The following is a 72089-nucleotide window of genomic DNA, read 5'->3' on the forward strand; positions in this document are numbered from 1 at the left end:
TGTTTTAAACCTGCCGAGAGGAAACTTAGGCCATGTCTTCAGGTTCATTGCTCGAACCTAAAGAACTTAATGGCTGAGCCCAATGCCTTAGACTGCTTCTCAATTCACGCGGTCGATGAAGGTTATTTACGTTCGATGGCCACAGAGGCGGCCAAGAAATATAGATAACACCCTTCGGCGCATAGAATTTTTGATGAAAATAATAGGTAAGCACCTGACATTCGGTATCTTCCTGGTTTAGAATTCTAAGGTAGAAAAGTAACCAAAAAAGAGGTAGTAGGGTACTTACGAAGGCCGAAATGGCTTCTTGGGGAGGAACGTTGAGATCCTGGTCCTGCGGGTGAATTGATGTTTCGACCGTCGCCTCTGGCTTTACGACGGGTCACGGTCAGCCATAGAAGGGCCGACTGGAATAACCGCCTCATCCTGGTCCTATGGGTGAACAGGCTTTTCCGCCGTTGCCTCTGGATCTACGACATGTCGTTTTCCACGGTCGACCACCGAAGGACCAACTTGAACAATCGCCTCGAACACAGAAGGAGGTTGATTGTGTGGTTGGAGGTGACTTACCAAGGGAAGTTCGTCGCTCCCATCGCTCTCTTCTAGAACGACCGCTGTTTGTTTTGGAGTTTTGGGAAGGGTTTGCTCAACCGAGGGGATCGCCCCTTCTAAGACAGGCACAGCAGTTGGCCCCGAAGCTACATGCGTCTCGACCGATGGAGCAATAGCTGCTTCAACAACTTTGGAAACAGGCTGGATTGGGGTTGTGTCTTTGGCTAAAAGGGGTCGTCTCTCTGTTGAAGCAGGAGTACGGGGGCAGAAGGAGAAACACTAGGAGTTGTTGTCCCCGTAGTCTGGCTGAAGATAACATGAATCTCCTGTTCTCCTTTCTTCGCCAGTTTCTTGACCCGTTTGGCAGGTCGAGGGGAGTCGATAGTCGCCTCGACTTTTTGGCGAGGCTGTTTGCTCAGTAAGGCCTGTGCGGTGGTCTTAGCTTTCTTGGAGAAAGTCGATTTCTTCTTAGCCACAGCCGCAGCGACCACTTCTACCTTTTTCAGCGACCGACTACCTGAGAAAGTAAAAGCAAATCAGTAAAGTTCAAAGTCGAAGGAAGAAGGTGGAAATAGACAATTACTTTTGGATTGGGGGGCAGAAGCCTTTTTAGGTCGACCACTGAAGACCTTGCTCAGGACATCTTCGACCGGAGTACCGAAAAAATGTTGGGTATATTTTTCCCACCAATCGTCGAAAATGTCAGTATAAAGAGATTCTGGAATGGTTGGTCGAAGGTGAAATTTTTGACACCGTTCCTGAAACTCTTTTTCGGCATCCTTGCACTCTTTTTCTGAAGAGCCAGAGAGGCATCCCCGGCTCAACAATGAGCAAAAGGTAATAAGAGGTACTGAACAACCTTGAAGATAGCCGAGTTGCCGAGCAGTGAATTGGGGGTGATATACCTCCCAACTTACTCGGTGAAGGTCACACCCAAGAGGAAGGTCGCGGGTAACCATAAACGACCCCCAGGATTGGCGGAGATCAACATCATCATCTGCACTCCACGCTGATGTAGGGAGCTTGATCGACAAAGGATATTCGCGACGACAGTAGATCAAGAATTCATCGTCGGAAAAGGTGTCAAGGCCAAAGAAGTATCTGAACACGTCTTCAGCTTGGTGAGAAGGTACTGGTCTAGAAGCCACCTGAAGGCCGAACGCTTCAGCAGACGAGAAGCTAGCAAGCTCTGACTGAAGATTAACGAAGTAAACCTGTAGCCAGAGTTGGAATACCCAGAGAGGGCCACTCTGGTGTCGGTCGATCTTGTGAAGGGTTATCTCGGCCAAACAGCGCAGGAGATGTGCAAGAATGGCTGGACTAAACGCCAGCGTGTGACCGCTAGCTAGGGCTTCCGCCACCGGCATGTTCTCAACCAAACATTTGTTGGACTTGGTACAACAAATAAAATTGTTATACCAGTAGAAGAGGAAGGCTTCATGTTCTCCCCGTCGTAGGTTCTCCTCTCCTCGGCCGGCAAAGTGGAGGTAAAGAGTGTTGTAGTTGAGGAAGTTCTTATAAAGTTTCTGAACTTCCTCCTTTAAGGGTTTTTGACCCTCTCTGCTCAACATCTCGATGGCTCGATCGTTGAAAAGTGCCTTCAAGTCGATGGCCAATGGGTACCCAGAGAAGGTAACATCAATCGGGATGCCAAAAAGGGAAGTCCCCAAGATCGCGGTAATACTAAGAACAGTAGGGCTAATGGGGCCGAGGGGAAGGACCATAATGTTGGTAGCTGAGCACCAGAAACTTGAGGCTGCCATAAGAAGCTCCTTGTCCACGACAAGTTCCATGGACGAAAGGCGAATGGCGTCGTAAATACCAAGAGCTTTCTATTGCTCGCCAAAGATCTTTTCCATCCGTGCAACCCAGGCTACCTAGGTCGCAGTGGTTGAGGGCCAAGAGCCTTGGGGTTTTGCTGAATCCCACATCGACCATTCAAACCCTTGCAGAAGGGATGTTAGACATTGCTCCTTGAAGAGTTCTGTGATGGCCGGCGGCACTGGTTTTTTGAAAAGTGGACCAAGGATCTGATGGGTGGTGATCATGTAGCTCTCAAAGCGCATAGTCTTAATTGAGCGTTGATCGATGATCGTCTCGCACCTGACGCATTCTTTAGAAAGTTTGGAGAAAAATGAGGCCATTGAAGATAATCTTGAAAGGTTGAAAGGTTTCCTGAAGAATTCAAGGATTTTCCTCTGGGTCTTTAAACAGGAGAGTTTGGAGATTTTGAAAGCGTAAAGGATGAGTAATAGAAAGCCAGGTATTTATAGACTTGTGGAATGGAAGATCAAACGGGGAGAGTGATTGGGAGGATTCCTGATAATTATGGATTGATGGAGAATATTAACAGACTCAGAAGAAATAACCAAAAAACTCGCAGATTAAGGGGTCATGATGATATCGTGACGGCGTACTTGTATGAAGAAAGGATGTTTTGGTGTCTACACGATCTCGAGGGTACCGAAAGATTCGTAAATCGAGATTGCATGATGGCATGCGGTGACTGCTATAATGATTTCAGGACGTTTGGACATCTGCACGCCTTGAGGAATTCAAGAATCTCGCGGATCAAGGGGATGATGATGAAAGGACACCTAAGGTCGTGCTGAGAAGAGGACACTTGACGAGATACCTGACGATAGGAAGATCATGCAATCGTGCTCCATTAATGCACCTTGGAAATAGAGTATTCGGATTCTTAGGTTTAGTTTCGCTTCTTCAAGGTCGGAGCTCGACCAGAGAATTCAGGCCGAAGACCTCAGAAGCGAGGGGGCAATGTTTGGGCCCAAAATATTTGTTTGGACCGAGTATAGAATCATTCTCGGCCCAGAAGGCATTACGACAAGGTTATCATGGATCGTTTAGTTCGTGGGCTTCTAAACGTAGGTTGGTTATGCTGCAAGAAGAGTAATCGAATCCTGGCGCAATAAAGAGTCTTGGCGAGATATGGATATGAATAACCCATAAGTGAATCCAGCCTGATAAAGGACTGGGTTCAAAATCATAGTGAAAATAGGACTGGTCGGATGGTGTTTGGTTAGGAGAAAAAGTCCTAATCCGATTCTAGAAGGTATCTGGTGCTATAAATAGAGGAGGCTGTGCAACATTCAAAGTTTTCCAATTTAACACACAACTGCCCTGCGCAAACTCTCTCAACAACTTTGAGATTTTTATTTTCTCTTTTTTTTGACACATATTCCGTTGGCATCAACAACACTGTGAAAGCAACCGGTGATATCTTCAGTCGGCATAGATAGCTCTGTCGTCGTATAATCAGCCGATCTCGCAGCATCTTTCGTTGGCATCAATAGCACTGCAGTGAGAGCGGTTGGTTACCTATCCAAGTCTCGGTCGAGAAGGATTTTTGAATCCTTATTGATCGAGGTCATCTTATTAGCTTTCTCGGCAAAGTGAGGTGTTACAGCTTACTGAGCTCGACGCATTGCACGACGAGTTGTTTTATGATTGGATACTCTTAAGTGGGATTTAGAGTTCGGCATTCAGACGGCCAAACCACATTCACTATTAAGACTTATATCTGCTTTGAGTATTTGTGCCCTTACACTTTGGTGTCGATTCGGCGGGAGTTTACTCTGACGAATACCATTACTGTGACTGAATCCAACGACGACGATTCGTGAACTTTGTAAGAATAGTAGCCTTGTCTTCAGGTTCGAGAACCCAAGAGGCTGAGACGTGTTCCTTCCTCGGTCACAGTCACAAGACGTAGAAGTCAGCCGCGCACCCAACGCAACATCAACAAATTTTACTCCTCGGCCGAGCTCGGCCAACGAGTTGGCACGCCCCGCATTCAACCGAATGACGTAGTTAGCTTATAGATTACTCGGCCTGCGCACCACGTAGGCTTGGTAGTTTTTAGGGTCAACAAAGCCACACTTGAACAATCTAGTGGCAGCCACAATTCCATTACAAGATATTAAGAAAGCCATGCCCATTGCAGCAAGTGTGCAGGGTCTGGGTGTTCCTCTCAGAACTGTAAGAGCCACTAAATCTATAGGTTTCTCTCAACTGGCAGACAAGGAAACAAATACGAGGACCACAAAAAGTCGCCATGAGGTATTGGAATCCTTGATTTTCAATTTGTTACTTAGGAAGGCCAAATGGCATTGGCTTTTGTAGTTTATTTTGGTGTATTATCTTGGTGTTATTGTGGTCCTCTATGATGTTTTATTAACTGAAATTAATGGATGCGTTAATTGGTATCTTATGGGAAAATTTGTGACGAAAGATTTTTATGCATTAGAACTGTTTGAGGAAATGTCCAAGAGAGCTTTGTGGGAGAAGCATCCAATGGCAAAGTTTGTGTGGTTTGTAACTAACAACACTGCTACAGTAGCATGGTACAATGCATGCCAAGAGGCACTGAACAATAAGTGAACTCTCTTCCATTTCATGTTGCCTAAGATCTTTCACTTGACTACTCATGGAAATTCGGAGTTGCACATTACCACTTCATGGCAGATGCTCAAGTCTTTTTGGAATGCGTTAACCATTACAGACTACATACTGGAAATTGAGTTCTTTTGGGAAAAGATATCAAAGTTGTTCTATGGGGAGGCAATGATACTTTTTTATTTTTTTCAACTTTGGAGTCTTGGCTTGTGGTAGAACACAATAAGAGGGCCTTTGCGCAACAATGGCTTTCATTGACATTTTCCTAGGCTACATTAGAGGCTGTTATGGCTAAGGCAAGGTCTCAGTGGTATTTCCCATGTCATAAAACTCAAGTGTCCATTTTAAAAGCTCAAGTGAAGTTAAGCTCTGTCTCCCCAAGCTACATGGCTTACCAACCTGACATCAACAAGAAAATGAGGGCAATTCTCGTTGACTGGCTTATTAAAGTCCACTACAAGTTTGAGCTTGTTGTTGAGACACAATTCCTTACCGTAAACCTTATAGATAGGTTCGTAGTCACTGACAGGATCTAGGAGTATGTCAAGTATGGAAAATATGTGTTGATGGAGTTCTATGCTCCTTGTTGTCAACACTGTAAAAAGCTTGTTCCAATTTTGGATGAAGTTGTTGTCTCATATGAACAGGATTCTAATTTCGTTATTGCAAAATTACAGGCCAGTGCAAATGGTGTGCCAAGTGACTTCGATGTCAAATATTACCACCTGTCTCAATGCCTGCAGGATCAGATGCTTGCACACCTGTGTCTGAAGTACAAAACAGACTCGAAAGATCTGTAGCAACAAGAACCCCTTGATATGGTGCCTTTATTTCTTGGGGTTTCCAATGACTTGCTTTTTCAGTTGGTCTCTGAGATGAAAGCTGAGTATTTTCCTCCCAACGAAGATGTAATCTTACAGAAGATAACACCCATAGATTCCTACATATTTGTCACTGATGTTGTGGATTTAGTGGTTCTAAAAAATAGAGTTGAACAAGGGAGGGGAGAACATCAACTGAGTGATTTTGAGAATAAAAATATGGAATGCGCCAGTTAGTTGCTGTGTGCTAGGCCCTTTGGTATGGAGATTGAGAGAACGATTGCAGAACAAATTTGAGGTTATACTAAACCATACGCAGAGAAGCTTCTTCCAAATTTGCATCCCATGAAGAAACATGTTTTTTCCCCTGTACTAGAGTTCCAAGAGATATTACTGCACTCTTTTAGGATGTGAGAAAAGGGCTAGCAGACTATCAAAAAAGCTGGGGTTTATGCCTTCTTGGAACATCTTGCTCAATTTTATGAAATCATTGTTTATTCAGACTACTCATATATGCATGTAGATCTTGTAATGCCTGTAATGAAGAGATTGGACACTAAGTATTGTGAAAACATATAAGCTGGGAAAGGCTGCCACTATGTATCAGATTGCATAAGAGACCTATACCACCCAGACTACTGCATTGGAAATTGTTATGTCTATACCTGTCTTTGTTGAAGGATCTCTGAATTCTGTGTGCAATCGGTATCAACTGCTCATATGGGTGGTAGTGTATACTGCTGATGAGGATTTGGAGTCTATAACCGACACACAAATTGATAGCTTCAGCGATTTCAAAATCTCCCTTCGAATTGACAATAGTTGAACTGGAAAGTTCGCTTTGTTCTCGAATTTGTCCCATGAATTCTGCAATCTGTCCAAGTTGATTTTCAATTCAACCATCTCTTTAGCATGGTTTTCTAGATCCTGAGTCAAAGAAGCACAAGAAATATTTAGTGTTTGAAGAATTTTAACATGATCCGTGGACATACTTGAATTTGGTTGGAATTGTTGCGGGGGAATTTGTGGTGGCTAGATATGTCTTGAATAAAACTCTTGAGGTTGCTGACATTATTCTTCTTGTTGAACATGTTGAGGTTCCCTCCACATAAAGTTTGAATGATCTCTCCCACCTGGATTGTAAGTGTTGGAAAACAAGTCGTTCATTGATTTGATTATGGCCTTGATAACGCCTAGCATTGACACTTTCCCAACCTCCATTCTCAATTAATTGAGGATGTTGATTAGTTTGATATCCTTGCCTATAAGACACACCAAACGTTGCCACACTTTGCATTATGGACCTTTCAATATACTGTGACATAAGAAAAGTAAGATTCACCATTTGGGCTTGAAGATTAGCAATTGCCATGTCTTGCTTCTCTAGAACTGAAATCAAAGAAATAAAACTAAATCAAATATCAAAAGTAAAATAAACAAAAAACTGAGTGATTAGCAATTTTACTAATCCCCGGTAACAGTGCCAAATTTTGATGAGGTAGAATCTAACACACAAATTAAACCCTATAAATTATGCAATCGTAGTATGAATAAGTAGGGATCGTTTTATTCCGGGGATTAGAAGGGATGGTAATCAACACAAATTAAACTTATAAAACTAAAAACTAAGTTAAACTAACAACAAAACAATGACTGAGGGGATTTTGGACAAATTTGATTAAAACAAAAGTAAATGGCAGCAAGTAAATTAAGTTGTGAATGAAATATGGATGAAAGGATAGCTAAATGATTCTTCTCCACACATGAATCATATGCATACAAATCGATTTCCAGTTATTCTTTCTATAAACCATGAATGACAATGCCCCAAATTAATCGTGAATAGCACTAATTAACTCTCGGATTTTCCTAAGGTCATTGGATTGGACTTAGTGACGCAACCAAATTATTCTTCTCAAGTTCCCTAACTATGAAAATTATGATAAAGATACATCTTGAAGATCATTAAGTTTTGTGAAAATCATAAACATTGACAAAGCATTCGTAACTATGAAAAGCATGATACTCCTGCCAAAAATTTACTTAACTCAATCATGACTAGTGACTTTTACTACTTACAAATATAAGTTCATAATGATTAGGTGAAATTCCCTTATATTCTAGCATCAAATCCCTGCATGCAAACTAAGTATGCACCTTTGATAAACATACAAGAATAAGTTTTCTATAAAGCAGATAAGTAAGTCGCATTCATGTCTTATGAAACTTATATAAAACATATGATCATGGCTTCGAATTCACCTTTAGCTAAAAAGAAACTTAGTTACACATGTTCATCATAACTGAAAAGCAATCTAAAATAAACATTGAAACTTAAAACAAAGAGAGAAAGAACTCTAAAAACTCCAGCAACTTCAATGGATGAATGGCAAGTGTAGCACACCCTAAATCGTTGTAGGAATTTCATATATATAGGGGGGAATGGCTGAATCCAAAGAGGAAGAGGTTTTAGAATTTTGAATTATTTTAGGACTCTAAGGCCTCGTTTGGCACACCGTATAAAGCAGCGGATATGATAAATAATACGGGAGCAGTTGTTTGGCACATTCTCGTACTAAATAAGCACCCACTTAATTATCCGGCCCATCAAATTTTATACGGTTGACACCGTATTATTAAAATAGCCCAAAAGCTCGGGATAATTAGTCAGGGCGCTGTCCTCTCCAACTTCACGAAGCTGCCGTTAACGACTTCTCAAAGTGGGCCTTCAAGCAGTTCCTCGACGAGTTCTCCACCCCGGGCGCCACTCCTCTGCAGTCATTCGCCGACTAATTTCCCGTCTCGTCCGACGAAAAGCACACAGAGTAACAAAGAAGAGAGTGAGAAAGAGACAAAAGGAGACCAGTAGCGAAACAACATATTCCACAGGGATATACAGAAAGGGGCGGATGGAAGCTGAGGAATTCGCCAACTGGAGACGTCACTCAGCTCTTCCCCTCTTCCAAATCGAATTTTGTCAATTCTTTTCCCCAACCTAATGCCCAAAATCACAGTCAGCCCCATTTTTCTCTCCGATGAGTGTTCTTGGTTTGTTGAAAAAAAGGTGTCCTCCGTGAATTTCCTTCCAATTGTTTTTTAGGACTAATAGAAAACAAAGTCCTTTGTGTGAATTTTCTTGGTTTGTGGTGTGTTTTTTTGCTGGGTTGATTTGTAGCTAAAAAAAAGAGAAGGATTGGGAAAAAAATGATGAGAATTTGAAAGATGGGTTTTGCTGGGTTTCTTGTTGCTGCCTTTGTGGTGGGGTTTAGTTCAGGGGAGCAAACGGGGAAGAAGAAGAAGGGATAGAAAGGGAGGGAGTTTGGGGGGGTGCAGCGGAGAGATCTGGAAAAGAGAGATGATTTCAGTTTTCTTTTTTTTTTTAATTTTATTTTAAGTTTGATTCCTTCTATCCGGTATAATACCAAACACAGTATAAATAATACAGTCATTAGTCCGATACTGCACCAAACGCCCGACTAATTTAGTTAGTACTATCCGATGACTATTTATCATATTCGACAGAAATAGTCAGTACAGTCCGCGCTGCCAAACGAGGCCTAAGAATCAGGTAGAGAGTATTGGAATATGATTCTTCTTTCTTGTGTAATTCCTTGTCTTCCAAGCTTCAACTTTAATTTCTCTAGATTTTAGCACATGTCTAGCACCATTTAAACACCAAAAACTTCCAGCCCATATGCTATCCATGCATGCTATCCAGTCCAAGTCCATAACTGCTCCATTTGGTTATTTATTGTCATCTTTACCAACTGGACCTACAATAATACGAAAAAAAACTTAAATTACCAAAATAAATGGAAATTAACTAAATATATGCAAAGAAATAAGATAACAAAGTCGCATAAATATGCTCCTATCAAATTCCTATCACCAGTATCATGTGCCATCCGGGTCAATGACTCAAACTGCCGGGTGGCCTCACACTCTCATATCTGGGTCGATTACAACTCGATTCATGCGAACGAGTCAACATGGAGGAAGCGGTACAATGAGTGGAAATACGAACTGTACTGCTGCCACAAGACATATGAGTCTCTTGATGTAGCTTTTATCTATCGATTTGAGAAGTTTCGGGAGCGGATAAGAAAGTGGCAGTGGTTGTGCAATCATTTTCAGGGCGAACAATTTTTGTTAATTTTTATTTATATTTTAATTTTAGTTTAATTTTTTTTGTTTTTTCTTATTTAAGTTTGTTTTTTTAATTTACAACTTAAATTGGCGGCAAAATAAAGGTAACATGAATTTGGTGTCGTACAGTCATCACTTCCTGTGTTACTGGGTCGAGGAACAGCGGGCGAAGGGATCTCATTTTCCAGAAGTTGAGATTTGGGGTGAAACGCATGCCAATTATGGCAATCAAGTCGTTGACGACATTTATTCAAATATTACGTTCTACATTTAAATTCAAACTCATTACACAAAAAAAGGTTTAAATTATGGTCGATAATCTTAATTGGTTTCTCTTATTTTCTTTTTTAGGCTTCTATGTCGTAGAAGAAGGACAAGTACCTCGCTTATCTATCTCATCAGCAATAGAACACGCCAATGGAGGAGCTAACACTTGATCCAGAAGTGTCTTTTATAGTTGTTGATGAACAAGATTGGCCGGCAAAAAGGCAAAGAATTTTGCGACCTAGGAGCTGGTCAGGTTCTAGACCTAGGGGATCCTCTTTATCTAGCTTTCATCTTCCGACTAAGATGTCTTCCAGACTACAGCAAGTAGAGATGGAGCTAGCACACCAAAGAACAGAAATTAAGCGCCAAAAAGAAAAAGCCGCACGCCTAAGAGAAGAAGCTGCTCGCGAGTGAGACGCCATGTGGCAACGCGATGAATATATTCGACAACACATTACTGGGATAACCCATGCAATGTCAACTTTTGGTATTCACATCCTAAGCCCCGAGCGACCTTCCAGCGCTTTTCCGCTAGCCACTAGTTGTAGTTAATTAGTTTAGTTTCATTTTTTACATTATGTACGAACAATTTTATTTTTAATATACTTAAATAATATTTTTTATTTTTTTTTGGAAGAATACTTAAATAATATTTTTAATAATCAATAGAACACATGAATGGAGGAGCTGCCACTTGATCCAAAAGTGTCTTTACAGTTGTTGATGGACCGGATTAGCCGGCAGAAAGGCAAAATATTTTGTGGCCTAGGAGCAGGTCGGGTTCTAGACCTAGGGTATCCTCTTTATCAAGCTCTCATCTTCTGACTAAGACGTCTTCCAGACTACAACAAGTAGAGATGGAGCTAGCACGCCAAAGAGAAGAAGTTGAGCTCCAAAAAGAAAAAGTCACACGCCTAAGAGCAGTTCCAGCCTTGTAAATAGGCCGGGGGACAGTGGAGAAGAAAGGGCCCGAGGGCCTGTCAATCACGTCCAGCCTTGAAGGGCCCGAGCTCGTGGAGAAGGCCCGAGCAGGGGGCCTGTCAATTTGTGACAGCCCCGGAGCCCGAGCTCCAAGCCTATTTTTTATTTTTTTCTGTCAGGCGCGTGCACCCCACTCGCGAGTGGGGGCGCGTCGCCAGACCAGTTTTCAGAAAAGTCAGCCGACTTTTCAGACAGAAAAGTTACCGTTGGGAAGCCACGTGGCTTCCCACGGTCCGTTCGATCTCAACGGCTCCTTCATTTGGACCGTTGGATCTCAACGGTAAAAAAAATAAAAAAATTCTTATTTAATATCAACCGTTCGATCTGAGATCAACGGTTGATATTAATATGCTTTATAAATAAAGAAAAAATAGTTTTAAAATTACCGTTGTGACACGTGGCACAATCTGGAGTGTTGGAATTCAAATTTTTTTAAATCCAACGGCAGAGATTAATTATTTGAATAAAAATTAAAAAAAATGGAAAGAATCCGAAAAAAATTGTAAAAAATCTAAAAAAAAATTGTAAAAAAATTGTTTTTACTTTTCTATAAATACCACTTCTTCACCATCTACCTTACACCACAATTTCATATTTTCTCAACTACTTTCAATCAAATTCCTATCTTTCTCTCAAAGTTTCAATCCAATTTTTTTCCACAAAATGACTACTGATGCAGGTACGAATTGGTCGCTTCTTGAAGATGTTGCATTGTGCACTAGCTGGGTTGAAGTTACTCATAATTCCCTTACGGGTAATGAGATGCAATTGCGAGAAATGTGGAGTTTAATTCATACCAAATTTCTTGAGCAAATGAGTGGGAAAAGAACCAAAGAATCGATGTCCAGTCGTTGGAAAATACTTAGCCATTCCTTTAGTACGTGGAGAGATGCATTGACACAAGCTAGTAGTAATGTTCGAAGTGGGGCAAATTATGTGGATGAGGTAAGAATATATTATAATTATTTGTTTGTATTATTATTTTGTTACCTAATTTGATTATAATTATTTGTTTGTATTATTTATTTGTTACCTAATTTCATTATTATTATTATTTGTTTGCATTATTTATTTGTGACCTAATTTCATTATTATTATTTGTTTGTATTATTTATTTGTTACCTAATAATTTCATTATTATTATTTATTTGTATTATTTATTTGTTACCTAATTTCATTATTATAATTATTTGTTTGCATTATTTATTTGTGACCTAATTTCAGTATTATTATTTGTTTGCATTATTTATTTGTGACCTAATTTCATTATTATTATTATTTGTTTGTATTATTTATTTGTGACCTAATTTCATTATTATTATTATTTGTTTGTATTATTTATTTGTGACCTAATTTCATTATTATTATTTGTTTGTATTATTTATTTGTTACCTAATAATTTCATTATTATTATTTGTTTGTATTATTTATTTGTTACCTAATAATTTCAATATTATTATTTGTAGCAACTTCAAGCACAAGCATGGTATGCTGCCAAAATCAAATCAAGAAACAAATCATTCACCCGGTGGGAATGTTGGAATATTGTTAAAGATTGTCCTAAATTCAAAGTTGTGCCTGTTGGTCCAGAAGTCTGCATGAACAGCATCCCTCTACACAGCACCTTTGTACACAGCACCCCTCCACACTCTACACCCGATCATGGCTCCCATGTTGATGAAGAAGATGGAGAAGAAGTGCCTGAAACGCCCATTCCTGAACAAGCGTCGGGGTCGACCCGTTATCCAATTAGGCCTCTAGGTAAGAAGGCTTCAAAGAGGAAAGGGAGTGCTTCCAAGAATGATTATGGAAAGTACATGCAAGAACTTGCTCGTCAAGGTGAATTGACGTTGGCGCGGGAATTGGCGAAATATGAGGCTGACAAGGCTAGAGATGAGGTAAAAGCTGCAGCTATTCAACAAGCATTTCAAGCTGAACAGAGGGAAAGAGATCTACTTAGGCAAGAAAGGGAGTTGCTTAGAGAAGAAAGAATTGCACAACGAGATCGTGACATTATGAACACGCGTTTAGAAGGGATGTCTCCAAATTCTAAATATTTTTGGCAGTCGGAGAAAGCGGATATGGTGCAAAGGAGGCGTGCAAGAGAAGCGAGATCAAGACAAGATGGTCCTAGCACAACAAGACAAGATGATCCTAGCACCACAAATTGGTTAAGTGGTGAGGAATAGGGTACTTTTGTAATCGGAGCCCATAGTTTTCCAATCACTTTAGGTTGTAATTTATTATTTATGTTGTTTCCATGTAATCGGAATAGGGTACTTATGTAATTTATTATTTATGTTGTTTCCATTTTATTGAAGTTAGTACTTTATTAAAAGTGAGAGTACATGTATTTAATTTCGTAATATATTTATCCTAACAATAGAATCTTTATTCATCAAATTGTTCACGTATAATGAAATTATAAAACACACCAAATAAAACTAAAAAACTCACCAATTGGAATTACATAAACACACCAAATAAAATTACATAAACATACGAAATAATAAAAAACTCACTACAAAAAACACACCAAATAAAATTACATAAACACACCAAATACAAACAAACATACTAAATAAACTTAAGTATCTTTAGCTTGTTTCAATGCCCACTGGTGCTCTATCAAGTCAATTTGCCGATCAATGTGCATAGATGACCTTTGAAGTGCAGTATATCGTTGAATGACCCTTTCATTGTAGCGTCCATCCCTTTCTAATGGGTCGTGTTGCACGGGTTCTTCGGTGGCATCATGCGCACAATATATCCGTGTTCTTGAATTGTTCATCGTGTCTGCCTCTGGCTCATATTCATCAACCGCATCATAATCGAACTCATCTTCCACAATCATGTTGTGAAGAATGACGCACGTCATCATGATGGATCGAAGTGACTCTACATCGAACATTCTGGCAGCACCCCTGACGATCGCCCAACGAGCTTGAAGGATACCAAAACAACGCTCCACATCCTTCCTGCACCCCTCTTGACAGCTTGCAAAGTGTTTTTCCTTTGCACTTCGTGGACGTGGCACTGTTTTGACAAATGTTTCCCACCGTGGGTAAATGCCGTCAGCTAGGTAGTATGCCCCTTCGTACCTACGTCCGTTGACGACGTACGTGACTTTTGGTGCCTTTCCTTGCAGGACGTCGTTGAACACTGGGGATTGGGCAAGGACGTTGAGATCATTTTGAGCCCCCGGAACCCCGAAAAAAGGCGTGCCATATCCATGTATCAAAATATGCCACTGCCTCCAAAATGATAGATTTTGATCCTTTTCTGTCCCCATATGCGCCTTGCCATGCACTTGGACAATTTTTCCACGTCCAGTGCATACAATCGATGCTTCCTATCATCCCAGGAAAACCTCGCATCTCGCCCTTCTTCAGAAGCCTTTGCAAGTCCCAGCGAGTAGGTTTTCGGAGGTACTCTGCGGTGTACAAAGATTCGACTGCTCCGCAAAACCTCATCAGGACCTCAAGAATGGTTGATTTCCCCATTCTCGTTATCTCATCCACTTGGTCTGCAGATGCTCCATACGCAAGCATCCGCAACGCAGCAGTGATTTTTTGCTCAGGTAGGAGACCTATAACACCACAAGCATCCTGCTTTTGCATAAAGTAAGAATAATGGTTGCAAACATCAGTCATGATTCTGTTGAACAAATGTCGTTCCATTCTAAAACGGCGTCTGAAGTACGTATCAGGAAATGCACTGTTATGGACAAAGTAATCGTCCAACAGCTCTTCACCCCGTCGTTGCCTGCTTCTATCAAGGTTTCTTGAACGGTTGGGCCTGCATATCTGAGCAACAGTCTGGATGACTCGACGGGAATGTGAGGCTCTGGCCATTCTTGTTTCGTCATCTCTCCTTCTACGCTCCTCATCCTCTTCCATCTCATTTTCGGCTATCTGAAGGTTGAACATTCCTTCAGATTGGTTAAACAATTCTTCCTCTTGCTGATCGATTTCCCACATCATCCTTGATGAAGAAGAAGACATTGTAATGATGGATGGTGAAGAAGAAGCAGAAACTATGAATAATGAGATAGAAATGTTGAGAAAATTGGCGTGAGATTTGTGAGGATGGATGGTGGATTATATGGACGATTCAGAAAGGATTGGATTGTAGATAAGGCCACGTGGCATGCCGTCATTCGTTAAAAATCTGATCAAAATCTATCCTCAAAGATTCTGAAAATATAATGACACGTGGCACGATCGTATTGAATAAAAATCTTATCGAAATCGATCTCCAATAATTATATTTTCGAATAATGACACGTGACGTAATTTTGAACGAGTTAAAATCTGATCAAAATTTATCGTCAAAGATTCTCAAAAGATAACGACACGTGGCACGATGACATTGGATAAAAATCTTATCGAAATCCATCGCTAAATAATTGTTTTTTTTTTATAAAATGACACGTGGCGCAACGAGAACGATTTAAAAAATCTTATCCGAAATTACAAATAATTTTATTTTGTATTATTTAAACAAACAAAAAAAACTAATATTTTATTGCCTATTGCCAGAGGGGAGGGCTCCAAGAGTGGAGATGCAAATGACAATTACTGTTCATTAATGGAAGTTACTATTCATTAAAGGCAGTTACTGTTCAAAATGGTGGATTCAATAGTGGATTGCCAGGGAGAAAGGTTCCATGGGTGGAGTTGCTCTAAGAGAATAAGCTGCTAGAGAGCGAGACGCCATGCGCCAACACGACGAATATATTCGACAACACATTACTGGGATAACCCATGCAATGTCAACTTCTGGTACTCACATCCTAAGCCCCGAGCGACCTTCCAGCGCCTTTCCATCAGCCACTAGATGTAGTTAATTAGTTTAGTTTCTTTTTTTACATTATGTACGAACAATTTTATTTTTAATATACTTAAATAATCTTTTTAATGTTGTGATTAATTTTAGTTTTATAGATCAATATATAATTAGAATTATATAAATTATTTATATTAAATATTGTTTTAATATAGAATATTATAAAAATTTAAAGGGTAGCCCGGTGAATTTATTTTTCGAGCAAAATTTGAGTGTTATTTATATTTATTTTTTTTGCCAAAGTGTTATTTTTATTTTTCTTAATCAACATGTTTGTAGTTTCAATGGTTAGGATTTTGTTCAACAATTGAGGGTCGGAGGGGTTTTGATACTTGAAGAAGATAAATAATACGTTAAAAGTGATTTGGGGTGTACATAGAATTTTTTTTTTTTTAACCTAACAAGGTTAAAATTGTTATTGTATAGTAGGATAAATAAGTTATTTAATATTAAATTTAATGTGGGGTGCATTCAATATTTTGTGAGGTGCTAATATAAAAAGCCAAAAAAAATTCTTATTTATATTTGAAATATTATCCTTTTATACTAAAAGGGAAATAGCCCATCATTTTTATCTTTCAAAAAAAAATCTTTTGGCGGTGAATTGAATTAATCTCCCTGTTCTAGAAAAAGGATAAACTCTGATGTAACTGGCAGACAACTTCTGCTGTGTAATGTCGTCGATGCTAATATTAATGCAAGAAAACCGGGTTCTATTCTATATATAGCTGCTTTGCTCTGTGAGGAATGATAAAGAATGTAAAACTCTTTATGAAATTTTTATAACTTTTTATTTTTAACATAATATTTTATAATGTTAACCCGAAAATATTAAATTATAAAGTTGCAGAGCCTCAGTTTTGATAGCGTCACCTTACCATTTCTTTTCCTTTGTTGTGCATTAGCTAATAGCCAGTGCGTTTTGACACCAACATTTCTTCGTCTTTTTCCTTCCCAGTGATCACCGCCAACCGCCCCAAAGCTCGAAGCTCACTGGACCTTCTCATGCTAGCTAACTACTTTTGATTTTATCTAATTATTTTTTTTTTTTTGAGAATTATCTATAGTCAATTTATTGTATTTGATGCCCTATGTACCCAAGCATATATATAAATACCACAACCAGTGATTACACTTCCTCCAAAGTTTATTGCAAAAACAATTATCATGGCTTCTAAATTTGTGCTAGGGTTTTTTATTATTGGCTCTTTGATCGGTATTATCTCTGCCAGTAATTTCAATCAAGATTCTCAGATTACATGGGGTGATGGTCGAGGTCAGATTTTAAATAACAACGAGCTTCTTGTGCTCTCTCTCGACAGAGCCTCAGGCTCAGGATTTGAGCCCAAATATGAGTATCTTTCTGGAAAGATTGACATGCAAATCAAGCTTGTCCCAGGAAACTCTGCAGGCACTGTCACTGCCTACTACGTAAGTTTTAATACCAGCTATAATTATTGAATAACATCAGTTTCAGTACAAGCCCAAATGGTGTTTGTGCTATTAAAAATAAATAACTAACTAAAATTTTGTTTGTTGGATTTGAAGTTGTCCTCAAAAGGGTCAGCATGGGATGAGATTGATTTTGAATTCTTGGGGAACTTGAGTGGGGATCCTTACATCCTTCACTCCAATGTGTATAGCCAAGGCAAAGGGAATAGAGAGCAACAATTCTATATTTGGTTTGATCCAACTCACTACTATGTTTTACTATTTGCGCGACGAACCAAAGTTGGTCGCGCAAAGCATACTTTCGTCGCACAAAATTCAAAGCGATAGAAGCTTCATCACGCAAAGATCGTGAAGAAAGACTTTGTGCGACGAAAAAAATTATTGGTCGCACTAACATGGCGCAACGGTTTAGCCTTCGTCTCACAAAATTTTTAGGAATGAATGTTTTCGTCGCACAAAATACCAGGATACATACGTGGGACAACTATTATTCATCTCTCTAAACTTTGCGCGACGACAATTTATTATTGTGCGACGAAACCTGCCTTGTCGCTTGAGTTTTGTGAGACGAAGGTTTTCGTCGTGCAAAAATAAAAATAAAAATTATATTTTTGAAATTTAATTTTACGCTATGTTTTTTTTATTATGTAATAAAAATAAATTGCATTTTTTTGTGGTAATAAAATTAAATTGCAATTAAAAAATGTAATGAAGAGAAGCATAATACATTTAAAGTAATATAAATGTATGTCCTATGTACAAGAAAAATGTTTACAAAGTAAGGAAGTAAAAAACTAAGAAAATAATGCAGCATAATTTATGTGGTCATCATGTGGAGGCGGCTGGAAGGTCTTGAGAGGCTGAGACGTCGAAGGGGCAGAGGTGTGGCCATGCTCGGGTTGGAGGGGCTCGGAGGTCGATGAGGGAGGAAGATCCGGGAGATGAATGCTGGACTAACTGAGAGCGCATACAATCTATGACATCTGGCTCCTATACAAGGTGAGCTCAGTCCTAAGGTCGGCCACCTCTACTGTCAAAGTTGTCACCTGACTCTTTGACTGTGATGATGAAGGGACACTAGGTTCCCACCATCGGGCATTCTCCATCCCCCTATAATATGTCCCCAGCCTCCGCCTGAGAGTTTGATCCAAGGCTTACGTAACAATCTAAAACCCCGCATCCTGTAGGGGATCCACAGACTCGTGCAAAGTATCGGGAGGAAGCTGGGAGGCGGACTTCTGAAGAACCAACTGCCTCTTCTCCATCATCGTCGCCTGTGTAATATAACATCAAATATTAATTATAACATTCATATAATAACCATGAGACTTGAATGCGTAAGATAATAATTAAAATTGAAGAATACTTACATGAAGGGACTTGGCCAACTCATCCTCAGGTCGAACATAAACATCGCTAAAGACAACGATCGCTGGGAATTTTGAACCCCCCTAAATAGAGCAAGAGAAGAAAAATGTTAGTATGAAAAAAAAAATTAATATTAATGACATATTAAAAATTGAATATGAAAAACTTTATTATTACCCGTCGCCGCGCCTCCATCCTATATGAGAAGGGCCTCGAACTGGAAAGGTGGAAAAGAGTTTTCTTGTCCCTATTGCTCTTGTTGGCTTTCGCCTTCTTCTGTTATACAAAAAATAAACGTATTAGTTCAAATTTAAAAGAAATATAAAAAAAATCAATAAATATTAGTAAGAAATGTACAATAATTTTAAACTTAATATAAAAAAATACCACATAGCTGGGCTCCTGAAAATGACTGCAGAGCCACGCCCAATTATCCTCCCGACCCTCAAACTCCTTCGTGCAACCCTCCTCAAGAGCGACCTGCGGATCTTCAAATGTCTCAAAATATTGGTGCATGTCGCTTTTCCACTGCTTGTACCATTCAGAGAAGAGCATGTTGACGTACACCAACATATTGTCGTATATGTCCTCAAAATTGTAGTTCATTTGCAATGTAACAAATTAATTACATATATTAAGTAATATAAATATGTAAAAGTTGAAGGAAAAACAATTAAAAGATAGGATACTTACCGACAACTGTATGCGCACCTTGTTCCTCACCTCGTTTGGCATCACCTTCCAAGACTTCCATTGCATAGGGCAATAGGTCCGAACGACGTGACCAATGTCATGGGCCAATTCACTATGCTGCTTCACTGCTGGTGCAGCCCGATGTCACTCGTCATACCCGAGAGTGATACGTCCGTTAGTCACTCGGGTGATCTTCGTCGTCTTCAACTGGCGACAAGGTCCCCTGGTGTTTTTCTTGGCTGCACTGAAATATAAAATTAAGGTTAACCCTAAACTAATAACAAATCCTACTAAAAGTTCGGCATAACCTCCCTATAATTAAAACATTTCCCAAAGACCTGAAAATAACATAAACAATATATGTATCCAACATAATGATCACAAATGTTTAATAATAGGTTCAAAACGATGACAATAATAAACAATATATATAATAACTGTTTAATCCTTAAATGACATAACTTAACAAACTTAACCTAAAATAACAAAACTAAGTTAACCAAATTCTTATCATATTTCATATTTGGTATTCCTTATAAGGTTTGTACTTTTGGATACCATTTTAGCCTTTAACTTATTTTAGCCTTTATCTCAACTACAGTTGGCATTTTAGGGATCTAAAAAGCTAGAATGACTGCTAACAAGTTGATTATATATAATAAGAAAGAAATTAATGTACCTTCGAAAAGACTCTAATTTGAACTATTTATGCTCAAGATAAACGGAAACAAAAAAAAAAGAATAAGCGTACAAGATCAACTCTGAAAATTCCATAACAAATTTCTCTACAAGAAGCTAAGAGAAAGAGGGAAAAGTCCCACATTCCAACAAACACCAGAAAACAAGTTATACACAGCACCAACATCATCAATTTTCAATCTAGAAACTGACCAACAAGTTCAATCAAATAAAAAATTAAAACTTTACTTTGTGATGCAATGTAAATGGGATTGGTAACTCTTACTATACCAGTACATGACCATGTCAATAACATACACAATTGTATTGACAATAATTTGCATTCCACTTTAACTACAAACCTCATTAAACCGGCAAGGCACTATAGGAAAAAAACAGTTATCAATGTGCGGGGCATTATTAAACTTTACCTTGTTGTGACCTCGAGGCATCAGTAGTGGATGCCGATGGTGTGTCGGGCGTGCGAGGGCGGCGGTGACCATGCCTGGTGCTAATAGGTAGCGCCACTAATGAGGCTGATGAGGCCGGTGCCTGGGAGACCCTGGGACCAACCAGCAAGTGGTGCATTTGTGCAAGAGCAGTGGTAGCTAACGAATGAACTGGGGGAGGTGAATAGGGTGCAGTCGTCACCGCCTTACGACTTCTAATAAGGTTTGACATGAAAACAATTCAAAAAAATAATAATAATTTCAGTAACTATACATCTGCACAAACATATCCTTCAACATGCCTAATTATGTGGCATATCACTCACACCAACCCCATAAAAGCATCTTGACCTAGATGCATTTCATTAAAGGAAGAACAAAAAACCAATCCACTTACCTATATGCATTTCATTGAAGGAGAAACAAAAACATTCCCAAATAATATCAGCGACATATTTAATAAAGTCTCAAAAACTCAGGTAAGTCAATACAACATCATTGTTTGTTCTAATAAACTCACTTTCCCTACCTGCCTTATATAATAAATATGTATATATACACACACGTTAACAAATAACATCAACATAAAAGCAACTAATAAATCCGTATAGTACCTACAGATTCCGGTAAATTGTGCCTTCATATCAAAGTACCCAAAAATCAACTAATTAATCCCTAAATTCTCAACACACATATTGTAATTTAACTAATTAATCCCATAATATCAATGTCTCTCCATCCAATAAAAGATTTCATCTCTCATAAATTAACATAATATCAATGTGTCTCCATCCCATAAATCATTTCATCTCCCATCAAGTTTCAGGAGGAGAGGGAAAGAAATAAACTTGAGTTTTAGATAGTATCATATCTGAAACTCAAGTTAGAAATATAACGTTGTAAATTCTTCAAAATGCTTATGAGATTGTACCATATCTTAATTTTTAGATAGTATCCTAAAAATAATCTCCGGTTAAAAATGTAGTACCTGTTGGGTCAAGATTTTATGTTTCCTGCTATTAAAAATAGAGGCACAATATGAATTACATCAAACTCTCTCGCTTCTCCTTGCCAACGCACCCTCTATTTCCCTCACTATATTCGTCAGTTAAATTGACTGTACAACACAAGTTTAATTTTTCTTTGTGGTACAAATGTTAATTTGGATGATAGAAGTTGATTACATGATTTTTGACTTGGATAAGAAGATTTGGATAATAATTTGGATAAAGAGTTAGTTAGAGGTGGTAAGGATTGTTGATCAATGGATTTAATTAATAAATTACAAGTTAACTAACAAGTTTGGAGCAAGAGTTTCTAAATGCAATAGCTTATAAGTTCAACAGTACCTAAATTGTAAACCCTAATCCCCAAAATGTAAACCCTAAAAATTGAAAAATTGGAACCCTAATTCAAAGCAACCATCAAATCAAAGCATTTATCTAATAAAAGGAATTATTCAAAACATTAGAACCCTAATTGTATAACCCTAATTCCTAAATTGACTAGAGTTAAGTAAATTGAAATTTACCTTAGAGGGAGAGCGTTGTCAAAGGAGGAAGAGATAGGCTTGTCGGAGGAGGAAGAGAGAGGGGGTGCTGGAGGAGGAAGAGAGAGTGCTATCAGAGGAGGAAGAGACAGTGCGAGGAAGAGCTGAGGGAGATGGCCGTCAGAGGGATAGTTTACAGAGAGGAAAGGTGAGGGGAAAGTGGAAAAGTGTTTACGATTTTAGTTTAATCTCAAGGTTATTGCGCGACGAACATAAGATATTCGTTGCGCAATAAATTCAAATTTTCATGAAATTAATTTTGTGCGCGCCCAATTTTCAGTTGATTGCACGACGAACATTAATTAATTGTTTCTCAAATGACATTCGCGCGATGAATAATAATTTGTTCGTCGCGCAAAGAGCTAAAATTTTAATTTACGCGAGTAAATTTTTTCAAATTTATAGTTATTGAAATAAAACCAATTTATTTATGACATAAGCTAATTAAATTACAAAAAAATTCATTTACTATGTTTTACATGGCAAGTTGCCAATAAATTTCATTATTCATCATCTGAACTATAATAACTTTCGATGTCGTCGCTATCATCACTTTCGGTCTCCCAATCCTCTTCCTTCATAACTACGTCACCGTCGTCGTTCAGGCCCACTGTAACATCGTATTGTGGAAGATCACCAAGGTTAATTGTAATTGACTGAATTGGTATTTTGATGGAAGACACTCCTTGTATCTGAAACGGTTCTTGGATAAGATTTGTATCTTGAAGTGTTTCCGCATCATTTTCCATTGAAGATTGTAAATGTTGGTAAGCAACATTGTCGATGTCATAGTCAGTTGGTTCTTGTTTTGGTATAACATACCTGTTCCTGTGATCCATCTTCTGAACAACTTTCCAACCTCTCCCGGCTTTAGGGTCATCTAGATACACAATATGTTTTTCCATGTTTGCCAAAATGTAAGGGTCGTCATCGTACCAAGTTCTTTTAATGTTCACAGATAGTAAGCCATGGTCAATTTTTACACTTCCTGCCTATTTGGGTTTGTATCAAACCATCAACACTTAAACATGATCACTTGGTATCGGTCTTTGTAAAGCAATTGCAAGACAGTTGTTAGTTTGCCATAGAAATGAATGTCCATACTTTCGCTTCCACCTAGGACATGGACACCGCTGTTTTGTGCACACAACTTGTCATCTCGTGTAGTCCCCAAAAAATTGACACCATTAACATGGCAACCCGAGAACAATTCAGCGTGAATTGGGTCGAACGCCAAGTTATATAACTCTTCACTGTAAGTGGGGGAATTCGATGCTTTAAAAAATTTCACCTAATATTATACAAAAACATGCACATGTTAGTTTGAGAAAATTAAATACTACAATATATATGTCAAATACAAAACACTTATAGCTTACATATTCGAGAAACCACCGTGGAAAAAATTCTCGGTGTTTCTTGACATACAAGTGTGATGGATGTTCTCGCTTCATCATCTCTTCATGCTCATCTAAGTATGCCATTATCTCATTACAATTTTTTAGTACGAACCAATGCGCTACCTCCATGTCATTTCTGGAAAACGACTCTCCTCGTACAAGATCTCCAAAGGGTCGTGCGCTTTGATTAAAAATAGAAAGTTTCTCCTTTCTCACACCCCTATCATTATTGCGCTGAGGACGATTCACCCTGTTACGTACAATTTTTTTCAGCTCCCCGAAAAGCCTGCCAAAATAAAACAATATGATACACATTAGTAAGTGTGGGCTAATGATGTATAAACAAATGATGAGGATTATATACCTTTATATTGGATACATCCAGTGACAGTTGATAGAACCAGCAAGCAATGCCTCTTCGGGCAAGTGAACCATCACGTGGATCATACTTAGAAGAAAGGTGAAGGGAATATCATCTCAAACTTGCATAGGACTTGGACAATGTCATGGCGCAACTGATTAATGTATGTGTTTCACAACGTTCTTGCCATTAGTTGGGAAAAAAATCTAGACAATAACATGATTGGCTTCACTACATCTTCCGGAAATAGGTGTCGAATACCCACAGGAAGTAGGCGTTGCATAAACACATGGCAGTCATGGCTCTGTAGACCAACAAATTTACTCCCGTCAACATTCACGCAATGAGCGATATTAGAAGCATACCCATCGGGAAACTTTACAGACGATACAAACTTTAAAAACTCTTTTTTGTCATTTGGTTTCATGAAGAAAAAAATACAATATCCTTTCTCGCTTTATCACTATCCCTATTCATCCTTAAACCCCTCTGTATGCCCATTCTTTCCAAATCAAGATGAGCTTTGATCATGTCCTTTGTTTTGCCCTCAATATCTAGAATGGTGTCCACCAATGTGTCGAAGCTATTTTTCTCAACATGCATAACGTCAAGGTTGTCTCAATTTTAGTTTTGACTAATACGGAAGCTCAAAAAACATAGGCTTGTACGTCCAGTTCATATGTGTAGAAGGTCTGGTCTGATTCATTGTTTTCCGGAACGAAGCAAAATCCAAACAGTTAACCTGTTCCAAAATCTGATCACCAGACCATTCTCTAGGTCTAAGGCGATGCTCTGTGTTCCTATCGAACTCTTTATCCTTTTTGCGACACTCGTGGTCCCATGGCAACCATCTCCGATGACCAAGGTAACAAACGTTTTTCGTGTGCCAACCATATGTTACATCATCCTTGCATACAGGGCATGCCATATAACCCTTAGTACTCCACCCAGATACCATTGCATATATGGGGAAATCATTCACAGTCAACATAACTGTTGCCCGCAAAGTGAGCATCTTCCCAGTGGACTTATCATACATGCGCACATCGTTTATCCATAAATCTTTTAGCTCATCAACCAACGACCTTAAGTAAACATCGATTGACTTGCCAGGATCCTCGATTATCAAAAGAGTCATCATCATGTATTCTTTTTTCATGCATTTCCAAGGCGGAAAATTATATGGGAATAAAAAAATTGGCTAAGTGTTGTGGTGTTGGTTTAGAACCCCGAACGGATTGAATCCGTCAGTGGCAAGTCCTAATCTAACATTCCAAGGATCAGCAGTAAACTCAGGGAACGTTCGATCGAACTCTTTCCATGTCTCCCCATCTGCAGGATGCCTCATCACATCATCGTCTACCCGTTTTTCCTTATGCCATCCCATGTTTGTGGGAGTATGCATCGACATATATAATTGCTGCAACCTAGGTTTCAGGGTAGATAATGCATGAGGGTGCTATCTTAATTGTTCTATTATGAGATGTCATTTTGAACCTTGACTCATAGCATACAAGGCATTTATCCAATGCTTTATTCTCTTTGTAGAATAAAATACAATTGTTTTTGCAAGCGTGAATTTTTTCATAAACCAATCCAAGACCATTCAACACCTTTTGCGCATGTCTATGGTCTTTCAACGAACAATTGTCTTTCGAAAGCATTCTCTTAAAAACCCCCAAAAAGTAATCAAAACACTGGTTCGACATACGATACTTTATTTTTCCGTGCATTAGTTCCACAATGGTCGTGAGAATGGAAAAGCTCTTGCACCCTGGGTATAACTCTTGGTTGGCATTTTTTAATGGTTTTTCATATTGTTTGAACTCTGCACTATCCATTGGTGTAGGCACATCATCTTTCCCTTCTTGATTGGTGTTTGACAATGCAAATGGAAAAGCATCATTTATAATATCCATGACTTGTTCATTAAGATCCACAATAGGTTCAACATTGTCCACTGTTGTTGCGTTTGAAGATGAAGCATTGTCTAATTGTTCCCCATGATGGTTCCAAGTATTATATGTCTCAATCATTCCATTCCTTACTAAATGAAATCGAACATTTTCAATTGTCTCCCTTAACGTGTTGTTACACCTCCTACAAGGACATCGGATTCTAGTTGCACCTAGGTTGTGTGTACATGCAAAGTCAATAAAATCCTCAATTCCATCCAAGTATTCGTCCACGCATCTATTCGGGTTTTGTATCCATGTCCTATCCATAATTCCTAGAACCACAATAACAATACAAGAATCACAAAAACGTCATACAAAATGATAATGTCACGTTATGCCTCCGGTAAGGGCCTTATCCCATTCGAGAATGCATAGTCATGTCACGTAATTTTCGGTAGCATCTCGATACAATTCTTCAAGTGTACAACCCGAAGAACGTACATAGATGACACCGAAATCTTGTCCTTCAACCATAAACTACACGTCATAAATGTGCATTCCTAAACTATCCAAATAATGGGACAATTCAAGAATTAATTGGACCGTAGTCGTGCTTTCGCATCCATATGCGAAATCCAACTAATCCTCGAACGGGAAACCAAGTTTTACTAAAAATAAAAAACAAGTACGAAGTTAATTTCAATTAACTCCGTACATCACAACACAAATTTGTACGTCACGTACAAATTCCACAACATAATATAAATATAATTTCACAACACAATATAAACATAACAACATAAGTTCAACATAATTTAATTAATTTGATATTTTTAAAAAATATAACGAAGAGAAAACCTTCTCAATTCTTCTCCACCAATTGCAAATCACACACAATATCCCTATACACAACAAAAGTCATGGTGTTAGTATCAATTTACATTAATACCCTTACCCTAACAAAAAAAAAAAAGCTTACCAGACAGACCAAGATAGCTCGATCAACCTAGAAAACAAGATGGAGGGAGTTTTAGATGATGAAATTGAGAGAAAATAGAAATGACAGATGCCGAATTGGGCGAAACGGAAGAGGATGAGTGCAGAGGCTAAATCTGCAATTTTTGTGCAGTTTGCCTCTACACAAGTTCAATCCAAATTATAATTTTAACGCTTGGCCGAATTATTTTGCACGACAAATACACCTTGCGTCACTCAAAGAATATTTGTACGACTAAAAACATATTCGTCGCTTAAAGGAAATTTGCGCAACAAAAATAAAGTATTTGTCGCGCATGTTTACCATTTTTATAATTTATTTCCTTTACATAATAATTTATTCTTTTCAACTATGCAACCTTTGCAGTCTACACAATCTGAATCCTTAATAATAAAGTTGACCTTAGGATGAAAATTTTGCATGAAAGATAATGTGTTCGTTCTGCAAATACCCTTTGCTTGACAAAATAAAGCTTTCGTCGCACAAGTTTACCTTTTTTTATTTTATTTCGTATATTTTATAAGTTTTTTTTTTCTTTTTATGTAATGTAAATTCTTCAGCACATCAAACTTCCACTGCCAGAAACGTTGCCTAAAAAGCTCATCCAGACGCTTCTACTGCTTCTCATCGATTTCGTCAACATCCCAATGCACCTCCATTAATGCCAATAACAATAAATTAGTAATTTCAAAAGTACTACATTTTAACAAAAATAAATATACATTATTTCATACGAACTTACTGATAACTCCTATAGCATGGACTTCTTCAACTCCTCAGGCACCTTTTTCCAAGACTCAAACTCAACAGAACATTCCCTCTACACTAAATTGCCAATATCATAAATAAGTTCCGCGTACGGCCCAACCCATTCCTATTTTTTCTCTGCAAAGTACGGCACTTGCTTTCGTTGATACCTCTCAATTCGCACAACTTTCTTTTTGCCAGAACTGTCACATCCCAACCTGAGCCCCCACCACATCCGGGGCTCGACTCCACCGTAACATGATATTGTCTGCTTTGGGCCTCGACCATGCCCTCATGGTTTTGTTTCTGAGAACTCACACGAGAACATCCCAATGGGTCACCCATCATGGGATTGCTCTCATGTGAACTCGCTTAACTTCGGAGTTCCGATGGGACCCGATTCTAGTGAGCTCCCAAAAGGCCTCGTGCTAGGTAGAGATGGGAATATACATATAAGGCTTACAGGATCCACTCCCTTGAGCGATGTGGGATGTGACAATCCACCCACCTTTAGGGGTTCGACATCCTCGTTAGCACACTTCTGTCCAGGGATTGGCTTTGATACTAAATTGTCACACCCTGGCCCGGGCCCCCACCACATATCGGGCTCGACTCCACAGTAACACGATATTGTCCACTTTGGGCCCCGACCACGCCCTCACGGTTTTGTTTTTGGGAACTCACACGAGAACTTCCTAATGGGTCACCCATCATGGGATTGCTCTCGTGCGAACTCTCTTAACTTCAGAGTTCCGATGGAACTCGAAGCCAGTGAGCTCCCAAAAGGCCTTATGCTAGGTAGAGATGGGAATATACATATAAGGCTTACAGGATCCACTCCCCTGGGCGATGTGGGATGTTACAAGAACCTTCTCTAGAATCGGCAATGGTTTTTGAAACAAATTTTTTTTGAAATTAGGGTTCTGAACTTGTGTTTATTTAACAAATAGGAAGGCTTTGCGCAACGAATACATTGGTCGCGCAATAATCTATTTCGTCGCGCAAACAAGACATAAATGCGCAATAAATGGGATGGTTGAACACAAATTTACCTTTTTATTGCGCGACAAAAAAACATGTTTGTCGCACAAAGTGATCTTTAGCAATGACAACTTCGTCACGCAATATTTTTTGCTATGACATTATCAATTGTAATTATAAAGTTTACATAAATATATCTATGTTTACGTAAACTTTATAATTACAATCAATATTAATATTACCTTAAATATTTATTCTAAAAATAATTAATATCATAAACCATTGAATTCTTTAAATAACCAAACATGAATTAAAACATAATTAAGTCCAAGTACATAACTTAAAAAAAACACCTTCAATTTAAATATTGTCATACAAAACATAAATTTAAAACTACTATTTGGATGGTCCTGGTCCATTACGCAAGACTTCATAACGCCCCCGATTGTAACCTCCCTCCAACGCACCATCCATCAACTTGATCAATTGTTCATTCGTATCATCATCAAGAGTATACTTACACTGTTACACATATATGCAATTAATTAATTCCAACATATAACTAAAAATATCACAAACTTAATTATTGATTCATCAACAATATACTTACTAATAGTTCATCCATCACAACCTTCTTCACATTCCCAGGCACATCTTCCCAAGAATGCCACTCAGCAGTGGGACAATTATTTCCTATGGCTGCAACAATCACATGCGCAAACTCAAAATGGTCCCGCAAATCATGAGAGTTGGCGTCACGCACACTCTCATCCTTGTTTTTATCTGCCATCCCAGCACGAAAGAAGAACAGAATTGTGAAGAAAAAGAACAATAGAAGCACCTATTTATAGGAAAGTTTGGACCTTTGCACGACGAAGTATTTGTTGCGCAAACATCAGTATTAAATGCCATATCAATTCCTTTGATTCACCTGCAGTAAATGGTCAAAACTGACAGGAACTTGCACGACAAACAATTGGTCGTGCAAAGGCCCACCTTCGTCGCACAAGTTCTTCGCACCAAAAAAATTACCCCACGCTTTCTTGCTGACTTTACGCGACGACGACGGTTAGTCGTAATGCTAAGTATTCTTGCCCAACGAAAATATTCGTCGCAAGTACGTCTTGTGCGACGAAATATCATCGCGCAAACTGTTTTTTCTACTAGTGACTGCTAATTTTCACACTTATTCAATCCTTTGGAATTCTCAACGGATTATATAAGTATTGCACTCAAATCATCTATCAAGGTACTCTATGTTTTGATAATTTTTTTTTTAAATATGTTAAGATAATCTTGTTTGTCAACCATATGGTGTAAAGTGGCAATTTTATGTTTTAAATATCGAGTAAGTTAACTTACTTACTACTATAGGGCAGTGAAAGAAGAATTCTTCTTTATTTGAAAGTGAAATGTCTTATATTCGAATTTAGTTGATGTCCAACTTAAAATCAATTTAATTTCCTACTTTTTAATGTAAACATATCATTTTTTTTATAAAATAAAAAGAAAACATTTCTCTCTTGCTACTATGCTACGTCTTTTAGGCCATCTCCAACCGAATGCTGGCCAGAGGGCTCGTTTTAGCCCTCTGGCCCTCCAAGAAATTAATATTTTAATGAACAGTACAGAGCCATATTTGCTTCCATCTCCAACTGAGGGCCAAAGGGCCATAGGGCCAAACATAATTTATTATTTAAATTTAAAAACTACAACAACTTAAATTTAAAAACAACAACTTAAATTTAAAAACTACAACTTATATTTAAAAATTACAACTTAAATTTAAAAACGACAAATTAAATTTAAAAACAACATTAACTTAAATTTAAAAACTACAACAACTTAAATTTAATATCCATAATCAACATCATCTTCATCATCCGCCATTGTATGAGTATAGTCAGAGGTAAACAACTACCGTCGGGGTCATAATTTCTTCTTCTTTTTTCCTATCAAAATAGGCCTTACTCATTGGAGTGTAATTCGAAGTGTTTCTTTCCATATTCTTATCATTCATCTCTTCTTGTATTTGTTTGGCCCATTCTTCATGCCTACGATTCCTTTCTTCCTCCTTAACGGCAATTTGCTCCGCCATTAATCACAATGAGGCCACTACTTCCTATTGAGCGGCGTAATCATCATTTGCCTTGCCCTTTTCCTTCAACCTTTGTGCCTTGTTTCATCCCATAGCCCTAGGTATGGAACCTTCACCCGAAGACGGATTTTCTACCCTTGTTTATTGAATGGTAGGAGATCCATCTTCATCCATATCCGCAGCTGAGGATGCAGTTTTGAACACCGGCGTAGGACCTAATCTATGTTGAGGTGGATCTTCAAATAACACACACCGTTTACAAATTTCCCAACAACTGTGAAACCGAAAGGGTTTCGAGCTGTCCTCCATATACAATTCCTCCGCTTGGCATACCTAGAAAATATAATTACAAAAATTAAAGGAAATTAATTTATGAAATTAAATGTATTTACAAAAATTAAAGGAAAGTAATTCATGAAATTAAATGTAATATAATTAAATATTTAAATTAAATTGTGAAAACACTTACTTCGTCGTAGTAGTTGGCGTCGCTTCCATGTCTACTTGCGGCTGCTAACAGTGCTTGATGCCATTTGTTCAGACTTGGGTGAAGATGTTTCTTCCATCTTCAAGAACAAATCTCGTGGTTTCGGACATTCAGTGGAGTGGTGCCTTCGTAAAACTCTAAGTATTTTTTGGACACACGAGTCCAAACACCTTCACTTGTTTGAGAACTCCCCCTCACACAAAGAGTTTCATCTTCTTTTCGAGTCCAAACCCTACCTTTTATTGCAGACGAAGCCATTTGAAAATTATTGAAATAATTGAAGGAAATATTTTTGAAAGAGGTAAGAAAATATGAGAATTGAAATGGTGAAAAAAATTGTGAGGAATGATGAATGAATGGTTTAGGTATTTATAGGAAAAAAATTAGAATTTTTAAGAATTTAAAAAAAAAAATTTTGAGTCCGACATTAACTGGCGTCAGCTAGCCGTTGGATTAAAAAATTTGTCTGTCAAATATAACCGACAAGATTAATAACAATGCTGTTAGTTATATCCGATGACAATTCTTAAATTCCTGGCCCAACCCAGGGTTGGCTGGCTGGCTCCTTTGGGCTAGCCAGTTGGCCTTTTGGCCCTTTCAGATTCTGTGGGGCCCACGAAATCTCTGGCCTAACCCTCGGTTGGAGAAGGTGTTCGGGCTATTTTCTGCCATTTGGACCCTTCGGTTGGAGATGGTCTTAGCAATAACTTATGATACGTCCGTAACATACAGATGTAGTTTCAATTTATTTGCAAACAATTGTCAGAATTATTCAAATTTGTTCACGAAACCAGATGGTGTTTGCGTTTCTAATCCGATCATTTACTCAATTTAGTTGTCATTACCATAATATCGGTATTTTTAATTATTTACATGGATTATTTTTATTTATGTCAGGTTCTCTGTTGATGGTATCCCAATAAGGGAGTTCAAAAACTTGGAGACAATTGGAGTTCCATTCCCAAAGAACCAGCCAATGTGAATATACTAGCCTGTGGTCTAGTAAAGACAGACTGGACAAAAGTTCCATTCACAGCCTCCTACAGGAACTTCAATGGTAATAATGCCTGTATTTGGTCCTCTGGGACATCTTCTTGCACTTCAAAATCTCCATATTCAATTAGTGATTCTAATGCATGGCTCTCACAACAGTTGGTTTGAGGGGTCAGGAGAGACTGAGATGGGTGCAAAAGAACTACATGATTTATAGTTACTGCAAAGACACAAAGAGATTTCCCCAAGGATTTCCTCAAGAATGCATCCTCTTGTCCTAAAAGCTCAGAAGAGAGACTTTTAGTTTTTGTTATATGCCTTCTATGCCCTCTGTGCTGTGGACTACGTACCCGTTTTCAATTTATATTTTTTTTATATTTTGCATGCTGGCTAAATAATTTTTATTTTGTTCTTTAATGGATAAATGGAGAAGGTTTAGAGGCAAACGGCAAAAAATGTTCAAAATGACGTCTCGACTGGTCTCCGTAATCAATAATATATTAAAGTTATGAGGATCCTCATTGGATTTTCTTTGTGGAGATCCTAGTGATCCTCACATCATGATTTTTCATCGTATATCGTGCGGTCAGTTTTCGTTAGGTAATATTTGTATTTAATTTTAAATAAAAAATTCAAAATGATTTCTAATCGCACAATGTACGATAAACGGTTAAGATGTGAGGATCCCTAAGATCCCCACAATTTGAATTATCCAAATCCTAATCTTTAATGTATGGATCAAGCGTAAATATTTTATTTTATTGAATATGGATGAATGAGCATACTACAATAATGTTACCTCAACAGTCCGTATTCAAGCAAAAACACAGTCCGGATGATGTATGTACCAATTTGTTCAGAAAACATAAAGTACATATGCAAAATAAATGTGCGTTTTTGAAGTATAAATGGTATAGCCTAAATGCTCTTCTGGCTGTATTTAGAAAAAATTGGTTTTTATTTTCTTAACAAATGATATCATCTACACTAAAGAGAAGTGAGAGGGTTTAGCCTCGTCAATAGGCTAGAAATAAAGTGGTTCAAATTCGCTTTTGGCGAGAATCGAACCTAAGACCCTTTACTTACAAGTGAAGAAGACTACCCCTAGACCAAAGTACTAAGTGGCCACTCAACATTAAAATTTAAAACTAAATAAGACAATTTTGACATCATAAGGTTTAAAAAAAAAAGTCTAAATACACCACAAATCACTATTAACATGTATATCCCATTCAACTCTCAAAACTGTTGACGATATAGAACAAGAATACAAAAAGTTATAGTAGTAAGCTTAAAGAACAAGTTAACCGCATAACCATATATCTCAACAAACTAAGCTGAGTTGGCATGCTGAGTTGGCATTTTGTCTTAGTCAGTGATAGTCAACATCCCCCCTCAATCTTAACTAGGGTTCCCCAGCTTAAGATTGAAGTAATGCTGAAGAAATGAAGGGCTGTGTAGACCTTTGGTTAAGACATATGCAGTCTGTTCTTCAGTAGTTATGTAGAGTACCTCCAAATCACCCTTTTGTACTCTCTCCCTCACAAAGTGATAGTCAGTATCAAGATGCTTAATCCTTGAATGAAAGACTGGATTAGCACTTAATGATATGGCTGACATATTATCACAATGTATGATTGGTGGAAAAGGAACATGAAACTGGACATCTTTCAGAATCTGTCTCACCCAAGGAACAAAATGCTGATAATATCGGCGATATATCGCCGATATTATCGGTTTTTCACCGGACCGATATTTTAATAGGTATCTAAAGAGTTTTTGTCAAAATATCGCGATATTATCAATAATATCGTGATATATTAAATCTCTCTATCGCCTCTCTCTTCTCTGCATCCCTAGAACCCATTCCCATCTCCCCCCCTTCCCCTTCCCTACAACCCTCCACCCCTTCCCCACCCACGCCAATATCTCCCTCTCTCTCAACTCACTCCCTCTTTCTCCCCCTCTCTCTCGCACAGACTCTCCCTCTCACCCCGATCTACACTCACGCACCCATTTACACACCCACACCCATCGACGATGGTACCAAAATCATCACTGACGTCAACCATCTCTCCCTTCGTCTCCATGAAGCTCCGAGGCACCCAGAGGACACCCAACCCAGGTCCGACGATCCATAAGTGTGCGAGCCCAAGTCCCGGGCAGGCCGTACCCATCTAGGCGATTGCAACTCTGAATCTGCAACTTCCGATCTCGGCGAGCTTCTGCAGCTTTGCCGTTTGTGAGCAAATGAAGGAAGAGAGAGTACACGCACAGAGAGAGAGAGAGAAAGAGAAAGAGAGAGGGTATAAAAATATAGGAATCCACAGGCAGCAAGGAGAGGGAGGGTGTGTGTGTGTGTGTTATCCGAGAGCAAAACAAAAAACATTGAGGGTGTGTGTATGTGTGTGTGTGTGGCACACAGTTTTGTATGAAACCACACAGTTTTGGGGCACACGGTTTTGTGTTATCCGAGAGAAAAAAAAAACATTGAGGGTGTGTGTGTGTGTGTGTGAGGGGCACACGGTTTTGTATGAAATAATTGGAAGTGACTTTGCTCAGAAGAACCAAAAAAACTCAGGAACTCTATTTCGTACTAAGTCACTCATGTATCTTACCATGCAATGTATAAAGTGTAAAATATTGTACTAATTCATTATATATAAATGATTATGATGTGTTTAAACTTCTTTAATTAATTACTACATATTTTCTACACTCACAATGTTTGCCAGCTCGCTATATAATCAACATAAATCAGTTAAATCCATCATGCAATGCATTTCCTTCCAATTTTTTGTGATAAACTAATAGATAATTGACTAAATAAACATCCTGCAAAGTTTCAATAAAAATTTTCAAGTTTTTCTTACAATTTTTGTGGTTTCCATATAATTTTTATCGATATCGATAATATCCCGATATTTCCATCAATATTTCCGTGTTTTCGGACTACCGATATTTCCAATATCATCGATATTTAATACCTTGGTCTCATCCAAGCAATGTCGGTTGCAGTATGAGCAAGTGCTTTATATTCAGCTTCAGTAGAACTCCTTGAAACTGAAGACTGTTTCTTTGATTGCCAAGACACAGGATTGTTCCCAATAAACACTACATAACCTGTCACAGATCTTCTGGTGTTCAAGTCACCAGCCCAGTTTGAATCAGAAAATGCTGTTAAGTTGGATTCTGACTGTGTTGAATATACTATACCATGATTTATTGTTCCTTGGAGATATCTTAATATCCTTTTTACTGCCCCAAAGTGTACATCTGTTGGTGATGTCATAAATTAGCAAATTGAGTTGATAGAAAAAGAAATATCAGGCCTAGTAAAGGTTAGATATTGTAATGATCCTACAATACTTCTGTACATACTTGGATCTGATAGCATTGTCTCTTCTGAGGCAAGTAATTGATGATGAGGTTTGCAAGGAGTTGTTGCTGATTTACAAGAATCCAAACCTGCCTTGTGAATTAAATCCTTTACATACTTAGCTTGATTCACAAAAATGTCACCATTCTGCCTATATTGAATCTGTAAACCCAAAAAATATGTAAGTCTTCCCAAATTCTTCAAGTTAAACATTGCAGAGAGTTCTTCAATTTTTTTCTGGATTTTGACAGAATTGGATCCAGTTAGAATTATATCATCTACATACAACAATAGTATAATAGTCTCACCATCTTCTATTTTCATGAATAACTTGAATCTGAGAGTGATGCGGAAAATCCCATGATTAAAAGATTACTTGTAAATTTCGAATTCCAAGCTCTTGGAGCTTGTTTCAGACTATAGAGAGACTTTAACAATTTGCAGACATGTGTTGGATGAGAACTATCAACAAAGCCTTGTGGTTGTTTCATATACACCTCCTCCTGCAAATCTCCATGCAAAAATGTGTTATTTACATCTAATTGTCTCAATTCCCAATGATTCATTGTAGCAATAACAAGTATAATTCTCACTGTGGAGTGTCTCACTACTGGACTGAAGGTTTCAGTGTAATCAACTCCATGCTCCTGAGAAAAACCTTATGCAACTAATCTGGCCTTGTACCTTGACACACTTCCATCTGGGTTCTTTTTAACTTTGTAAACCCACTTGCTACCAACAATAGATCTATCTTCAGGGGCTCGAACTAAAATCCATGTACCTTGAGCTATTAGTGAATCATATTCCTCTTGTATTGCACATTGCCACTGAGGAATTGAAACAGCTTTCATGACACATGAAGGCTCAGTTGAATCTGTGACTTCTGAAATAAAAGAATATCCTCCATGAAATAAATCCTCATCACTCAATTGTAATGTGTGAAGTTCAAGAAAAGTAGCTAAGAAACCAGCATAATGTTTCCTCTCTATTGCACCACTTCTTAATCTTGTCACCATTAGATGAACTGATGTCACAGTTTGAGTATCACTAGAATTTCCAGATAAGGAATGCTGAGATGATGATGAGATGGGAGGAAGAATTACCTCTAATTGAGAACTTTGATACATAGGAAACAAGGGTGATTGTGATATAGCTTCTATACCAGAGTGATGGTGATGGTGTTGATGGGGACTGAGATTTGCAATTCCAGAGTGTACTGATTCCATAGAATTACTAGTGGCAGATACTAATTCATTTTGTGCTGAAACAACCGGACTTGTACTACCAGAATTCAATGAGTTGCCTAAAGAGAATGTGTCATTGTATCCAGAAAATTCATGACTTAGATGTCTTGAGGAGTGTAGATCTGCATTCTGAATTGCAGAGCCAATATGAGGCAACTGTATTACAATTGGAACTTGAGAAACATTACCGGATTGCTGTTGCCTTGTTGTAGTTGAACTCCTATATTTTTACATGGAAATATCTCCTCATCGTGTATAACATGTCTGGACAATATCAATTTCTTTGTATTCAGATTGTAACATACTACACCTTTGTATCCCATTACAAAGCCAAGAAACACGCACTGAGCAGATCTTTGCTGCAGTTTGCTCTCATTATAGGGCCTTAACAATGGATAGACAACTGATCCAAAAACCCTTAGATGATGTATCTCTGGATTTTGACCAAATAAGACTTGATACGGTGATTTCACTTGCAGTGTTCTACATGGCATTCTGTTAATTAAAAATGCAGCATGTGAACATGCATGATACCAGAATGTAAAATTTACATTTGCATTAGACATTAGAGTTATGGCTGTCTCAACCACATGCTTGTGCTTTCTCTCAGCAAGACCATTTTGCTGAGGGGTATATGGACATGACACCATATGAACAATTCCTTTATTCTCAAGGAAACTCACAAACTGTTTACTCATTTATTCTCCCCCTCCATTTGTTTGTAAACATTTGATAGATACATTGAACTGATTCAAAATAAAAGAGTAAAACTTAACAAATATCTGAAATGCCTCTGATGTATTATTCATTGGAAAAATCCACAAGAACCTTGAAAATTCATCTACAAAGCTTATGTAGTACCTACATCCTTCGATGTACAACTTTGGAGATAGACCCCATACATCAGAATGAATCTTTTCAAACAAATGTGTAGCCCTAACTTGCTTTATAGGGAAAGATTGTTTAGTCATTTTTCCATGAATACAAGATACACAAAAAGAAGGACAGAAATCTGAATTAACTGAAATCTGTGAATTCTTCAACATAAGTGCCAGGATATATTCTGCAGGATGTCCTAATCTTTTATGCCATGCTGAAACTTGAACCTTCTTTCCAAGAAAAGCAACACACTTATTCAACCTTGCAGCAAAGGAATTATTGAAGACATTGACTGGTATAGTGAACAATTCCCCACCATCACTCTTGCCTTGGTACATGATCACCTTTGTTGCCTTGTCCTGTATAAAAACTACCACATCATCACATATAAACCAACATCCATTATCTTTGCATAACTATTTAACATAAAGTAAATTCACAGTAATCCGAGGAACATATAACACACTCTCTAGTAACAAAGGATGTTTAAAAGTAGATAGTGTACTAGAACCAATATGAGAAACTTTTAATCCTTCACCATTACCAACAGTTATCTGTTCATCACCAAGATAAGGTATAGCTTGATTAAGATTATTGATATTGGCTGTCATATGATGTGTTACACCTGTGTCAATTATCCACTGATCATTGATATCAAAACCATGACCATTATCAATCAGAGTACCTTCATTCTTATCAATCTGTGTTTGTGCAGTCATTGCAGCAAGATATGGTGGTGGTGGACTCCATTGATATGCATAATTGTTCCTACGGTAGCATTCGAGAGCAATATGCCCCCTTTTTCCACAAATTTGACACATTGTAATCCCAGATGATTGAGAATTTCCATTTTCAGACCTATAGTAGCAATTAGGAGCTGTATGCCCTCTCCTAGAGCAAATCTGACATTCAGGAGAAACACCAACCTTGAAACTAGGGTTGCCATTCCATTTACCTATGTTTGAACCATTACTAGAGAATGAATTCCTATTATTCCCACCAGAAGAATTACCTCCAGTAGAGTAAGAATTACCTCTAGTAGAGTAATTATTATTGCCAGAGAAATTTCCTCCATTTCCTCCACTTCTATTTCCCACATTATTTCCACCAGAATAAAATTGTGAGTTATTGCTCCCACTAGAATAGTTATTACCACCAGCAAACTTTCTGTTGCTGTAATTATTATCTCTCTGTTGAGGATGGAGACCTCTATTCCCATGTCCCATAAAACCAGATCCTCCTTGAAAACCATTACTGAACTGATCTTCTTGAAATCTTTGAGCATTCGAACTTTCTCCCTGTTCAAAACCACCTTGGAACCTTTGATTATCAGAATTTGCACCATTGACATACATTGCAGACATACAGGATGTTACAGATTGAATCCTTGAATCAATTGTTCCTTCTGCACTCAACAATTGTGCCCTAAAATCTTTCATAGAAATTGGTGTTTCCCTTGCCAAAATTACAGTTTTGATCATTTCAAACTCAGTTGGCAAACCAGTCAACACTGCAATTATGTAATCATTATCAGTAATTTTCTCTCCTACAGACATAAACTGCTCCCTAATGCCTTTCAATCTTAACAAGAACTTATCCACAGTTTCCCCACCTTTCTGTGAGGTGTGAAACTCAGTTTTCAACTGATTAATTCGAACTCCTGAAACTGACCCATATCTTTCTTGCAAAACAATCCAAGCCTCATGAGATGTTTTACATCCAATTACATGATCCATAGCATCATCAGTTAGCGTATCAATCAATAAACTGAGCAATGCTAAATCCTTTTTAACCCATTCTTTATAAGCCAGAGTAATTTCTTTTGTAACTCCTGATTCTGTATTAATCACAAATTTTTGTGGACAAACAGATTCACCATTGAAGAAATCAAATAGATCATATCCTCTTAGTACTGATTGAAACTAATAACTCCACTTAACAAAATTATCATCACCTAACTTTATTGTTAGCATTCCTAATAACCCTTCAATCTTTACCGTAGACTCAGCCATTATCACAAGAACTTCAAAAATTGAATCAAAACTCAGAAACAACCAAATATCACCCACCAAGAATTCAACTTGTCACAAAGCAACCACGCAAGAAAGACCACTTTCAAACAACTTTATACTCCGACTATTGGCCTTGAAGGAGCACAAGATACAATATCACAGAAAACCCAATTAACAAACAATCTTTTAGATAACATAAAATCCCAGCAATCGGCCTTAGGGAAATACAATCAACAATTTCATAGCAGCTGAGAAATGGCAATTGGCCATAAAGATTCTCAAATATGGCATTCGGTCTTGAAGTCTTAACAAATCTGAAGTGTACGACAATCGGCCTTGACACTTCTAAAATTCCCAAGAAAATTCTCACTGAGACATTATCACAAACAGTTGATATGCTGGAAAGAAAACTAGTAATCGAAAACAAAACTTGAGAACTTGAATCTTGAAACCCAGAAAACAAACTCGAACATTCAAGCTTGTACGAAAAATCATTCACCCACAGCGCAAGAGGATAGCCAAAGATCAATCCATGGCGATGATACCATGTTGACAATATAGAACAAGAATACAGAAAGTTATAGTAGTAAGCTTAAAGAACAAGAAAGCTATGGAGGTAGAGAGAAAACAAAGGAAAAATGTAATCTTGTATTGTATGAATGAAATGCTTCGCACCAATTATTACAGAGAATATCAGCTTATAGCTGTTGTGTCTTTCCTTACAAGCTAAACTTTTATCTTGACCGCATAACCATATATCTCAACAGACTAAGCTGAGTTGGCATTTTGTCTTAGTCAGTGATAGTCAGCAAAAACCACTCTCACCATTTATTTCCTAACCCCATAGAATTACAAACACATTGATTGAAAAATATATATATTTCTGACAAGTTGAACATGAAATCAACATTTTAGAAAAATATTTTTCATGAGGTTTTCAATTTTTTTTATTTTTTTATTTTTGTTGTCAATGATGGATTCCCAAATCTATATCTACATTCTTTGAAAGGGAGGAGGAACAACATAGAAACCACCTCACAATTTGAAGATATGAATAGCATGGGGGTGTAAAAAATAAAAATAAAAACATAAAATATATATTTGGATCTAAAACGTAAAGAGTGTGGAGTGTATGTAGGAAATGTGGGATGTATGTTGATAGTGTGGGGTGTGAGGGTATTATGGAAAAATAAATGAGATATATTAAGATAAATTTTAATTAAAAAGCAATTGTGAAGGGTATTAAATATATGGGATGTATTCAACAATATGTGAGGTGTTAATCAAATAAGCCTAATTTTAGACATAAAAACACTTTTTGAAGAGCCACTCAATACTACAGTCTGGTGGTATTACTCTTCACTTGGAAGTGAGAGGTCTTAGGTTCGAATCTCGTGGATGGCGAATTCAATACCAAATTAGGTTGCCTATTGTGTGGCTTATTCAAACTCCCCCTCCCCTTACAAACAATCAATGTACTAAAAATATCGATGAAACATTTTTTGAAAGATTTCCATGTATTTATTTATGAATTTTGAAATTTTCATAAAAAATTAAGGTGTTTTTAATAAAATGAATTCCAGTAGAAACTTTTACAAATAAAAGTATTTCCTACATAAGAAATCATAAATAGAATTTTCTTTCAAGAGGTTATGTGAAAATAATATAAATAGTTACAAAGGGATATAGATAGACCTAGGGATATTTTCACCTCAATTTTTCGCAGATATGCCTATTCCAAACCTGAGTTTCGTACATGCAACTCATCATACTCCCACCACACATGGAAACGCCCATTATCTAGACTCTTCCACCCCAAATGGTGAACATCACCTGTCTCGTCATGTCGCCAACCTAATTAGCGCCCTCGCCCAACAGACAACCTTGGTGAATTAGCTCCTTGAACGCATCGAGACGCAACACACCTGAGACGAAGTGTCTAGAAGTATGACAAGGGTAGATGATCATGACTTTTTCCAACGACGTCCTAACAAGTAGCTGCTCGGCCACAACAAATTGAATGTTCGGGTAGTGTGCACTCTCAGCTTGGCCCTCGGGAAAATGCCTTCTCCAGCCTTAATGCATGGAGAAGCGTTTATTCCCGACTCGGCCCACGAGTCAGTGTGTGTTCGAGGTTGGGTTCACACTTCAACAAACACTCCGAACATTCCAAGTAAAGCCTCTATATGAGGCTATGCCCATAAGGAGATCCTCCTGCGAGGCACCTAAATAGGTAGTTGCACAACGGACCAAGGAGAGCACGAGAGCAGTCCGACTCAAGTTCAACTAGCAGAACACGCCAAGTGGGACAGCGAGTAACTCGCTCACCAGCCAGAAACGAACCACATGCACTGCAATCGCAACACAGACGAGCAAGACATGTGGAAGAGCAACAAGTGCTAGAATGTCAACATCGGAGGTAGCTGAAGGCTTCGCTGCCCCAATAAAGGCAAATCCATAAGGAAGCACAAAGGCTTGTAGTAGAGTATTTGAGCTGATTCTAGTGCATTAAAACCATCGATGAAGCTCAACCCCACTACTTTTATTGATCCTAAAAACTACCAAGCCTATGTGGCGCCCAAGCCGAGTAACTAATAAGCTAACTACGTCATTCAATTATGTGCGGGGCATGCCAACTCGTCGATCGAGCTTGGTCAGGGAGTAAAATGTGTTGATAGTGTTGAGCATGCTGCTGACTTTTCGATCTTGAGACTACGACCGAGGAAGAAACATGTCTCGGCCTTCGAGTTCTAAAGCCTGAAGACAAAGCGGCAAGTTCTGCAAAGTTCACAAATCGTCGACGCCGAGTTTGGTCTCGGTAATTATATTCATGAGAGTATAAGTACGCCGAATTGGTATCAGACTATATGGACACAAATACTTAAAAGAGATCAATGTCTTGATGGTAAATGTGGTTTCGTCGTAGGAATGACGAACTCTAAAATGTACTTGAGAATATCCAATCATAAAATAAAACTCAGCTTTCAATGTGCCGAGCCTAATAACCTGGTAAGACCTCACTTCGCCGAGAAGGCTAATGAGATGACCTCTTTTAACAAGGACTCGAAAATCCTTGTCGATTGAGACTTGGATAATAACCAGTCAGCCTTGAAGTAGTGTTGTCTATCCAAACTGAAGGTGCTCTTCGATCAACTGATTATACGGCTCCAGTGCTGTCTATCTAAACTAAAGATGTCGCCAGTTGCCTTCACAATGCTATTTATCTAAACTGAAGATGTCTTGGTGAGAAGAAAGAGGAAGGGGATAAAATCTCAAAGGTTGTTGAGAAGTTTTCTCAGGGCAATTTGTGTGGTTATTTGGAGGGGGCTCAATGATGCAAAGTGTCTCTGTATTTATAATGATGCTCTCACTGATGGCCAAGCCGTAAACCTCTTAATCTTCTGATGTGTCATGGCTACTAGAGAATAATCTCTTAGTCTTCTGATGTATCATGACTACCAAGAAGTAATCCATGAGTCTCCATACACCACAAATCTTTAATATTTAAATACACCACATCTGACCAAACAATGAAGGGATATTTACTTCATTATCTCAAGATATTATTTCCTATTTAATATCTTGAGAATATTCTCTCTATCAACCTTGGCCAAGACAATGCCACCATGTGTAGGGTAAAACCTTAACACCATGGCCGGCCCTCTTACGTAGCAGCCGGAATGATTCAACTGGCAGTGGCTTAGTGAAGATGTCTGCCACTTGTTCCTTCGTGTGACAATAGACAAGCTCAATTGTCGTTTGCTTCACATGGTCCCTTAGAAAATGGAACCTGGTATCAATGTGCTTACTCCTTCCATGTTGAACAGGATTCTTTGCAAGCTTAATTGCAGACATGTTATCCACATGAATCATAGTTGATTCCATTTGTGGATGACACACTGACTTCAACAGATTTCTTAACTAAATTGCCTCACACATGGTTGAGGCTACATCAACATACTCGGCTTCACATGATGACAAAGCAACAATTGATTGCTTCTTTGAAGTCTATGAGAAAACTGTTGATCCAAGAAAAAACACATAGCTAGTTGTGCTTTTCCTTTCATCTTGGTCACCTCCCCAATCGCTATCTGAATAACCAAATAATTTTGCATCTTCACCAAAATTATAAAACAAACCATAGTTTAGAGTACCTCTTATGTACCTCAAAATTCTCAGACTCCCTTGGTGTTTCCATGTACCGACTCACGAGTCCAACACCATAAACTATATCAGGTCTTGTGATTGTAAGGTACCTTAGACTTCTAACGAGACTTTTGTACACGGTTGAGTTTACAAACTCACCTTCTCCTTCCTTGGACAGCTTCAATCCAGTTGCAACTGGAGTGTTGACAATATTGCACTTGTCCATATTGAATTTCTCCAATATATCTCTCATGTACTTTTGTTGAGAGATGTAGATACCGTCACTTTCTTGCCTCCCCTCTATGCCAAGAAAGTATGACATTAATCCATTGTCAGTCATCTCGAATTCGCTGAACATGGATTGCTTGAACTCATAGAACAGTGCTTCATTGTTTCCTGTAAACAACAAGTCATCTACATAAAGACAAATAATTAAGAACTCCCTTTTTGCACCCTTCTTCATGTAAACTGAATGTTCGTATGGACATTTCTGAAATCCATTTTGGTGAAGGTAGTTATCAATCCTTGAGTTCCAAGCTCGTGGTGCTTACTTAAGGCCATACAAAGCCTTCTTCAAACGATACACCTTATCTTTTTTTCCTTGTACTTGGAAGCCTTCTGGTTGTTCCACATACACTTCTTCCTCAAGAACTCCACTAAGGAAGGCTGACTTGACATCTAATTGATAAATTTTCCATTTATGCTGAGCGGCAAGAGAGATTAGTAATCTTACCGTGTCAAGTCTTGCAACTGGAGCATAGACTTCATCATAGTTCACTTCATACTTCTGTTTGTAGCCCTTTGCTACAAGCCTTGATTTGTATCGATCCACACTCCCATCTGCAGTGCATTTGATCTTGTAAACCCACTTGACACCAATAGCCTTCTAATTTGGTGGGAGCTTTGTCAACTCCCAAGTGTCATTCTTCTCGATGGCATGGATTTCTTCTTCCATGGCTTTCTTCCAACAATCTTCTTCCACAGCTTCATTGAATGAGAGAGGTTCATGGTCTGCATAGAAGCAGAAAAAGTTGGTTTCTTCTTCTTCTTATTGTCCATAAATCTCTATAAGACTCTTTAACCTCACTGGAGTTGATGAGCTGCTTTCCTCAGTGGATGTAGGACCACTCTTTGCAGTTCTGTGCAATGGAGTTGTTGTGTTTGTTTGAGCAGGTTGTTGCTCAACAGGTGGTACAACTTCTGTTTCTTCAAAATCAGTGAAGACGATCTTCCCTTTACTGACTTCTTTGTTGTTCCTATTCCATGCCTTTTCCTCACTGAAGATGACATCTCTACTAACCACTAATTTGCCAGTTTGTGGGTTGTAGAGCTTGTATGCCTTGGACTCTTCACTATAGCCCACAAACACACACTTCTCACCTCAATCATCGAGTTTTCTCCTCTTGGCTTCTGGAACCTGAGCATATGCAACACACCCAAAAACTCTTAGGTGTGCAACATTCGGCTTATATCCACTCCAAGCCTCTTGTGGTGTCATCTTCTTGACACTCTTTGTTGGATATCGATTCAACAAATAAATCGAACAAGCTATAGCTTCTGCCCATAATTCTTTTGGCAAATTCTTCTCCTTAAGCATGGACCTTGTCATGTCAAAAATGGTTCGATTCTTTCTTTTGGCTACCCATTTTGCTGTGGGGTATAGGAAGCAATCAGTTGATGCCTAATTCCTTGCTCCTTGCAGTATGCTTGGAAAGCATTGGAGGTGTACTCTCCACCTCTATCTAATCTCACAGCCACAAGCTTGTGGTTGCTTTTAGCCTCTGTGAGTGCCTTGAACTCCTTGAAGATTCTTAGGGCAGCCGACTTCTCCTTGAGAAAATAAACCCAAGTCTTCCTACTAAAATCATCAATGAAAGTAATAAAATACCTATTACCTCCATAAGACATGGGATCCAATGGACCACATATATCTGTGTGCACCAACTGCAGTGGTACCTTTGCTCTCCATGTATCACTAACAGGGAACAATAGTCGTGCTTGCTTGCCAAGCACACAACCTTCACATACTTGGCGTGTGGTTTCAATCTGGGGTAGACCACGAACCATTCCTCCACTTGACAACAATTTTAGGCCATTGAAATGAAGATGGCCAAACCGAAGATGCCATTTCCATGACTCATCTTCCATTACACCGATGTTGCAACTCCCAATCTTTGTGTTCAACTTCAACGGGAACATTCGGTTCTTTGACATTTGAACACGTGTAATAAGTTTTCTCCTTGCATACCTGAGAGTGAGAAACATATCCTCTATATGTATAATATACCCTTTCTAGAGCAGTTGACCAATGCTCAAAATGTTGTTCTTCATACCTGCTATGTAGTAGGTATCGAAGATGTATTCTTCTTTACCATCCTTCTGGATGATCTTGATCTTCCCTTTGCCTTCAACTGGCAGCTTTGAGGAGTCACCAAGACTCACAGATCCATATGCCTCATTTTTTAGTTTGGCAAAAAACTTTTTCTTTCCACACATATGGTTGCTTGCACTAGAGTCCAAATACCAAACATCTTGTTGGCTACTGGAATCATGGTGTGCTAGTAAGACTGTAAATTCCTCACCAGCATTTCCTCTTGATTCTGCCATGTTGACATGCTCACCATTTTTATATGAACATTCATTGGCATAATGTCCATATTGCTTGCAACTGTGACACTGGATATGCGCCTTTCCTCGAGTAGATCTCCACTCCTGAGACTGACCTTGATTTTGTACATAGCCTCAACCTCTTCCTTGGGCTCGTCCTCAGCTATGGTTGGATGAACTCCCATGATGTGAGTTCCACGGCCCACAACCTCCATTTGGTTTGTCAATATTCAACTTTGACTCCAAAGCTTGCTCTAGCGTTGTGGGGCTTGCATTCTTCTGAATGCGTTGCTCGTGAACTAGGAGGGATCCTAGTAGCTCCTCTGCGCTCATCGCTTCCAAATCCTTGGATTCCTCAATGGCAGTCACCACATGCTCAAACTTAGATGTGAATGACCGGAGTATCTTCTCCACAACTCGTACTTCATCGAGTCTCTCGCCATTTCTCCTTATCTGATTTACTATCACAATGAGCCTTGAGTGATAGTCGGACATGCTCTCCCCTTCATTCATGTGAGCAGTTTTAAAATCTGCTCGAAGTGACTCTAACCTCACTTTCTTGACTCGATCTACTCCTTTGTAGATTGTACTGAGTGTGTCTCATACTTGCTTGCTCGTTGTTGCTTCTGCAACCTTCTCGAACGTTGAATCTTCCAGACCCTGGTATAGAAGATACAATGCCTTTTGGTCCTTCTTTCGTAAGTCCTTGTTAGTGTTCCTTTGTTCTGTAGTATATGCGGCTTCTTGCTCGGCAGTGGGTATAACATACCCACTACTGACTATTTCCCATAGCTCCTATGATCCAAACAATGCTTTGAATTGGATGCACCATCTTTCGTATTTCTTTCTTCAATGTGGGAACCTGGAGCTGCACTAAGTTGGACGCCATAACTGCAACACTTGCCAGAATGGTATTCTGGCTCTGATACCAATTGTTGGTATTCACAAGAGTTTACTAACTCAATACCAAAATATGTGGGTGATAAGTTTACAAACTCTATCACACCTCTCACTTTTCATTCTCAATAAAATTGGACAAAGAAATAGAGAAATGAGGGAAGCTACAAGCTTCGGCAAACAATGCACTTTGATATATTTAAAAGAGTTTGCAAACACACTTCTAAAATGGAATGACAAATCAGAGACATTTTCTAAAGCCTTACGAGAGGCTTATTTATACAAGCAGAAAATGAAGGACCACTCAAGTGCTTTTAATAAAATAAACACAACAGCACACACAAACGGATCATATGAACATTGGACAGTCTAGCACACATATGCAGCTATCTTTCCAGCTTGCAATCAACACACTTTCGGTTAACAGATGGAGGGAGCAATGATGTTTGTAGTTGCTGGAAACAACCTGGAAAGAATAGCTAGCATCACATGGACAGACAGCTAGACATCACACGGCTTTTTTATTTGAATTTCCAACACTTTCCATAGGAATTTCACCTCTCCTATCATTGCCGACCCACTAGGTTCATCTCCATATACCTCTCCACAAGAACATGCCAGATTCTAGGCACTTCACATTGTAAATCCTCCATTCTTCTCCACATTCCAAATTATGATGCCATTCGTTTGAAATAAACTTAAAGGAATACTCTTGATTAAATTGGCCTCTTCCTCACAAAATAAGCTATTCACTATTTCCATATTCCAAGCAAGACTCCCCTCCACTAAAACCAAAGCACTTACGTTTGTATCATGATCCACCTTCCATAGCATAGGGCTTAAAACTTAGAAATTTTTTTCCAGGGCGACCAATTATCACCTCATATGTTAATTCTATTCTTCACACAAATTCCTTGGTAATAAGAACATTTGCATAGTATAAAGTGGCATAGTTTGGACAACAACCTTGATCAATATTTCCTTTCCCACACTACTTAAAAAACTCTCTCTCCAACCATGAAGCTTTTTCCAAAGTCGATCTTTAATATAAGAAAAAGTCTCTTTCTTTGCCTTCCCTAAAAATACCGAAAGACCAAGGTAGTGATTGTGGTGCTTCACCGTAGCCATGCCTAGGCAATCTGCTAGTAATTGTTCATCATAATCAGTGAGATTTCCACTAAACGCCACTCAACTTTTCATATGGTTAATAGGTTGCCTAGACGCATCTTCATGTGTTTTTAATAGAAGTTTCACCTGGAGACACTCTTCAATTGTGCTTCGAGCAAAGATAAAGTTGTCATCTGAAAAGCGTAAATGGTTTACACTCTATGCCTATTTACAAACTTTAACCCCTATTATTCGTCCCCGTCTCTCCCAGGCACGAAACAACGCTGATGACCCCTTCGCACATAACATAAACAGAAAAGGTGAGAGGGGATCCACTTGCGGATTCCCCGTTTTTGGATGAACATATCCCATGGGTTCCCCATTCAATTTAAAGGAGTAAGACACAGTCATGATACACATCATAATCAAAGTAATCCATGCCTCAGCAAAACCCATTTTCCTCATTATTTGCTCGAGAAAGCTCCATTCAATTCTATAGTAAGCTTTGCTAATATCCAGTTTCAACGTCATAATTATGTCACAACCACTGGATTTCTTCGCATGTAATGAGCTAATTCCTTGGCTACCATACTATTGTCCAAAATTAGTCTTCTAGGAACAAAGGCACTTTGTGAAGGCGAAATAATTTTCGGCATTACCCATTTGAGCCTGCTTGTTAGCACTTTAGAGCACACTTTATAAATAACATTGCACAAGCTAATCGGTCGGAGTTGTGTCATCAACGTTGGGTCTTTATTCTTCAGAATTAAAGTTACAAGAGTGAAATTTAATTTCCGCAACATAAATCCGGAAGAAAGTAACGATCATACCCCATTACAAACGTCTTGTCCAACGATCTTCTAATGTTTTTTATGGAAACTTGGGGACATCCCATCCAGTCCCTGAGCCTTCATAGGATGCATTTGAAATATTGCAAACTTAATTTCCTCATTCGAAAATGGAAGAAGAAGCTCCGCATTCATGCTCTCTGTCACCCGTGGAACAGTATTTTCCAAGACTGCCTCACATTCCGTCGGTCCCTTTGAGTCAAAGAGGTGTGAAAATAATTGATGATGATATCCTTCATGCCTTCTTTATCTGTTAAGGAAAATATCTCTATTACTTAGTCAATATTGTAAATTGATATTGTAGTGATTTTCTTTCCTATTTAGTTCCTGATCAAGCCTTGCTTGTAGGCAATAGTTTAGGATCCCATTGACTGAATCATTGTATAAAAGCTGTAAACCTAGTTGTTGAATATACATCGAATATCACAATCCCATTCTGTGATTTTATGATGGTACCAGAGTGATTGATATCTGGGAAAATAATAAGCAAACACACAAACACCAAAACAACCCTAGCAAAACATAGCCATGGGTGATAACACAGACACGAAGTCAACTTCCTCGAGCATGACTTCATATCTAAAGTGGGAGAATCCTAATCATCCACTTTATCTCCACCATTCAGATCAACCTGGAGTAGTATTTGTGCCGTAGCCATTGGTGGAAGATAATTACAGTACATGGATTCAATCCATGACCATGGCCTTAACGGTCAAGAACAAATTAGGGCTTGTTGATGGGACTGTCAAGACGCCGAGTGAAGATGAACATGCAGAATTGCAGCAATGGAATCGTTGCAATAATTTGGTTAAGACGTGGCTCTTAGGATCCATGTCAAAGGAAATCTCAAGTAGCATCATCAACTGCAAGGATGTAGGGCAGATGTGGCTTGATTTACAAGAACGGTTTTCTCATGCAAATATCATTCAATTGTTTCATGTAGAAAACGAGATCCATGATTGTGTGCAAGGTAACATGACGGTGAGTTCATACTTTACCAAACTAAAAAGCTTGTGGGACGAACGTGACGTGCTATGCTCTATCCCTGTATGTAGCTGCGATACGAAGAAGGAAATCATCTCTTATGTTGAGACCCAAAAAACAATGAAATTTCTCATTGGTTTAAATGATTCTTTTTCCATTGTCCGTAGTAATACCCTTCTTCTTGAGCCTTTACCCACAGTGAACAAAGCTTATTCTCTTGTTCTTCGCCATGAGAAATAGGCGGAAGTCTCAAGTGGAAAGCATACTTCTCAATCTGAAGCGGCAGCTTTTGCTGTGAAGAATGATGGCCGTGAACTTGAACTCGAGGATGGTGGTCTTTGTTGTGGCAAATGTAAAAAGACAAACCACAGCACCAAAAATTGCCATGCCCATCTCAAATGCACCTTTTGTGGGTGGAAGGGTCATACCTTCGACTATTGCCGCAAACGCAAAGCGGCTGTTGAAACGGAACAAAGCCGCTCATCCACTTCCAAGGGCAATCAAGTTTCCGTGCATGACAAGAGAGACGGGATGCCAAATTTTCCATTTTCCCAGGAAGATTGTAAGTAGATCCTTGCCATGTTAAACAAAAATCATTCCTCATTTGCAAATCACGTGGGTAATTCTTCGAATAATGAAGAACTTTCAGGTAAAGCATTTTCCTTCATGCATAATGGCATTAAAAATGTTTGGATCTTGGATAGTGGTGTAACAGACCACGTTGTTTGCAGCCCTCATTATCTCACGTCGTCAAGGCCAGTTACAAATCACACGGTTGAACTACCCAATGGTTTTCTTGCCACGGTCACTCACATTGGCCAAATGGTCTTCTCTTCCAACCTTGTGCTTGATAATGTTTTGTGTGTCCCATTCTTTACCTTAAATCTGATATCCATTAGCAAACTCGCCTATGATTCCCTTTATATTACCATCTTCCTAAAACAGTTTTGTGTCATACAGAATCTACGCTCGGGGAAGATGATTGAGACGGGAATTGAACGGGGGGGCCTCTACTATCTCGATCCAACAAAGAAAGGAACATGCAACACCATTAGCATAACCAACCATCATCTTTGGCACCAACGTCTTGGACATCTATCCAAAACTGTTTCCATGTCATTTCCTTTTTTCAAACAAAATTTTTGTGATTCAAATAAGTGTGTCATTTTCCCTTTAGCCAAGCAAACAAGAGCACCGTTTTCACTGAGTTCCATATCCACTAAATCATGTTTTGAATTGATACATGTTGATATCTGGGGGGATATCACGTTCCTTCTCTTTCTGGTGCAAAATACTTTCTCACTATCGTTGATGATTACACTAGGAGCATCTGGATTTACTTAATGAAATATAAATCTGACACACAACAGCTTCTTGTGCAATTTGTTCATTTGGTCGAAACCCAATTTAATACTAAAGTCAAAATCATTCGCAGTGATAATGGTCCCGAGTTTAAGCTTGATAGTTTTTATGTCACGAAAGGTATTGTTCATCAAACCAATTGCATTCACACACCACAGCAAAATGGTGTTGCTGAACGTAAGCATTGACATTTATTAAATGTTGCCTGAGCTTTACTCTTTCAAGCCAACATGCCAAAACGGTTTTGGGGGGGGGGGGCGCCATACTCACTTCAGCCTATCTCATCAACTGCACACCCACACCTCTTCTCCAAGGGAAGACACCTTATGAAATGTTGTTTCAAAAAGCACCCAGTTACTCACACTTACGAGTTTTTGGTTATTTATGTTTTGCTTCCACTCACGCATATAAACCTTCCAAATTTGATCCTCGTGCCCGTCGTTGTGTTCTTCTTGGGTATCCATATGGCCAAAAGGGTTATCGACTTTTCGACCTACATCTTAACAAAGTTTTTGTCTCACAGGACGTGTTCTTTTTTTAAGACCACTTCCCTTATCACTCTGACACTTCTGCTACTCACCCACAATCTACCACCCCAACCCCTTCCCTATCCCAACTTGATGTGGATTCTTCTCCTGTCCCGCGACCACTTCTACCTCCCATCTCCATTGAACTTCCGACCTCCGTTCCTACTTTCTCACCATCTGAGCCTTCATCCTTCAACACACCACATTCTTCTTCTCCACCTTCCACACCGCCACCTACACCATCTCCAGACACCGCAATCATCACCCTACCCTCTCCTTCCCCAACCCACAATGTCCCACCAACTCCACCCCGATGTAGCACCTGCCCTACCAAACCCTGTACCTTTTTGCAGGACTTTCATGTCGAGGTTGCTCTCCCGTCCAGGCCTGCTCCCACATCTTCTACGAACGTGGCCCTCTCCTCGTCAGGTACTTCTTATCCTTTCTCTACTTATTTGTCTTACGACCGACTCTCTTCTCACCATAAAACCTATATCACTAACCTTTCCCTCCTCAGAGAACCTACCAGTTTTTCACAGGCTATCCGTGATCCACACTGGCATGATGTCATGCAACGTGAACTTGCTGCTCTTCAAGCCAATCATACCTGGACAATTGTGACTTTGTCGTTGCACAAATGTCCCATTGGTTGTAAATGGGCTTACAAGATCAAACTCAAACCTGATGGCACCATTGACCGGTACAAAGCCTGCTTCGTTGCCAAAGGTCACAGTCAAATTGAAGGTGTTGATTATCGAGAAACCTTTGCTTCTGTCGCCAAGTTAACCACAGTTCGTGTACTCCCCAGTGTCGCCGCTGTGCAAGGTTGGCATCTTCATCAGCTGGATGTGAACAATGCTTTCTTAAATGGTGATCTCGACGAGGACGTCTACATGACCTTGACTCTTGGTTTCAGACAAAATGGGGAGACTCGAGTTTGCAAGTTGAATAAATCCCTATACGGTTTAAAGCAAGCTTCGAGGCAATGGTTCATTAAGTTGTCCAATGCTCTCAAGGCTGCTGGATTTCATCAATCATGGTCTGACTATTCATTATTCGTCCAAAGTCGTCATGGTAACTTCATTGCTTTACTAGTCTATGTTGATGATGTGATATTAGCAGGGAATAATCTGCATGAAATTGAAGAAACCAAGTAGTTCCTCTCTCAGCGTTTCAAACTGAAAGACTTGGGGCAACTCAAATATTTCTTAGGAATAGAAATTGCACGATCAAAGCATGGCATTACTCTATGTCAACGAAAATATGCCCTAGAAATATTAGATGATGCTGGGTTTCTAGGCGTTAAGCCCTCTCGATTCCCTGTGGATCAAAATTTGTCGCTCACACAAATGGAAGGAAATGAGCTGAATGATCTTCCATCGTATAGACGACTTGTGGGCAGGTTAATATACTTGACCATAACAAGGCCTGACTTAGCTTATGTTGTTCACATGCTAAGTCAGTTCATGGAGAAACCTCGGCAACCACATCTTGATGCTGCACACAAGGTCCTCAAGTACATTAAACAAGCACCTGGACAAGGAATTTTTCTTCCTTCCACAGGCTCATTGCAATTACAAGCATTTTGTGATGCTGGTTGGGTTAGATGTCGAGATACTAGAAGGTCGATAACGGGGTACTGCGTTTTGCTTGGTCACGCACCTATTTCCTGGAAAACTAAGAAGCAAACAACAATATCTCGCTCAAGTGCAGAGGCTGAGTACCATTCCATGGCCACCACATGTTGTGAAATCATATGGCTGAAGAATATCTTGAAAGACCTAAGAGTGAACCATCCTTAGCTAGTCAAGTTATTTTGTGACAATCAAGCAGCATTACACATAGCTTCAAATCCTGTTTTCCATGAACGAACGAAGCACATAGAAATCGATTGTCATCTAGTACGAGAAAAGATTCAAGAAGGAATGATACGCATGGCTTACATACGGACAACTGATCAACCAGCTGATATATTCACTAAGCCGTTGAGTTCAACACAGTTCGAAGTTTTACTTAGCAAGTTGGGTGTTATTAACATACACTCCAACTTGAGGGGGAGTATTAAGGATGTTGATGCACAAAATCAGCGAGGACTTTGGTACAACAGAAAGTGTCAGGTTTGTGACCTTCGCTTGGTTGCTTCGATCACTAGTGAAGATAAGTATGTAAATGAATAGGGACAGGGAAGCAAACACAAGATGTATGTGGTTCACCCAGATTGGCTACGTTCACGGAGTAGAGGAGTTCTCATTGATTGTGAAGGGTTTACACAAATACAAAGGTTCAAGCTCTCCTTTTGTGAGTTCTAGTGAATAGTTTAGTACAAAATGACATTAGAGATTATTGTGGGAGAATGATCCCTATTTATAGAAGAGAGTTTCTAGTTTTGTTCTGACATTGACACGTGTTGTGTTGTGATTGGCTTCTGATGTTGACACGTGTCGCGCTATGATTGGCTTTTGATGTCAACACGTGTCACATTGTGATTGGCCTCCTGGTTGAAGGGAAGCTCTTCTGGGTTCTTGACGGTATAACGTTGACTGGTGCTCAGTAGTTTCGGGATTGGTCAAGTATGGTACAAACAGTGCTCCCCTAAGTTCCCGAGTGAGGGAAGCCCCTTCGTTGAGGACTTGCAAGATCCAAGCCACTGAGTAATCATGAAACTTCTAAGTACCGAAGTGTGGTATCATTTTCACGTGCCTTATCTGTCTCATATGTAGATGTGGCATCTTCTCTGGAGGTACTTTTCCTCCATCCAAGGGTGGTATCTTTAACCGATGAAGATGCACAAGGTAATGTAGCAATTTCACTTAAAGCTTACTTGTAGTTTCGGGCTTGGTTAAGTGCGATACAAACCCTATAGTAGGAGTCCCCCAAGTCGCCGAGCTAGGAGATTTGTCGAAGGAGGTAACAGACAAGGTAAGCAATCAGACTTCCAAGCAAGCAACCTGGATCGGAGGTTCGACCTCGGCTTCCTGTTGATTGTTCTCCTTCTCCTTGTGTCATAAATAGCACCAAGGATAAGGAGAAGCAAATGGAGAAGAGATGATATGAAATACTTTTGCTTTTGAAGAAGTAACTTTCCATAGGCTTATTCTTGAACTAGGCTGGAGGGTTTTCTGGTTCCCTCCAGAGTATAAGGCCGACTCAAGAATTTGAGGGTCAAAACAAGTCCATCAAATCTAGAGTACGTTCGACCTTGATGATATTGGATACTTTTGCTGTTGACAGAATAGTGAATGTGGTATGGAAAGGTGTCGTGCTGTAGTGATCCGTTTCAGCTCACCGTTGAACCTTCTGCTTCAATCTTTTGCATGTCAGAAGTGGTGTGCAACCTTTGCATTTAAATGGTCCTTCAGAACATTCCTTCATAGTGACTTATCCACGCTTGGAAGATTCAGTGTAAAGAGCCAATATCTGATCAACTGTCATGAGGTATTTGCCGGTGAGGATGAGTACTCGAGAGCAATGCTAAGTAAGCAACCAGGCAAAGGTCTCAGGCAGTCAGTTCCAGATTGGAGGTTTGATTTCAGGTTCCGACTGACTGCTCTCTTTCTCCTTGTCCTGCAGGTGTGGACAAGGACAAAGACAAGGACAAGGAGAAAGCATGATATGGGATACTCTTGCTTTCGACCCTGATGATATGAGATACTCTTGTTCTTGGCGTGGCTTATTTGCTGAGGTATTATCGGGGGGAAATAAAGCTGAGTATTTCGAGAGGTTATGTTGAGGGTGCCTTCTCGAATGCGAGAAAGGGTTAAGCATTTTTGCAGGTTTGCATGTTCGTGGAGGAGAGAGGTCGACGTATATAGGGATTTCCCAATAGCAAGTAGTAATGCTATTCCTTTACCCTTCTTGGTCACAGCAATGTAGTGGGAGCTGCCAGCTTCACTTGTTTTAACTTTGTCAGAGCACTTTGAAAAAGTGGTATGTGGTATCTGGAAATCTGATGTTGCGTGTGAAGATTACAGACAAGCTTTATCTAAGGAAATCTGGCTCTCGAAGTTCTGAGAGCTGTGCCTCTTCAGTTTTCGAACAAGCAATCCCGTCGGGGATCTGGCTCTCGAGATTTGGAAAGCGGTGCCGCTTCGGTTTTTGAGAAAGTAATTATGTTGGGAATCTTTTCTCGAATGTGAGTAAAGGTTGGACGTTCTTGCCAGCCTGTCTTGCCACGGAACACGGAGGTCGACACACATAGGGACTTTCCAGTTGTCAAGCAGTGGTGATGTTCCTTTACCCTTGTGGGTAATAGTAGGGTAGCTGGAACTTCGAAATTCTCGTGCCTAAACTTTGTCAGAGATCTTTGGCAAAGTTATATGTGGTACCCGAGGAGTTGATGGTGCGTGTGGAGTGTGGTGATTGAACAACAAGATTCGCGTGCTTTCTACTTCACCAGAAATCTTCGACAGATTACCCGTAATTTCCGTAAAGCTGAGTGTGCATATGACAGGTGCTGACGAGGCTGAAAAAGCAGGTGCTTCTTCGATTTCTGAGATCGGCCCTCGTGGTCTCTGAGTAGCCCAGCTTTTGAGAAAGGAAGCGCCTATTCGATTTTTGAGATCGGCCCTCGTGGTCTTTAAGCAGCCCAGCTTTTGAGAAAGCAAACGCCTCTTCGATTTCTGAAGCTCCGTCGAGTGCAGATTTTTATAGAGGCTGGCATTAAGTTCCACAGCACACTTGAATCTCCACCAGTAGAAGCTCCCTTCTTGCACTTCTAAGATCTTGATTTGTCTGACCTCTTCTCTCTTCAACACCTTTGAAAATGTCTGGCCCCTCCGACCGTCGTTTTGACTTGAACCTTGGAGAAGAGGTAGCCACGCCTTTTCCAGACAACATATGGTGCCCATCCTTCATATCCTATACTAGTCCTCTTACCGTTGGGGATTCTGTGATGAAGAATGATATGACCGCTGCGGTGGTGGCCAGGAACCTTCTCACTCCCAAAGATAACAGACTACTTTCCAAACGGTCTGATGAGTTGGCTGTTAAGGATTCTCTGGCTCTTAGTGTTCAGTGTACAACTTCTGTGTCTAATATGGCCCAACGCCTATTTGCTAGAACCCGCCAAGTTGAATCATTGGCTGCTGAAGTGATTAGTCTCAAACAGGAGATTAGAGGGCTCAAGCATGAGAATAAACAGTTGCACAGGCTCATGCATGACTATGCTACAAACATGAAGAGGAAGCTTGACCAGATGCAGGAATTTGATGGTCAGGCTTTACTTGATCATAAAAGGTTTGTGGGTTTGTTCCAAAGGCATTTATTGCCTTCGTCTTCTGGGGTTGTACCGCATAATGAAGCTCCAAATGATCAACCTCCAATGCCTCCTCCTTCTGGGGTTCTGTCCAGTACTGAGGCTCCGGATAACCACCCTCCGGTGCTTTCTCTTTCTGGGGCTCTACCGACTGCTGAGACTTACCCTAAGCAACCTTTGTGAAGGCTCCCTTTTGTTTGTTTATTTTGACTCATGTATATGTACATATTTGTGGCTTATCAGAAATATTAATAAATAAGCTTTGCTTCATTTCAACATATTGTGTTAAATACACCAAAGCCTTCTTCAGAAAGTTCTTTGAATTTTTTCTTTTGTTGAAATTTGTATTGTTGAAGCTTTGTGAGTGAAGCATGTAGTTTGAGGTAGTGTTCCCTTAATTTCCCGAGTGAGGAAAACTTCTCGGTTGGAGACTTGAAAAATCCAAGTCACTGAGTGGTTGTGAAACTTCCGAGTATCAAGGTGCAGTAGCATATGGTGGGAGTCCCCCAAGTCTTCAGGCGAGGAGAGTTGCCAAATGAGGTGTCTTGTTTGTTACTAATTTGTCAAAGTAACGAAGCCTTGTTTTGATGTCACACCTTCGTATATGTCTTATCTAAAAATATTTCCAACTTTTGTGTGTTTGATGCTGCATGCTACTGACTAGACAAGATCAAGTGCAATTAGTAGCTTTTCTCTCTTTTTGATGAGTACCTGTGTCCTACCCAGCTCCCTTTTTTGTGTTATTCTTCTTTTTCATCTTTTCTTTGGTGTATGGGAGCTTTTTTTTTTGGTGGAATTGCTTTTCGTTTCCACTAATCAGCCTGAGTCGATGCAATATAACACCATTTTCTATAGCTCAGATCGCAAAGTCGTCTTCATGAAAGTTGTTCCTTATCTTGTGAACTACAACATATCCAAATTTGAGATCCATCGGAGTAGTACAACTCCAGAAATTCAGGTATGATGAGTAACTGTTCATCAATTTTCTGTTAACCCATCAGACTTGTTGTGAGCTTCGAAACTCCATTTTTTCTTGTTCATCTCAACATACTTTCTTCATCGAAGTTGTTCCTCACCTTTTCAGCTACAACATATCCAAATTTGAGATCCATCGGAGCAGTACAAATCTAGAAATTCAGGTATGATGAGTAACTGTTCATTATTTTTCTGTCAACGTGTCAGACTTGTTGTGAGCTTCGAAACTCCATTTTTTCTTGGTCAGCTCAACATACTTTCTTCATTGAAGTTGTTCCTCACCTTGTCAGCTACAACAAATCCAAATTTGAGATCCATCGGAGCAGTACAAATCCAGAAATTCAGGTATGATGAGTAACTGTTCATCATTTTTCTGTCAACCTGTCAGACTTGTTTTGAGCTTCGAAACTCCATTTTCTCTTGTTCAGATCAACATACTTTCTTCATCGAAGTTGTTCCTTATCATCTCTTTCATGACATATCAAAAATGCAGGATGAACTAACGGTTAAATATTTCCAGATCTTCGAAAGATCACAGCAGCTTTTAAATTTCCGGGAATCCGACTGTCGTGTTTGGAGCCTCAACACTTTAATTTCCGTCACTCAAACAGAAACGATTCCTTCTTGAAAGTTGTTCATCTGCTCAAGAAATATAGGGTATCCAAAATTCAGCTCCACTGGAGAAGAGCAAAGGTTGCAGAAATTTGATAGATGAAAGGAGGCGGAAGAGGAAGAGAGGGAAAGAGGTTGCTTGGGTTGGATTTCTAGTTAAACTTGGGATTTTGGCTTGTTGTTTGATTTATTATAATATGTTTGGAAACATATACATAATTGCTTGTTTGTTTATGACAGGGATGTTGTGGGTGTAGAACAAAACAAATGTTTGCGTTGACCCGTGTTTTTGTACAGGTTCAAGGGAATCTTGGTTTTGTGAACAAAATTTATTTATTTGTCACAAGGTTTTGTGTTTGGAAAATAGCTTAATAGGTAAGGTTTATTGACTATAGATTTTTGCTTGGGTATATAGCGTGACTAGTTGAAGCTATTTTTAGGATACAAAACTTGAATTAGCTTCGCACTATCTTGATGAAGAGTGTGCGAAGCTTTTATATGTTTTGGTGTTGAAATTTTGTATTGTAGGTGAAGCATTGGGGTTGAAGCTTGATAGGTGAAGCTTTATAGGTGAAGCTTTGGTGTTGAAGCTTTATAGGTGAAGCTTTGTGTTTGAAGCTTTATAGGTGAAGCTTTGGGGTTGAAGCTTGATAGGTGAAGCTTTGGTGTTGAAGCTTTATAGGTGAAGCTTTGTGTTTGAAGCTTTATATGTGAAGCTTTGGGGTTGAACCTTGATAGGTGAAGCTTTGGGGTTGAAGCTTTATAGGTGAAGCTTTGGGGTTGAAGCTTTATAGGTGAAGCTTTGGTGTTGAAGCTTTATAGGTGAAGCTTTTGTTGGCACCATAAATTGATTTTGCTTCACACTATCTTGATGAAGATAATGCGAAGCTTTTGAGATTGATATTTGTCCTCCATTAATGAAGCTTTTGTTGGCACCATAAATTGATTTTGCTTCACACTATTTTGATGAAGATAGTGCGAAGCTTTTGAGATTGATATTTGTCCTCCATTGATGAAGCTTTTGTTGGCACCATAAATTGATTGTGCTTCGCACTATCTTGATGAAGATAGTGCGAAGTTTTTTTTTTTTTTTTTGATTGGTAGTTGAATCCCATTGATGAAGCTACTGTGTTCCCTCTTCGGATTTTTTTTTTTTTTTTTTTTTGAATGGGGGAACTGAAACATTTGAAATTTGAAACTCCCTAGTGTTAGAAGTTTGAAGATTTTCCATGTGGGGCTTTCTCACGGTTTGAATTTGAATTTGAATTTTGAATATCAATAGCCATGTTGAACTATATATAAGAAGGATAAGTTTCTATTCTTTACCTTACCTTCATTTGCTCATCTTGTAGTGATTTTTGAAGACATAGTGCTCTTTACTTGAAAGGGATTCTAGCATTGCTTTGGTGCACCATCTTCAGGTTGGTAGTCTTTTCCACTAGATCGGATGTTTTCATTCTTGTTGAATTGTTTGAGTGTTCATGTATTTTGTTAAGAACATAATGAACTGGTTGAGCTTTTCTGCATGCCCTATGAGCTTCCTTATGTTTTGATCATTCATGTAGTGATAGAGTTTGTTTCTGTTTGTTGTAGATGTCGGAGTCTGGAAGTCTTAGTGATGAGGGCTCCCCTAGCTCTAACTCTAGGTTTGAGCCTGCCATGTCAGGGTCTTCATGGCCTTTGTTAAAGTCTGGTATGAAAGAAACGTTGGATGATCCTCACAATTGTCAAACCTTAGCCAATATTGGTTCTTCCTCCATGCTAGTGGGTGAGAGGGTTGTTTATGACGCCATACCCATATTTCGTTCTGATCCTCACAATTGTCAAACCTTAGCTAATATTGGTTCTTCCTCCATGCTAGTGGGTGAGGGGGTTGTTTGTGACGCCATACCCATATTTTGCTCTGAGTTCACAGTGGCCCATTTAGAAAATAACTTGTTAGATAGCGAAAAACAGCTTGAGGCCCTAAGGTGATCATGTAGTATCCCCCGTAGTGTAGGAATACGTTTGGTGCGTTGTGAAGAATTGCCTTCTGAGCCGCCCACGGGTCATGTTATGTTCTATACCCAGACATTAATGACCTTGGGGGTAAATTTACCTTTGCATCCGTGGTTGCAACGGATGCTGTCTTTTATTGGTTATGCACCGAGGCAACTCAACCCTGGTTTCTGGGATACCTTGATCGGGTTTTATATTATTTGGATAGAGTGTGGATTAGGTGAGCCTTCCTTCCATCAGTGGCGCTACTGTTATAAGATGCGCCCGGTGAAAGCATGTACTGGTTATGCCGAATGTGCATGTCGGAGTAAGAGAGAGCGTGTTGTCTTTGATAAGAGAAAGGCGTACTGCACATGGAAGAAACGTTGGTGCTTTATTTATAATGATTGGGAGCATGCTAAGGGTGTCACGCCTGAGCGACGTGTTCCTACTCACTTCCAAACTGTAAGTTGTAATGTATCCATTTTCTCATTATTTGCTATTGTTGTGATTTTCTCTTGCTTCTAAGATTTTTCTTCATGCAGTGACACGAGGCACCATCAAACTCTCCGGACAGGAGCTAGCTGATGTAGAGAAAGTGATGAGGGTGCCCAAAGAAGATAGACACTTGGGTAAGCTACGACCCTTGTTTCGAAAGTACGGTTTCCAGCCCTTAGTTTCCGAGTGCCAGAGATGAGCGAGTAAGTTGTATCCTCACTTGATCCTTGTTCTTCCTTTTTTTATATATATATATATATATATATATATATATATATATATATATATATAGATATATAATGTGGTATTCCTTACTTTGATTTTCCTTGTTCAGTGGAGAAGGTGGGCAAGAAAGTGGAGACTAGCACCAAGAAAAGGAGAGTGCCCATGTTAGTTCCTTCAGAAGACATCCTGTTTCACAAGGAAGCTCGCAAGCACCGAGTGAGATCAATCATTAAAACTAAGTCTCGAGAAGAAGTCCTCAAGGTTGCTGCCACGAAGAAAGCTGAAGCTGAGGCCATTGGATGTGCTGCTACCATAGTTGTCGGGGAAGATAGGCGATTGTTGCCTCCTCTTCCTACTATCAATCCTATCTTTCCTCCAGTTAGGGAGCACATTAGGCAGAAAGGTGATCCTAGTTCTAGCAGCAAGGGTAAAGATAAAGAAGAGGTTGGCAGTGTCCCTTAGAAAGATTTGAAGGTTGCCATGCGGCCAAAGGACTTTGGGTATATCAACAATTGCCTAGCAGGGTGTCGATTCACTTTCGATGAGCTCGGAGAGCCTTTAGCTAAAGATGAATCGGATTGTGACCGGATGTTGAAGCTGTCTTCATATGTGAGTGTTACTTTGTCATTTCCTTGTTTTCTCCTCTTTATTAGCATTATTTTGGTAGCGATGATCGTCTTGTCATGCAGGTCATGGCTGAGTATCACGACAGACTGGGAGAAGCTGAACGGTGCAAGGTGAAACTGAAAGAGAATAAGCAGCTTATGAATGATGCCAAGAAGACGAGCAAAGCTTTGACTGAGGCCATCCAAGTCAGGGATCAACATTTTGAGAGTTTGAAGAGGCGGAAAGGTGAGAACTTGAGACTCAAGGTACAGTTGGAGGCGACTAAGAAACAGTTGGAGACAATTATGCTCGAGGTTTCCAAGGTTAAAGGGGAGTTGGATAGTGCCTTGGTTGAGGTTTCTGAGCTGAAGAGTAGTATCCCGACTTAGAATGAAGCTGTTATGAAGGAGTTCTTGGGTTCCCCGGCCTTTCTCCATGTCCTTAGACCTCGCTGTATCTGGGAAGTTCACTTTGAAAAAAGGAAATGGATGGCTGTCCTTGATCGTTATGATGATGGAAGCGTTCTTCGAAAATACCGTGAAGAAATAGATGAGCATCATCGAAAAGGTGAAACCTTCGACCTTGCCGTTTATTCTAGCAGTGCAGATGAGTCTGGTGATGAGGCTAGTGCTGATGAGCAGAGTCATCAGGGTGATGATGAGTTTGGAAATGCAGAAAATGGCGATAGGACTCAGAGTGATATGATCAGGGGTTCAACCTCAGATGAGGATGACTAGAAGTGCTTTCACTTTCTGCATGTACTCTACATGCATTGTTTGTATGGCATGTGCCATGTGATAAGCCTGAGAGTTTTTTTTTTTTTTTTTTGTTTTGTTTTGTTTTGCATGTTTATGAGTGTTTGCATTATCAAGCAAGTGTTTGTATTATCAAGCTTCAAGTGTTTGCATTATCAAGCTTCAAGTGTTTGCCCTATCATTGATGAATGTTTGGCTATGTTTGCATAGATCCTTTGTATAGTCTTGTTGACACATACTTAGATTTGATTTTGTATTGGAAACATTTGCGTTGAAGCTTCAACACTTGAGTGTTTCATTGCTCAGAATGTAAAAGAGTTTAGGGCCGAGTTGGCTAAATCACCTCTTTATTGAATTCATACCAAATGATCTTTGTTACATAGGATGCCGAATGGCTGTAGCTTAACACTTGTACAATGTGAGTCTATTTGTAATAGTACTTCAAGTGGTCAGCATTCCATGGATGGCCAAAGGTCTTGCCGTCTGAGCTTCTGAGCTTGTAGGAGCCAGGGCGGCTGATGCCGACGACCTCGAACGGTCTGTCCCAGTTAGGACTGAGTGTTCCTTCACTCGGGACCCTATCACAGAGTAATCTTTTCTTCAGTACCCAGTCTCCCACTTTGAAAGAGTGAGGTTTGACCCTTGAGTCGTAGTAGTTGGAAATGCGCTGCTTGTAGGCGACATTCCTCAGGTGAGCCTGATTTCTGTGTTCCTCGACTAGATCCAGGTTGAGGGTGAGTTGTTTGTCGTTCTCACTCTGCATGTAATTCTAGATTCGGTATGTTGCTTGCTGAAGCTCAACCGGGACAACTGCTTCTGTACCAAAAGCAAGTGAGAATGGAGTTTCTCTTGTGGAAGTCCGATATGAAGTGCGGTATGACCAAAGAACTTGGGGTACGAATTCTGGCCAACAACCTTTAGCTTTGTCCAAGCTAGTTTTCAGAGTGCACTTGATTATTTTGTTAACAGCCTCGACTTGTCCATTAGACTGGGGATGGGTTGGAGAGGCAAAACATAAGTTGATGTTGAACTTAGAGCAGAACATCTTGAATTTCTTGTTGTCGAACTGCCGCCCATTGTTCGTGACTATCGCATTGGGAATGCCGAATCTGCAGAGGATGTTCTTCCATACGAAGTCTTCTATTTTTCCCTCAGTAATGGTTGCCAAGGGTTCTACTTCAGCCCACTTTGTGAAGTAGTCAACTGCAACGATTGCATAGCAGACCTTGCCCTTCCCTGCAGGCATTGGGCCGATCAAATCAAGTCCCCATTGAGCGAAGGGCCAAGGCCTGATCATAGGAATGAGCGGCTCGGGAGGGGAGTGAGGGATAGTTGCTTAGGGTTGACACTTATCACATGAGCGAGATATTATGATGGCATCTTGGTGGAGTGTTGGGCAATAGTATCCTTGGCGAAAAGTCTTATGTGCTAGGGATCGAGACCCAGCATGATCTCCGCAGACTCCTCTATGTATTTCCCGAAGGACAATTTCCGCCTCCGCAGGTGTAAGGCATCTTAGGTATGGTAGGGTAAAACCGTGCTTGTAGAGTTGGTCATTAATGATCAGGTAGCGGGCAGACTTGTATCGAATCTGCTTAGCTTGGACTTTGTCAATTGGGAGGGTGCCATGAGCAAGGAATTTATAAATTGGGGTAATCCAACTATCTCCTTGTTGTAAATTGCACACTTCTGCGACCATGGTGCTTGGTACTGCCAATAATTCGACATGAATTTTTCTCCCAATCTTGTCTTCCACTGTCGAGGCGAGGCGAGCCAAAGCGTCTGCATGACTGTTTGCCACTCGAGGAACTTGGGTGATCTGGTAGTGGAAATGCTTGAGCAAAAGTCGCGTTTGCGCAAGATATGCTGCCATGGAGCTATCCTTAGCATCACAGTTGTTTGTGACTTGGTTGACCACTAATTGGGAGTCACTGAAGATATCAATTCGTTTAACCCCAAGATGTTTGGCCAAACGTAAGTCTGCTAGAAGGGCTTCGTATTCGGCCTCGTTGTTCGATGCCTTGAATTTGAAACGAAGAACGTATTCTATCGCCACTTTGTCAGGGGTAGTGAGGACTAATCCTGCTCCGCAGCCCTGTTGGTTGGATGAGCCATCAATATACAGACTCCATACTGGGGTTGTTGATTATATCTTCTGAGCTTCCGATGGTAATGAAGCTACTGCTTCAGGTGTAGAAGTAATGTCAACAGGATATGTGAAGTCGGCGATGAAATCTGCTACTGCTTGACCTTTTTCGGCTGGTTTTGGTTGGTAGGAGATGTCAAACTCACCCAATGCTATCGCCCATTTGATCATTTGCCCAGACGTGTCAGGAATCTGGAGTATCTGTCGAAGAAGGTGATTAGTAAGCATGATGATCGCGTGTGCTTGGAAATAAGGACGAAGTTTTCGAGCAGACATGACCAATGCTAGAGCTAATTTCTCAATGTTGGAGTATTGTGTCTCCGCATCTTGTAGGGCCTTGCTAGCATAGTAGACGGGCCGTTCGACACCACTGTCCTTTCGAATAAGAACAGAACTGACTGCTGAAGCCGAAATCGATAGATAGATAATGAGAGTGTCACCAACTTCTGGTTTGGAGAGCAGAGGGGCTTTACTCATGTACTCTATGAGGTTCCTGAATGCCTTGGCACATTCCTCCGTCCATGTAATGTACTTCTTATTTCTCTTGAGTACTTTGAAGAAAGGAGCACATCTGTCTGTGGCCTTAGAGATGAATCTGGTTAAGGCTGCCACATTGCCAGTAAGGCTTTGGATGTCTTTTGAAGTTACTCGCTCTTTCATGTCGAGGATTGCTTTGATCTTTTCTGGGTTAGCTTCAATGCCTCGTTGGCTAATCATGAAGCCTAAGAATTTGCCAGAGCCCACGCCGAAGGCACATTTGTTGGGGTTCAACCTCATTCGATACCTCTTTAGAATGGTGAAAGTTTCAGATAAGTTGGTGATGTGTTGGTCAGCATGTTTGCTCTTGACTAACATATCATCAACGTAAACTTCCATGCTCTTCCCAACCTGTTCGGTGAACATTGAATTGACCAGTCTCTGATAAGTTGCTCCTGCATTCTTTAGGCCGAAAGGCATGACTTTGTAGCAATATAGTCCCCTGTCAGTAGTGAAAGCTGTGTGTTCTTGGTCTGAGGGGTTCATAAAGATTTGGTTGTATCATGAATAAGCGTCCATGAAGCTCAAGAGCTCACACCCTGCCGTAGAGTCTAAGTCTATCAATGAGAGGAAGGGGGAAACTATCCTTCGGGCATCCTTTGTTTAGGTCAGTGTAGTCGACACACATTCTCCACAATACCTTTTGAAGCATGAGACTTTCCTTGGTCGGATTTTTCTTAACAAGGACAACATTTGCTACCCATGTTGGGTAATTGACTTCACGGACAAAGCCTATGTCCTTGAGTTTTTCAACTTCTGCTTTCATCGCCTCATATCATTCAACATCATAAGATCTTCCCTTCTGTTTTACTGGTTTGGTCTTGGGATCAATACTCAAGTGGTGACAGATGATATCGGGAGAGATGCCCGGCATATCTTTATATGACCAAGCGAAGACCTCGGCGTTCTCTTGCAAAAATTAGATGAGCGACAACCGAAGGGGTGGTGACAAAGTGGTGCCAATCTTCACCATGCGATCTGGATGGTCTTTGGAGATAGAGACATTCTCTAACTCTTCAGCGGGTTGTGCTTGCTGGGTGAAGGAGTCATCTCGAGGGTCATCGGGTTGACTGTTGCCATTATGAAGATCAGAGTTGGCTTCATCTGGACTGGTCTTTACTACTTGGTTATGTATAGAGAGGGTCTCCTTGGGGACAGGCAGGTGTTGTTGCTTAACTAAAGTGTTGTAACATGATCGAGCACTAAGTTGATCTCCCCTAATGTATCCATTGCCGAAATGGGTTGGAAACTTCATCAACAACATATGTGTGGATACCATGGCCTTGAGATCATTGATGCATGTGCGCCCAAAGGTGACATTGTATGCCGTCGGGTAATTGACCACTAGGAAGTTAGTGGTAATAGTAGCTGTGTAGGGGCTTGTACTAATGGTAAGGGGTAAGTGTATACTCCCTAAAGGTTACACGATATCGCCAGAGAAGCTTATCAGAGGAGAAATCGAGCGATCGAGCAAGTGTTCAACTACATTAAGTGCCTTGAAAGCTTCAGCAAACATGATATTGACTGAAGCACCTGTGTCTATCAGGATTCGTTTCACATCAAAATTTGCTATGTGAGCTTCCACAATCAGCGGGTCGTTATGAGGGTAAATGATACCTCTTTCTTCCTCAGGGTAGAAACATATTGGATCCCAGTTAGGCTTTTGATACTTGCCTCCCCTGATGTCTTCCACGTGAAACACTTGATGGCCAGGTCTCAAAGTTCGTTCACTGTTTTTCATGGCCCTATTGGAAGATTCAGACATGGGTGTGCTGCCGCTTATGGAGTATATCACATTCACCTGGCGTTGGTTACGGTTATCCCTTGGAGGGTGAAGGAGGAACTGATCAATTTTTCCTTCACGTGCCAAAGCTTCAATATGATCACGGAGGATGATGCACTTCTCGCCATCATGGCCATTATACTCGTGGTAGCAACAAAACACGCCCGTGTTCTTTGTGGACTTGTAATATGGCTGTCTTGGCTTTGGCTTTGGTATCAGGTGAGCTATACTGGGGTAGATGGCCACGCATGTAGCGTTCAAAGGTGTGTATGTCTCATACCTCGGGGTAGGGCCTGTCTTGACACATGATTGGCCCACTGCGTTGACTGCCTGGGGACGGGCGTTATTGTGATAATATCCTGAGTTATCGCGATAGTGCCCCTTATTCTTTTTATTAAAATGAGATTGGTGAGGATGGAAATCTTTCCTTTTGCCCTGGGATTGATATGTCTGTTGACTTGGCGAAGCATTAAATGAGGCAGGGGGTGTGCTGCTACCGTTCGGAAGGTTGAGGTCATCTCATTCGGTTAGATCTGGCCTCCACTCCCTACTTGCTGATAAGGGGTGACTGTAGGGGGTTTCCCTTGATATGTCCTTACCTCGGCGGAGGCATGGTTGTAAGCTTATGCCATCACCTCAGAGTAAGTCTTCCAAGTGTTGGCATTGATCATGTACTTGAAGAAACAGTCACGTAAGCCTGCCGTGAAGGCCTTGAGGGCGGTCTTGTCATCTGCCTCAGCGCAACGAGAATACTCATGGCTGAAGCGGCCAGCATACTTTCGTAATGACTCGTCCGGCTTCTGGTGAATAGTGTACAAGTCATCTGCGGAATGCAAGCGATCGATCTGGAAGATGCGTTGAGAGACAAACAGCTTCCTCAACTCTTCAAATGAGTCTACTGTCTCAGGTGGAAGACGGCAATACCAGTTTAAAGCTCCGCCAGAGAGGGTGGAGGGGAAGAGAAGGCACCGTTCTTCATCGGTGTGTCTCCGGTATACCATGGTGGACTCAAAGAGGTTAAGGTGTTCAATCGGGTCTTCCCTTCCAGTATAGAGTTGTAAGTCAAGCTTCTGCTTTGTCTTCGCTTGGATAGGGGTGTTGAGGATCCTTCTTGTGAGGGGGCTAGGCCTGGGTTGGTTCCAGTCAGGTATCTCGGCTTGACGTTCAACCTTCAACTTGTTTACTTCCTCAAGGAGCTGTAGGACAAGGGGGTCCTGAGTGGAATCGTGCACCACTGAAGTTTTCTTCCGTAAGTCCCCATCGCCTCTTGGAAGTAGGAAAGTTTGATCAAGATAGTGTGATTTTTCCTTGGACTCGCCACACTGACTTCTAGAGTGAGTATGTCGGAATATTTCCGAGTCCCCTATACCTTCATGTTCTTCTGGGACCTGTTGCCCATTCCCTAGATTGGCTGCTGGCCTGGGTTGTGGAAGAGTACCGAGTCTTTCAGAAACTCTCGGATCATTGATCTTCGAGCTTACGTGGATGAGATTCTCTCAACATTGTTTTAGGAAGTCTCGACAATCGCGATAGACGGCTTTTGATCCTTCCACTCCCTCTATGAGGAGGTGCTTTCCTCTACTTCTCCTGCTTCGGGTTGAAGCAGTTGGGTTGAGAGAAGTCTCATGTTGATTATCACATTGATGTGTAGCTCGATCCTTATCAGGGATGTCCGTGTTGGATATCGGTGACCCTCCGTGTTGGGGGGCATTCAGATGATTGTTGACCTCAACAGGGGCAACGATCTTGTGTGTTTGAGCATGCCTAGCCTCGTGAAGCATCTCGAAAAGTTTTTCATATTGTTCCTGGAGGACCTCATTCTTCATCGTTATCTTGTTGTTCTGAACCTCTAGCTCATCGACTTTAGCTTGAAGAGTAACTCTATTTCCTTCCTGCTTTCGTTGCTTCATACTAGGTCCAAGGGGGGTGTCATTCTGTGTGCTATGGCTTCTTTCGCTCCCCATGTCGGAGAGAGATGCTTGACCAAAAGAAAGTGTACGAGCGGTGGAAACCAACTTGACAAAGCTGAAGAGAGTGGGAACAAGTGTCTTTCCCACAAACGGCGCCAAATGTTGATGCACAAAATCAGCGAGGACTTTGGTACAACAGAAAGTGTCAGGTTTGTGACCTTCGCTTGGTTGCTTCGATCACTAGTGAAGATAAGTATGTAAATGAATAGGGACAGGGAAGCAAACACAAGATGTACGTGGTTCACCCAGATTGGCTACGTCCACGGAGTAGAGGAGTTCTCATTGATTGTGAAGGGTTTACACAAATACAAAGGTTCAAGCTCTCCTTTTGTGAGTTCTAGTGAATAGTTTAGTACAAAATGACATTAAAGATTATTGTGGGAGAATGATCCCTATTTATAAAAGAGAGTTTCTAGTTTTGTTCTGACATTGACACGTGTCGTGTTGTGATTGGCTTCTGATGTTGACACGTGTCGCGCTGTGATTGGCTTTTGATGTCGACACGTGTCACATTGTGATTGGCCTCCTAGTTGAAGGGAAGCTCTTCTGGGTTCTTGACGGTATAACGTTGATCGGTGCTCAGTAGTTTCGGGATTGGTCAAGTATGGTACAAACAAAGGAAAATATCTCTATTACTTAGTCAATATTGTAAATTGATATTGTAGTTATTTCCTTTCCTATTTAGTTCCTGATCAAGCCTTGCTTGTAGGCAATAGTTTAGGATCCCATTGACTGAATCATTGTATAAAAGCTGTAAACCTAGTTGTTGAATATACATCGAATATCACAATCCCATTCTGTGATTTTATGATTATCATTCCGCCAAACTCCATTATCATCATATAACCCATTCAAGCAATTACCCTTTTATCTTCTATTTTGCTTTTTGATGAAAAAATCTCGTATTTTGGTCCCAAGCTTTAACCAATTTTCCTTCAACCTTTGCTTCCAAAAAGCCTCCTCCTCTGCAAGTGAACAATGGAGCTTCGTAAACAAGTCATGGCAATAAGCAATTGTTGTTTCCGTAAATGGTTGCCTAAATAACATGTTTAATTGATCCTCCATTGTAGCAGTATCCTTCGAACTGGACCGCTCCGAATTCTTTGCTCATTGGAGCAATTGGACTCTAGTTGCTTTTATGTTTTCTGTAACTTGAAACATAGGTGAACTTGTGTACTCCGCTGACCACCCTACTCGTACCACCTCCACACAGCCCTTCTTAGGCGTCCACCCTTCCTTATATCGAAACATTTTCTTCTGCTTTATATTTTTCCTTCCCAGCCAATCCAGTAGGATGGGTACATGGTCCGATGATGTTGGGTTAAGATGTACTACTCGAAATTTAGAAAATAAATCGAGCCATTTTTTATTAGCCATTGCTCGGTCCAGCCGTACCTTAATCCCTATGTAGCATGGATACGGATACGGATACGGCGATACGACACGATACGACACGGCGATACGGTTATTTTCTAAATATTAGGATACGATACGGCGTGGATACGTTAATTAAAAATATACATTGATGTATATTAATAAATAAATAAATATATATATATATATATATTAATAGTTGTATATAAATATATACGGCATGGATGCTAAAAAATATGCATTATTTTCTAATATAAATATAAATATATGGCCTTATTTTCTCATAAAACGGAAGCCCTGGTTTGAAAAGAAAATATCACGTGACTTCAAAAAAACCCTAAGTACCTAGCACAATAGAATCTGCCGCCGTCGCCTTCTTTTCAATTGCAGATCTCGCCGTTTCTTCACAGAGCTCTCTCTCTCTCTCCCCCTCCCGCTCTCTCCCCCTCATCTGGTTAGATCATTTCATCGTCAAGGTGCTTTTGTTGCGTATTCAAAATGTCGGATTCGCGTATCAAAAGCGTATCGACGACGTATCCAGATGTCCACTGGTCAACGGATACGTTCAGATACGTATCCATAGCGTATCGGCACGTATCGAGCGCGTATCGTATCCCAGACCGTATCTGATACGGGATACGCTCTTAAGTTGGCGTGTCCGTGCTTCGTAGCTTAATCCCCTCACCATGTGTCGTTGCCCAGGTAAATTTATTTCCAGTCAATCCCATATCAATAAGTTGACAGTTTACAAGAGCATTCTGGAAGCCTGCCATTTGTCCATCACTTCTCAGGGCGCCACCTTCTAGTTCCTCTGCACGTAAAATTTCATTAAAATCTCCAATGCAACACCACAGCAAATATGAATTCGCATACAAATGTTCAAGCAGCTACCATGATTTGTGGCGATCCTTTTTCGCTGGAAAACCATAAAAGAATGTGATTCTCTAGTGCACACTTTTCTTCCAAACCTCCTACTTCAAAATCTAAATGATTTTGAGAATAAGTTCTCAATGAGAGATTAGCCCCTCCTTCAACATAGCACATAAACCCCTAGAACAGCTGATAGGATTTTTTTGTACCTGCGCAAATAGGGTTAAAATCACTGAAAATACTTGCAAGAATACAAGTTAATTGTAATATAATTGCTCATGCAAGGTCGTTGTCCCCAAAGATTGTTTGACTAATTCGTAATTAAATCAACTC

General features: G+C 39.8%; 4 protein-coding genes and 2 pseudogenes across 4 annotated transcripts; 3 read left to right on the top strand and 3 right to left on the bottom strand.

Moving 5' to 3' along the window:
- The first annotated feature begins 17198 nt into the window (after positions 1-17198).
- Positions 17199-32463, top strand: LOC126597758 (probable xyloglucan endotransglucosylase/hydrolase protein 23; annotated as a pseudogene).
- On the bottom strand, positions 29001-29394 carry LOC126597759 (uncharacterized). The gene is made up of 2 exons (XM_050264588.1): positions 29215-29394; positions 29001-29126 (listed from the first exon to the last, which is right to left on the bottom strand). The coding sequence occupies exons 1-2, from the start codon at positions 29392-29394 to the stop codon at positions 29001-29003; spliced, it is 306 nt and encodes a 101-aa protein (XP_050120545.1).
- Positions 32464-35162: 2699 nt separating the features above from the next.
- Positions 35163-37503, bottom strand: LOC126595439 (uncharacterized). Its single transcript, XM_050261737.1, has 4 exons — positions 37357-37503; positions 36246-36961; positions 35564-35898; positions 35163-35458 (listed from the first exon to the last, which is right to left on the bottom strand). The coding sequence occupies exons 1-4, from the start codon at positions 37501-37503 to the stop codon at positions 35163-35165; spliced, it is 1494 nt and encodes a 497-aa protein (XP_050117694.1).
- An 81-nt stretch (positions 37504-37584) lies between these two features.
- Positions 37585-40501, bottom strand: LOC126597757 (uncharacterized). The gene is made up of 2 exons (XM_050264587.1): positions 38370-40501; positions 37585-38043 (listed from the first exon to the last, which is right to left on the bottom strand). The coding sequence occupies exons 1-2, from the start codon at positions 39418-39420 to the stop codon at positions 38003-38005; spliced, it is 1092 nt and encodes a 363-aa protein (XP_050120544.1). The 5' UTR covers positions 39421-40501; the 3' UTR covers positions 37585-38002.
- A 13022-nt stretch (positions 40502-53523) lies between these two features.
- Positions 53524-53976, top strand: LOC126595440 (uncharacterized mitochondrial protein AtMg00240-like). The gene has a single exon (XM_050261738.1). The coding sequence runs from the start codon at positions 53524-53526 to the stop codon at positions 53974-53976; it is 453 nt and encodes a 150-aa protein (XP_050117695.1).
- Positions 53977-60869: 6893 nt separating this feature from the next.
- Positions 60870-63058, top strand: LOC126597756 (uncharacterized; annotated as a pseudogene).
- The last annotated feature ends 9031 nt before the right edge of the window (positions 63059-72089 follow it).

The sequence above is a fragment of the Malus sylvestris genome, chromosome 13 (assembly GCF_916048215.2).
Source record: "Malus sylvestris chromosome 13, drMalSylv7.2, whole genome shotgun sequence".
NCBI lineage: Eukaryota > Viridiplantae > Streptophyta > Magnoliopsida > Rosales > Rosaceae > Malus > Malus sylvestris.

Coding starts and splice junctions, on each gene's coding strand:
- LOC126597759 (XM_050264588.1), bottom strand. CDS start 29,394: ATGGCAGATAAAAACAAGGATGAGAGTGTGCGTGACGCCAACTCTCAT. Junction 29,127..29,214: donor TTGTGATGGATGAACTATTA/GTAAGTATATTG, acceptor TATGTGTAACAG/TGTAAGTATACTCTTGATGA.
- LOC126595439 (XM_050261737.1), bottom strand. CDS start 37,503: ATGAGTAAACAGTTTGTGAGTTTCCTTGAGAATAAAGGAATTGTTCAT. Junction 36,962..37,356: donor CTCTAATGTCTAATGCAAAT/GTAAATTTTACA, acceptor ATTGTAATACAG/TTGCCTCATATTGGCTCTGC. Junction 35,459..35,563: donor GACAATGCTATCAGATCCAA/GTATGTACAGAA, acceptor CATCACCAACAG/ATGTACACTTTGGGGCAGTA.
- LOC126597757 (XM_050264587.1), bottom strand. CDS start 39,420: ATGGATCATGTAATTGGATGTAAAACATCTCATGAGGCTTGGATTGTT. Junction 38,044..38,369: donor ACAGATTGATAAGAATGAAG/GTACTCTGATTG, acceptor GTTTTTATACAG/GACAAGGCAACAAAGGTGAT.
- LOC126595440 (XM_050261738.1), top strand. CDS start 53,524: ATGGAAGGAAATGAGCTGAATGATCTTCCATCGTATAGACGACTTGTG.